Here is a 62,032-nt window from a genome sequence, read left to right as displayed (position 1 = left end):
GGTTAGGCTTAGGGTTAGCGTTACGGTTAGGGGTTAGGGGTTAGGGTTAGGGCTAAGGTTAGGGTTAGGGTTAGGGTTAGGGCTAGGGTTAGGGTTAGGGTTAGGGTTACGGCTAGGGTTAGGGTTAGGGTTAGGTTAGGCTTAGGGTTAGGAGTTAGGGTTAGGGTTTCTATTAGGTTAGTTTTAAGGGCTAAGGTTAGTTTTAGGGTTAAGGTTGGGTTAGGGTTAGGATTAGGGTTAGGGTACGACTTAGGGCTAGGGTTAGGGCTAGGGTTAGGGTTAGGGTTAGGGTTAGGGTTTAGGGTTATGGTTAGGGTTAGGGGTTAGGGGTTAGGGGTTAGGCTTAGGGTTAGCGTTACGGTTAGGGGTTAGGGGTTAGGGTTAGGGCTAAGGTTAGTGTTAGGGTTAGGGTTAGGGCTAGGGTTAGGGTTAGGGTTAGGGTTACGGCTAGGGTTAGGGTTAGGGTTAGGTTAGGCTTAGGGTTAGGAGTTAGGGTTAGGGTTTCTATTAGGTTAGTTTTAAGGGCTAAGGTTAGTTTTAGGTTTAAGGTTGGGTTAGGCTTAGGATTAGGGTTAGGGTACGACTTAGGGCTAGGGTTAGGGCTAGGGTTAGGGTTAGGGTTAGGGTTAGGGTTTAGGGTTATGGTTAGGGTTAGGGGTTAGGGGTTAGGGGTTAGGCTTAGGGTTAGCTTTACGGTTAGGGGTTAGGGGTTAGGTTTAGGGTTAGGGTTAGGGTTAGGGTTAGGGCTAGGTTTAGGGTTAGGGTTAGGGTTACGGCTAGGGTTAGGGTTAGGGTTAGGTTAGGCTTAGGGTTAGGAGTTATTGTTAGGGTTTCTATTAGGTTAGTTTTAAGGGCTAAGGTTAGTTTTAGGGTTAAGGTTGGGTTAGGGTTAGGATTAGGGTTAGGGTACGACTTAGGGCTAGGGTTAGGGCTAGGGTTAGGGTTAGGGTTAGGGTTTAGGGTTATGGTTAGGGTTAGGGGTTAGGGGTTAGGGGTTAGGCTTAGGGTTAGCGTTACGGTTAGGGGTTAGGGGTTAGGGTTAGGGCTAAGGTTAGGGTTAGGGTTAGGGTTAGGGTTACGGCTAGGGTTAGGGTTAGGGTTAGGTTAGGCTTAGGGTTAGGAGTTAGGGTTAGGGTTTCTATTAGGTTAGTTTTAAGGGCTAAGGTTAGTTTTAGGTTTAAGGTTGGGTTAGGCTTAGGATTAGGGTTAGGGTACGACTTAGGGCTAGGGTTAGGGCTAGGGTTAGGGTTTGGATTAGGGTTAGGGTTTAGGGTTAAGGTTAGGGTTAGGGGTTAGGGGTTAGGGGTTAGGCTTAGGGTTAGCGTTACGGTTAGGGGTTAGGGGTTAGGGTTAGGGCTAAGGTTAGGGTTAGGGTTAGGGTTAGGGTTACGGCTAGGGTTAGGGTTAGGGTTAGGTTAGGCTTAGGGTTAGGAGTTAGGGTTAGGGTTTCTATTAGGTTAGTTTTAAGGGCTAAGGTTAGTTTTAGGGTTAAGGTTGGGTTAGGGTTAGGATTAGGGTTAGTGTACGACTTAGGGCTAGGGTTAGGGCTAGGGTTAGGGTTAGGGTTAGGGTTAGGGTTTAGGGTTATGGTTAGGGTTAGGGGTTAGGGATTAGGCTTAGGGTTAGCGTTACGGTTAGGGGTTAGGGGTTAGGGTTAGGGCTAAGGTTAGGGTTAGGGTTAGGGTTAGGGTTAGGGCTAGTGTTAGGGTTAGGGTTAGGGTTACGGCTAGGGTTAGGGTTAGGGTTAGGTTAGGCTTAGGGTTAGGGTTTCTATTAGGTTAGTTTTAAGGGCTAAGGTTAGTTTTAGGGTTAAGGTTGGGTTATGGTTAGGATTATGGTTAGGGTACGACTTAGGGCTAGGGTTAGGGCTAGGGTTAGGGTTAGGGTTAGGGTTAGGGTTTAGGGTTATGGTTAGGGTTAGGGGTTAGGGGTTAGGTTAGGCTTAGGGTTAGGAGTTAGGGTTAGGGTTTCTATTAGGTTAGTTTTAAGGGCTAAGGTTAGTTTTAGGGTTAAGGTTGGGTTAGGGTTAGGATTAGGGTTAGGGTACGACTTAGGGCTAGGGTTAGGGCTAGGGTTAGGGTTAGGGTTAGGGTTAGGGTTTAGGGTTAGGGTTAGGGTTAGGGGTTAGGGGTTAGGGGTTAGGCTTAGGGTTAGCGTTACGGTTAGGGGTTAGGGGTTAGGGTTAGGGCTAAGGTTAGGGTTAGGGTTAGGGTTAGGGTTAGGGCTAGGGTTAGGGTTAGGGTTACGGCTAGGGTTAGGGTTAGGGTTAGGTTAGGCTTAGGGTTAGGAGTTAGGGTTAGGGTTTCTGTTAGGTTAGTTTTAAGGGCTAAGGTTAGTTTTAGGTTTAAGGTTGGGTTATTCTTAGGATTAGGGTTAGGGTACGACTTAGGGCTAGGGTTAGGGCTAGGGTTAGGGTTAGGGTTAGGGTTAGGGTTTAGGGTTAAGGTTAGGGTTAGGGGTTAGGCTTAGGGTTAGCGTTACGGTTAGGGGTTAGGGGTTAGGGTTAGGGTTAGGGTTAGGGTTAGGGTTAGGGCTAGGGTTAGGGTTAGGGTTAGGGTTACGGCTAGGGTTAGGGTTAGGGTTAGGTTAGGCTTAGGGTTAGGAGTTAGGGTTAGGGTTTCTATTAGGTTAGTTTTAAGGGCTAAGGTTAGTTTTAGGGTTAAGGTTGGGTTAGGGTTAGGATTAGGGTTAGGGTACGACTTAGGGCTAGGGTTAGGGCTAGGGTTAGGGTTAGGGTTAGGGTTTAGGGTTATGGTTAGGGTTAGGGGTTAGGGGTTAGGGGTTAGGCTTAGGGTTAGCGTTACGGTTAGGGGTTAGGGGTTAGGGTTAGGGCTAAGGTTAGGGTTAGGGTTAGGGCTAGGGTTAGGGTTAGGGTTAGGGTTACGGCTAGGGTTAGGGTTAGGGTTAGGTTAGGCTTAGGGTTAGGAGTTAGGGTTAGGGTTTCTATTAGGTTAGTTTTAAGGGCTAAGGTTAGTTTTAGGTTTAAGGTTGGGTTAGGCTTAGGATTAGGGTTAGGGTACGACTTAGGGCTAGGGTTAGGGCTAGGGTTAGGGTTTGGATTAGGGTTAGGGTTTAGGGTTAAGGTTAGGGTTAGGGGTTAGGGGTTAGGGGTTAGGCTTAGGGTTAGCGTTACGGTTAGGGGTTAGGGGTTAGGGTTAGGGCTAAGGTTAGGGTTAGGGTTAGGGCTAGGGTTAGGGTTAGGGTTAGGGTTACGGCTAGGGTTAGGGTTAGGGTTAGGTTAGGCTTAGGGTTAGGAGTTAGGGTTAGGGTTTCTATTAGGATAGTTTTAAGGGCTAAGGTTAGTTTTAGGGTTAAGGTTGGGTTAGGGTTAGGATTAGGGTTAGGGTACGACTTAGGGCTAGGGTTAGGGCTAGGGTTAGGGTTAGGGTTAGGGTTAGGGTTAGGGGTTAGGGGTTAGGGGTTAGGCTTAGGGTTAGCGTTACGGTTAGGGATTAGGGGTTAGGGTTAGGGCTAAGGTTAGGGTTAGGGTTAGGGTTAGGGGATAGGCTTAGGGTTACCGTTACGGTTAGGGGTTAGGGGTTAGGGTTAGGGTTAGGGTTAGGTTAGGCTTAGGGTTAGGAGTTAGGGTTAGGGTTTCTATTAGGTTAGTTTAAAGGGCTAAGGTTAGTTTTAGGGTTAAGGTTGGGTTAGGGTTAGGATTAGGGTTAGGGTACGACTTAGGGCTAGGGTTAGGGCTAGGGTTAGGGTTAGGGTTAGGGTTAGGGTTTAGGGTTTAGGGTTATGGTTAGGCTTAGGGGTTAGGGGTTAGGGGTTAGGCTTAGGGTTAGCGTTACGGTTAGGGGTTAGGGGTTAGGGTTAGGGCTAAGGTTAGGGTTAGGGTTAGGGTTAGGGTTAGGGCTAGGGTTAGGGTTAGGGTTAGGGTTACGGCTAGGGTTAGGGTTAGGGTTAGGTTAGGCTTAGGGTTAGGATTTAGGGTTAGGGTTTCTATTAGGTTAGTTTTAAGGGCTAAGGTTAGTTTTAGGGTTAAGGTTGGGTTAGGGTTAGGATTAGGGTTAGGGTACGACTTAGGGCTAGGGTTAGGGTTAGGGTTAGGGTTAGGGTTAGGGTTTAGGGTTATGGTTAGGGTTAGGGGTTAGGGGTTAGGGGTTAGGCTTAGGGTTAGCGTTACGGTTAGGGGTTAGGGGTTAGGGTTAGGGCTAAGGTTAGGGTTAGGGTTAGGGTTAGGTTTAGGGCTAGGGTTAGGGTTAGGGTTACGGCTAGGGTTAGGGTTAGGGTTAGGTTAGGCTTAGGGTTAGGAGTTAGGGTTAGGGTTTCTATTAGGTTAGTTTTAAGGGCTAAGGTTAGTTTTAGGGTTAAGGTTGGGTTAGGGTTAGGATTAGGGTTAGGGTACGACTTAGGGCTAGGGTTAGGGCTAGGGTTAGGGTTAGGGTTTAGGGTTATGGTTAGGGTTAGGGGTTAGGGGTTAGGGGTTAGGCTTAGGGTTAGCGTTACGGTTAGGGGTTAGGGGTTAGGGTTAGGGCTAAGGTTAGGGTTAGGGTTAGGGTTAGGGTTAGGGCTAGGGTTAGGGTTAGGGTTACGGCTAGGGTTAGGGTTAGGGTTAGGTTAGGCTTAGGGTTAGGAGTTAGGGTTAGGGTTTCTATTAGGTTAGTTTTAAGGGCTAAGGTTAGTTTTAGGTTTAAGGTTGGGTTATTCTTAGGATTAGGGTTAGGGTACGACTTAGGGCTAGGGTTAGGGCTAGGGTTAGGGTTAGGGTTTAGGGTTAAGGTTAGGGTTAGGGGTTAGGGGTTAGGGGTTAGGCTTAGGGTTAGCGTTACGTTTAGGGGTTAGGGTTAGGGTTAGGGTTAGGGTTAGGGTTAGGGCTAGGGTTAGGGTTAGGGTTAGGGTTACGGCTAGGGTTAGGGTTAGGGTTAGGTTAGGCTTAGGGTTAGGAGTTAGGGTTAGGGTTTCTATTAGGTTAGTTTTAAGGGCTAAGGTTAGTTTTAGGGTTAAGGTTGGGTTAGGGTTAGGATTAGGGTTAGGGTACGACTTAGGGCTAGGGTTAGGGCTAGGGTTAGGGTTAGGGTTAGGGTTTAGGGTTATGGTTAGGCTTAGGGGTTAGGGGTTAGGGGTTAGGCTTAGGGTTAGCGTTACGGTTAGGGGTTAGGGGTTAGGGTTAGGGCTAAGGTTAGGGTTAGGGTTAGGGTTAGGGTTAGGGCTAGGGTTAGGGTTAGGGTTAGGGTTACGGCTAGGGTTAGGGTTAGGGTTAGGTTAGGCTTAGGGTTAGGAGTTAGGGTTAGGGTTTCTATTAGGTTAGTTTTAAGGGCTAAGGTTAGTTTTAGGGTTAAGGTTGGGTTAGGGTTAGGATTAGGGTTAGTGTACGACTTAGGGCTAGGGTTAGGGCTAGGCTTAGGATTAGGGTTAGGGTTAGGGTTTAGGGTTATGGTTAGGGTTAGGGGTTAGGGTTTAGGCTTAGGGTTAGCGTTACGGTTAGGGGTTAGGGGTTAGGGTTAGGGCTAAGGTTAGGGTTAGGGTTAGGGTTAGGTTTAGGGCTAGGGTTAGGGTTAGGGTTAGGGTTAGGGCTAGTGTTAGGGTTAGGGTTCGGGTTACGGCTAGGGTTAGGGTTAGGGTTAGGTTAGGCTTAGGGTTAGGAGTTAGGGTCAGGGTTTCTATTAGGTTAGTTTTAAGGGCTAAGGTTAGTTTTAGGGTTAAGTTTGGGTTAGGGTTAGGATTAGGGTTAGGGTACGACTTAGGGCTAGGGTTAGGGCTAGGGTTAGGGTTAGGGTTAGGGTTTAGGGTTATGGTTAGGGTTAGTGGTTAGGGGTTAGGGGTTAGGCTTAGGGTTAGCGTTACGGTTAGGGGTTAGGGGTTAGGGTTAGGGCTAAGGTTAGGGTTAGGGTTAGGGTTAGGGTTAGGGCTAGGGTTAGGGTTAGGGTTACGGCTAGGGTTAGGGTTAGGGTTAGGTTAGGCTTAGGGTTAGGAGTTAGGGTTAGGGTTTCTATTAGGTTAGTTTTAAGGGCTAAGGTTAGTTTTAGGGTTAAGGTTGGGTTAGGGTTAGGATTAGGGTTAGGGTACGACTTAGGGCTAGGGTTAGGGCTAGGGTTAGGGTTAGGGTTAGGGTTTAGGGTTATGTTTAGGGGTAGGGGTTAGGGGTTACGGGTTAGGCTTAGGGTTAGCGTTACGTTTAGGGATTAGGGGTTAGGGTTAGGGCTAAGGTTAGGGTTAGGGTTAGGACTAGGGTTAGGGTTATGGCTAGGGTTAGGGTTAGGGTTAGGTTAGGCTTAGGGTTAGGAGTTAGGGTTAGGGTTTCTATTAGGTTAGTTTTAAGGGCTAAGGTTAGTTTTAGGGTTAAGGTTGGGTTAGGGTTAGGATTAGGGTTAGGGTACGACTTAGGGCTAGGGTTAGGTCTAGGGTTAGGGTTAGTGTTAGGGTTAGGGTTTAGGGTTATGGTTAGGGTTAGGGGTTAGGGGTTAGGGGTTAGGCTTAGGGTTATCGTTACGGTTAGGGGTTAGGGGTTAGGGTTAGGGCTAAGGTTAGGGTTAGGGTTAGGGTTAGGGTTAGGGCTAGGGTTAGGGTTAGGGTTAGGGTTACGGCTAGGGTTAGGGTTAGGGTTAGGTTAGGCTTAGGGTTAGGAGTTAGGCTTAGGGTTTCTATTAGGTTAGTTTTAAGGGCTAAGGTTAGTTTTAGGGTTAAGGTTGGGTTAGGGTTAGGATTAGGGTTAGGGTACGACTTAGGGCTAGGGTTAGGGTTAGGGTTAGGGTTAGGGTTTAGGGTTATGGTTAGGGTTAGGGGTTAGGGCTTAGGGGTTAGGCTTAGGGTTAGCGTTACGGTTAGGGGTTAGGGGTCAGGGTTAGGGCTAAGGTTAGGGTTACGGTTAGGATTAGGGTTAGGTCTAGGGTTAGGGTTAGGGTTAGGGTTACGGCTAGGGTTAGGGTTAGGGTTAGGTTAGGCTTAGGGTTAGGAGTTAGGCTTAGGGTTTCTATTAGGTTAGTTTTAAGGGCTAAGGTTAGTTTTAGGGTTAAGGTTGGGTTAGGGTTAGGATTAGGGTTAGGGTACGACTTAGGGCTAGGGTTAGGGTTAGGGTTAGGGTTAGGGTTTAGGGTTATGGTTAGGCTTAGGGGTTAGGGGTTAGGGGTTAGGCTTAGGGTTAGCGTTACGGTTAGGGGTTAGGGGTCAGGGTTAGGGCTAAGGTTAGGGTTACGGTTAGGGTTAGGGTTAGGGCTAGGGTTAGGGTTAGGGTTACGGCTAGGGTTAGGGTTAGGGTTAGGTTAGGCTTAGGGTTAGGAGTTAGGGTTAGGGTTTCTATTAGGTTAGTTTTAAGGGCTAAGGTTAGTTTTAGGGTTAAGGTTGGGTTAGGGTTAGGATTAGGGTTAGGGTACGACTTAGGGCTAGGGTTAGGGCTAGGGTTAGGGTTAGGGTTAGGGTTAGGGTTTAGGGTTATGGTTAGGCTTAGGGGTTAGGGGTTAGGGGTTAGGCTTAGGGTTAGCGTTACGGTTAGGGGTTAGGGGTTAGGGTTAGGGCTAAGGTTAGGGTTAGGGTTAGGGTTAGGGTTAGGGCTAGGGTTAGGGTTAGGGTTAGGGTTACGGCGAGGGTTAGGGTTAGGGTTAGGTTAGGCTTAGGGTTAGGAGTTAGGGTTAGGGTTTCTATTAGGTTAGTTTTAAGGGCTAAGGTTAGTTTTAGGGTTAAGGTTGGGTTAGGGTTAGGATTAGGGTTAGGGTACGACTTAGGGCTAGGGTTAGGGCTAGGGTTAGGGTTAGGGTTAGGGTTTAGGGTTATGGTTAGGGTTAGGGGTTAGGGGTTAGGGGTTAGGCTTAGGGTTAGCGTTACGGTTAGGGGTTAGGGGTTAGGGTTAGGGCTAAGGTTAGGGTTAGGGTTAGGGTTAGGGTTAGGGCTAGGGTTAGGGTTAGGGTTAGGGTTACGGCTAGGGTTAGGGTTAGGGTTAGGTTAGGCTTAGGGTTAGGAGTTAGGGTTAGGGTTTCTATTAGGTTAGTTTTAAGGGCTAAGGTTAGTTTTAGGGTTAAGGTTGGGTTAGGGTTGGTATTAGGGTTAGGGTACGACTTAGGGCTAGGGTTAGGGCTAGGGTTAGGGTTAGGGTTAGGGTTAGGGTTTAGGGTTATGGTTAGGCTTAGGGGTTAGGGGTTAGGGGTTAGGCTTAGGGTTAGCGTTACGGTTAGGGGTTAGGGGTTAGGGTTAGGGCTAAGGTTAGGGTTAGGGTTAGGGTTAGGGCTAGGGTTAGGGTTAGGGTTAGGGTTATGGCTAGGGTTAGGGTTAGGGTTAGGTTAGGCTTAGGGTTAGGAGTTAGGGTTAGGGTTTCTATTAGGTTAGTTTTAAGGGCTAAGGTTAGTTTTAGGGTTAAGGTTGGGTTAGGGTTAGGATTAGGGTTAGGGTACGACTTAGGGCTAGGGTTAGGGCTAGGGTTAGGGTTAGGGTTAGGGTTTAGGGTTATGTTTAGGGGTAGGGGTTAGGGGTTAGGGGTTAGGCTTAGGGTTAGAGTTACGGTTAGGGGTTAGGGGTTAGGGTTAGGGCTAAGGTTAGGGTTAGGGTTATGTTAGGCTTAGGGTTAGGATTTAGGGTTAGGGTTTCTATTAGGTTAGTTTTAAGGGCTAAGGTTAGTTTTAGGGTTAAGGTTGGGTTAGGGTTAGGATTAGGGTTAGGGTACGACTTAGGGCTAGGGTTAGGGCTAGGGTTAGGGTTAGGGTTAGGGTTAGGGTTTAGGGTTATGGTTAGGCTTAGGGGTTAGGGGTTAGGGGTTAGGCTTAGGGTTAGCGTTACGGTTAGGGGTTAGGGGTTAGGGTTAGGGCTAAGGTTAGGGTTAGGGTTAGGGTTAGGGCTAGGGTTAGGGTTAGGGTTAGGGTTATGGCTAGGGTTAGGGTTAGGGTTAGGTTAGGCTTAGGGTTAGGAGTTAGGGTTAGGGTTTCTATTAGGTTAGTTTTAAGGGCTAAGGTTAGTTTTAGGGTTAAGGTTGGGTTAGGGTTAGAATTAGGGTTAGGGTACGACTTAGGGCTAGGGTTAGGGCTAGGGTTAGGGTTAGGGTTAGGGTTTAGGGTTATGGTTAGGGTTAGGGGTTAGGGGTTAGGGGTTAGGCTTAGGGTTAGCGTTACGGTTAGGGGTTAGGGTTAGGGCTAAGGTTAGGGTTAGGGTTAGGGTTAGGGTTAGGGTTACGGCTTGGGTTAGGGTTAGGGTTAGGTTAGGCTTAGGGTTAGGAGTTAGGGTTAGGGTTTCTATTAGGTTAGTTTTAAGGGCTAAGGTTAGTTTTAGGGTTAAGGTTGGGTTAGGGTTAGGATTAGGGTTAGGGTACGACTTAGGGCTAGGGTTAGGGCTAGGGTTAGGGTTAGGGTTAGGGTTTAGGGTTATGGTTAGGGGTAGGGGTTAGGGGTTAGGGGTTAGGCTTAGGGTTAGCGTTACGGTTAGGGGTTAGGGGTTAGGGTTAGGGCTAAGGTTAGGGTTAGGGTTAGGGTTAGGGTTAGGGCTAGGGTTAGGGTGATGGCTAGGTTTAGGGTTAGGGTTAGGTTAGGAGTTAGGGTTAGGGTTTCTATTAGGTTAGTTTTAAGGGCTAAGGTTAGTTTTAGGGTTAAGGTTGGGTTAGGGTTGGTATTAGGGTTAGGGTACGACTTAGGGCTAGGGTTAGGGCTAGGGTTAGGGTTAGGGTTAGGGTTAGGGTTTAGGGTTATGGTTAGGGTTAGGGGTTAGGGCTTAGGGGTTAGGCTTAGGGTTAGCGTTACGGTTAGGGGTTAGGGGTTAGGGTTAGGGCTAAGGTTAGGGTTACGGTTAGGGTTAGGGTTAGGGCTAGGGTTAGGGTTAGGGTTAGGGTTACGGCTAGGGTTAGGGTTAGGGTTAGGTTAGGCTTAGGGTTAGGAGTTAGGTTTAGGGTTTCTATTAGGTTAGTTTTAAGGGCTAAGGTTAGTTTTAGGGTTAAGGTTGGGTTAGGGTTAGGATTAGGGTTAGGGTACGACTTAGGGCTAGGGTTAGGGCTAGGGTTAGGGTTAGGGTTAGGGTTTAGGGTTATGGTTAGGGTTAGGGGTTAGGGGTTAGGGGTTAGGCTTAGGGTTAGCGTTACGGTTAGGGGTTAGGGTTAGGGCTAAGGTTAGGGTTAGGGTTAGGGTTAGGGTTAGGGTTACGGCTAGGGTTAGGGTTAGGGTTAGGTTAGGCTTAGGGTTAGGAGTTAGGGTTAGGGTTTCTATTAGGTTAGTTTTAAGGGCTAAGGTTAGTTTTAGGGTTAAGGTTGGGTTAGGGTTAGGATTAGGGTTAGGGTACGACTTAGGGCTAGGGTTAGGGCTAGGGTTAGGGTTAGGGTTTAGGGTTTTGGTTAGGGTTCGGGGTTAGGGGTTAGGGGTTAGGCTTAGGGTTAGCGTTACGGTTAGGGGTTAGGGGTTAGGGTTAGGGCTAAGGTTAGGGTTACGGTTAGGTTAGGCTTAGGGTTAGGAGTTAGGGTTAGGGTTTCTGTTAGGTTAGTTTTAAGGGCTAAGGTTAGTTTTAGGGTTAAGGTTGGGTTAGGGTTAGGATTAGGGTTAGGGTACGACTTAGGGCTAGGGTTAGGGCTAGGGTTAGGGTTAGGGTTAGGGTTAGGGTTTAGGGTTATGGTTAGGGTTAGGGGTTAGGGGTTAGGGGTTAGGCTTAGGGTTAGCGTTACGCTTAGGGGTTAGGGGTTAGGGTTAGGGCTAAGGTTAGGGTTAGGGTTAGGGTTAGGGTTAGGGCTAGGGTTAGGGTTAGGGTTAGGGTTACGGCTAGGGTTAGGGTTAGGGTTAGGTTAGGCTTAGGGTTAGGAGTTAGGGTTAGGGTTTCTATTAGGTTAGTTTTAAGGGCTAAGGTTAGTTTTAGGGTTAAGGTTGGGTTAGGGTTAGGATTAGGGTTAGGGTACGACTTAGGGCTAGGGTTAGGGCTAGGGTTAGGGTTAGGGTTAGGGTTTAGGGTTATGGTTAGGGGTAGGGGTTAGGGGTTAGGCTTAGGGTTAGCGTTACGGTTAGGGGTTAGGGGTTAGGGTTAGTGCTAAGGTTAGGGTTAGGATTAGGGTTAGGGTTAGGGCTAGGGTTAGGGTTAGGGTTAGGGTTACGGCTAGGGTTAGGGTTAGGGTTAGGTTAGGTTTAGGGTTAGGAGTTAGGGTTAGGGTTTCTATTAGGTTAGTTTTAAGGGCTAAGGTTAGTTTTAGGGTTAAGGTTGGGTTAGGGTTAGGATTAGGGTTAGGGTACGACTTAGGGCTAGGGTTAGGGCTAGGGTTAGGGTTAGGGTTAGGGTTTAGGGTTATGTTTAGGGGTAGGGGTTAGGGGTTAGGGGTTAGGCTTAGGGTTAGCGTTACGTTTAGGGGTTAGGGGTTAGGGTTAGGGCTAAGGTTAGGGTTAGGGTTAGGACTAGGGTTAGGGTTATGGCTAGGGTTAGGGTTAGGGTTAGGTTAGGCTTAGGGTTAGGAGTTAGGGTTAGGGTTTCTATTAGGTTAGTTTTAAGGGCTAAGGTTAGTTTTAGGGTTAAGGTTGGGTTAGGGTTAGGATTAGGGTTAGGGTACGACTTAGGGCTAGGGTTAGGGTTAGGGTTTAGGGTTAGGGTTAGGGGTTAGGGGTTAGGGGTTAGGCTTAGGGTTAGCGTTACGGTTAGGGGTTAGGGGTTAGGGTTAGGGCTAAGGTTAGGGTTAGGGTTAGGGTTAGGGTTAGGGCTAGGGTTAGGGTTAGGGTTAGGGTTACGGCTAGGGTTAGGGTTAGGGTTAGGTTAGGCTTAGGGTTAGGAGTTAGGGTTAGGGTTTCTATTAGGTTAGTTTTAAGGGCTAAGGTTAGTTTTAGGGTTAAGGTTGGGTTAGGGTTAGGATTAGGGTTAGGGTACGACGTAGGGCTAGGGTTAGGGCTAGGGTTAGGGTTAGGGTTAGGGTTAGGGTTTAGGGTTATGGTTAGAGTTAGGGGTTTGGGGTTAGGGGTTAGGCTTAGGGTTAGCGTTACGGTTAGGGGTTAGGGGTTAGGGTTAGGGCTAGGGTTAGGGTTAGGGTTAGGTTTAGGGCTAGGGTTAGGGTTAGGGTTAGGGTTACGGCTAGGGTTAGGGTTAGGGTTAGGTTAGGCTTAGGGTTAGGAGTTAGGGTTAGGGTTTCTATTAGGTTAGATTTAAGGGCTAAGGTTAGTTTTAGGGTTAAGTTTGGGTTAGGGCTTGGTTTAGGGTTAGGGTTAGGGTTTAGGGTTTTGGTTAGGGCTAGGGGTTAGGGGTTAGGGGTTAGGCTTAGGGTTAGCGTTACGGTTAGGGGTTAGGGGTTAGGGTTAGGGCTAAGGTTAGGGTTAGGGTTAGGGTTAGGGTTAGGGCTAGGGTTAGGGTTAGGGTTAGGGTTACAGCTAGGGTTAGGGTTAGGGTTAGATTAGGCTTAGGGTTAGGAGTTAGGGTTAGGGTTTCTATTAGGTTAGTTTTAAGGGCTAAGGTTAGTTTTAGGGTTAAGGTTGGGTTAGGGTTAGGATTAGGGTTAGGGTACGACTTAGGGCTAGGGTTAGGGCTAGGGTTAGGGTTAGGGTTAGGGTTACGGCTAGGGTTAGGGTTAGGGTTAGGTTAGGCTTAGGGTTAGGAGTTAGGGTTAGGGTTTCTATTAGGTTAGTTTTAAGGGCTAAGGTTAGTTTTAGGGTTAAGGTTGGGTTAGGGTTAGGATTAGGGTTAGGGTACGACTTAGGGCTAGGGTTAGGGCTAGGGTTAGGGTTAGGGTTAGGGTTAGGGTTTAGGGTTATGGTTAGGGTTAGGGGTTAGGGGTTAGGGGTTAGGCTTAGGGTTAGCGTTACGGTTAGGGGTTAGGGGTTAGGGTTAGGGCTAGGGTTAGGGCTAGGGTTAGGGCTAGGGTTAGGGTTAGGGTTAGGGTTAGGGTTAGGGCTAGTGTTAGGGGTTAGGGTTAGGGGTTAGGCTTAGGGTTAGCGTTACGGTTAGGGGTTAGGGGTTAGGGTTAGGGCTAAGGTTAGGGTTAGGGTTAGGGTTAGGGTTAGGGTTAGGGCTAGGGTTAGGGTTAGGGTTAGTGTTACGGCTAGGGTTAGGGTTAGCTTTAGGTTAGGCTTAGGGTTAGGAGTTAGGGTTAGGGTTTCTATTAGGTTAGTTTTAAGAGCTAAGGTTAGTTTTAGTGTTAAGGTTGGGTTAGGGTTAGGATTAGGGTTAGGGTACGACTTAGGGCTAGGGTTAGGGCTAGGGTTAATGTTAGGGTTAGGGTTAGGGTTTAGGGTTATGGTTAGGGTTAGGGGTTAGGGGTTAGGGGTTAGGCTTAGGGTTAGCGTTACGGTTAGGGGTTAGGGGTTAGGGTTAGGGCTAAGGTTAGGGTTAGGGTTAGGGTTAGGGTTAGGGCTAGGGTTAGGGTTAGGGCTAAGGTTAGAGTTAGGGTTAGGGTTAGGGTTAGGGTTACGGCTAGGGTTAGGGTTAGGTTAGGGTTAGGGTTAGAAGTTAGCGTTAGGGTTTCTATTAGGATAGTTTTAAGGGCTAAGGTTAGACTTAGGGTTAAGGTTGGGTTAGGGTTAGGATTAGGGTTAGGGTACGACTTAGGGCTAGGGTTAAGGTTAAGGTTAGGGTTAGGGTTAGGGTTAGGGTTTAGGGTTATGGTTAGGGTTAGGCGTTATGGGTTAGGGGTTAGACTTAGGGTTAACGTTACTGTTAGGGGTTAGTGGTTAGGGTTAGGGCTAAGGTTAGGGATAGCATTATGGTTAGGTTTAGGGCTAGGGTTAGGGTTAGGGTTAGGGCTAGGGTTAGGGTTAGGTTTAGGGTTATGGCTAGGTTTAGGGTTAGGTTAGGCTTAGGGTTAGGAGTTAGGGTTAGGGTTTCTATTAGGTTAGTTTTAAGGGCTAAGGTTAGTCTTAGGGTTAACGTTGGGTTAGGGTTAGGATTAGGGTTAGGGTACGACTTAGGGCTAGGGTTAGGGTTAGGGTTAGGGTTTAGGGTTATGGTAAGGGTTAGGGGTTAGGAGTTAGGGGTTAGGCTTAGGGTTAGTGTTACGGTTAGGGGTTAGTTTTGGGGCTAAGGTTGGTGTTAGGGTTAGGGTTAGGGCTAGGTTTAGGGTTAGTGTAAGGGTTAGGGTTAGGTTAGCGTTAGGCTTAGAAGTTAGGGTTAGGGTTTGTATTAGTTTAGTTTAAGGGCTAAGGTTAGGCTTAGGGTTAGCATTAGGCTTAGGGTACGACTTAGGGCTAGGTTAGGGTTAGGGTTAGGGTTAGGGGTTAGGGGAGAGGGGTTAGGCTTAGGGTTAGGGTTACGGTTAGGGTTTAGGGGTTAGGGTTAGGGCTAAGGTTAGGGTTAGGGTTAGTTTTAGTGCTGGGGTTAGGGTTAGGGTTAGGGGTTGGGGTTAGGGTTTGTATTAGGTTAGTTTTAAGGGCTAAGGATTGGCTTAGGGTTAAGGTTGGGTTAGGGTTAGGATTAGGGTTAGGGTACGACTTAGGGCTAGGGTTAGGTTTAGGGTTAGGGGTTAGGCTTAGGGTTAGGATTTAGGTTTAGGGCTAAGGTTAGGGTTAGGTTTAGGGCTAAGGTTAGGGTTAGGTTTAGGGTTAAGGTTGGGTTAGGGTTAGGGGTTGGGGTTAGGGGTTAGGCTTAGGGTTAGCGTTACGGTTAGGGTTAGGGTTAGGGTTAGGGCTAGGGTTAGGGTTAGGGTTAGGGTTATGGCTAGGGTTAGGGTTAGGAGTTAGGGTTAGGGTTTCTATTAGGTTAGTTTTAAGGGCTAAGGTTAGTTTTAGGGTTAAGGTTGGTTTAGGGTTAGGATTATGGTTAGGGTACTGTCCTGGGTTTAGCTGGGATAGAGTCTATTATTACAGGAACCTGGGAGGTGGGGGGCATAGCCAGGGCAGCTGACCTGAACTAGCCAAGGAGCTATTCCATACCATGTGACATCATGCTCAGTAGATATATAGGGAGCGGGCCGGGGGGTGGATCCTTCTTTCGGTGGGGAAAGTGGCGGAGCGTCGGGTCCTGGGTGGTGAGCAGTTGCACTGTGCATCACTCTTTTTGTATACTCGTTCATTAGTACCGTTGTTGTTGTTGTAATTCCTTTGTGTTGTCCCAGTAAACTGCCTTTATCTCAACCCTCGAGGTTCCAGGTTTTTTTCCTTTTCTGTCTTCCCCCCATCCCACCGGAGGGGGGCGGGAGGAGTGAGCGAGCGGCCGCGTAGTTCTTTGTTACCGGCTGGGCTAAAACCACGACAGTCCTTTTTGGCGCCCAACGTGGGGCATGAAGGGTTGAGATAATAGATTAGGCCAGAGCGTGTTTGAAACAAATTTGTCATACGCATTTCTTATACTAGATAAATAGATGTTATTCACAATGTTGATTAATTTGTTTACATGGTGGCGTTTTGTAAGTTCTTATATGCTCTATGTATTGCCTGTAGTTGCATATCTCATCTCTGGGAGAGTAATTGGGATTATCATTTTGCTGTACTGGGCAATGTCGACTTGTGAAATGATTACATCACTGGTCATGAGGTTAAGCTGGTATCTGTATGAGGCAGTGATATCATTTCCATACCTTGGGCACCTTCTGTCAGATTTTATTGGTAATTACACCCAATCCATGGGGAAGTTGGGGGGGGATACTTCGCCCCGTCCATTCCCCTCCCTTTTCTCCTTCCGACTAATTACAACAGTTTTCGAGAATTTTTAATATCCTTGGGATGCGCAAGCCAGTGTGCTGTTAGTGCTATGCCTCCTGACTATGTTCCAGGTCTTGTTTAGGGCTACAAAAAGGCTCTTTAAGAGTACCACCCAGAGATCTGTCCCAAAGCTTGATATGCATGGGTGGCACGGCATGTGGGAGAATGTGGGAAGGTATCTAGAGAACTTCTCACCTCCAGTGACTTGGAAGTTCACTCCCGAACAACTACAGAACCCTGATGAAGTGATAGAATTTTTGAAAGGAAAATGCTGTGGCTATCCCAGAGACACACAACTCACTACACTGTGCTGGGCCCTGGCTGGTATCTACCAAACACTGCTTGATATTAGGCAGCATCCTCAGGGGGAAAAGGGGGAAAAGATGGAGAATACAACAATAGGCACTGTGGCTACCCCAACCCCGATAACATGCACCGTGGCTACCCCAACCCCGAAGACAAGCACCGTGGCTGCCCCTACCACGACAACAGGTACCGTGGCTACCCCTATCCTGGTGACAGATACTGCAGCTAAACCAGAAAACCAACCTGTGCCAGTATCAGTCGCCCCTGTACAGAAAAAGAAACACACAAAGAAATCAGTTCGCTTAGTGAGAGATGAAAGTGAAGCAGGGTCATCGCGAGAACAGGAGGAAGAGGTAGAACCTGAAATAATTACCCGATCTCTATCCATGAGTGAGTTGCGTGACATGCGAAAAGATTTTAGCCGCCACCCAGGTGAGCACATTGTTACCTGGCTGCTCCGGTGCTGGGATAGTGGGGCTAGTAGTGTGGAATTAGAGGGTAAGGAAGCCAAGCAGTTGGGATCTCTGTCTAGGGAAGGGGGCATCGACAAGGCGATTGGAAGAAAAACACAAGTTCTCTGCCTCTGGAGGCGACTTCTGTTAGGTGTAAAGGAAAGATACCCCTTCAGGGATGAAGTTACATGTCACCAAGGCAAGTGGACCTCCATGGAGAGAGGTATCCAGTACCTGCGGGAATTAGCCATGCTGGAGGTGATTTATAATGATCCAGAAAATGGGCAGTCACCCACAGATCCAGATGAAGTCCAATGCACACAACCGATGTGGCGGAAGTTTCTACGAAGTGCACCACCAACCTATGCCAACTCATTGGCAGTAATGTCCTGGAAAGAAGGCTATGGACAAACGGTGGATGAATTAGCTGTCCAACTCCAGCAATACGAAGGAAGTCTCTCTTCCTCCCTACGGGCCTGTGTCTCAGCTGTAGAGGAATTGTCCCGAGAGTTCCAGCAATTCAAAGTGGATATGTCCTCCTCCTCACCTGTACAGGCCCGCATCGCAGTTATTGGGAGTAAGCGTTCCTCTGCCCAAGAGAGAGGAGAGAGAAAGTACACACGACGGGCTAACCTGTGGTTTTACCTGCGTGACCATGGAGAGGACATGAGGAAGTGGGATAGAAAACCTACCTCAGTTTTGGATGCACGGGTACAGGAGTTGTGAGACAAAGCAACCAGAAAAGAGGATTCTTCTTGGAAAACTGCTGCTCCAGTTTCCCATGACCAGTCCCCCAGATGCAGTAGATGGGCCGATCTCATTTCTGATCCTCTTGAAGGGACTTCTGATTCACATGTGCAAAAAGTGAGTAACGGATATTCTAACCAGGATTAGAGGGGCCCTGCCTCCAGCCAGGTGGAGGAGAGGGACAACCGAGTCTACTGGACAGTGTGGATTCGATGGCCTGGCACATCAGATCCACAGGAATATAAAGCTCTAGTAGACACTGGTGCACAATGTACCCTAATGCCATCAAGTTATAAAGGGGCAGAACCCATCTGTATCTCTGGTGTGACAGGGGGATCCCAAGAGCTAACCGTATTGGAAGCTGAAATGAGTCTAACCAGGAATGAGTGGCATAAACACCCCATTGCAACTGGCCCAGAGGCCCCGTGCATCCTTGGTATAGATTATCTCAGGAGAGGGTATTTCAAGGACCCAAAAGGGTACCGTTGGGCCTTTGGTATAGCTGCATTGGAGATGGAGGAGATTGAGCAGCTGTCTACCCTACCTGGTCTCTCCCAAGACCCTTCGGTTGTGGGGTTGCTGAAGGTTGAAGGGCAACAGGTGCCAATTGCCACCACGATGGTGCACTGGCGGCAGTATCGCACCAACCGAGACTCCCTGATCCCCATCCATAAGCTGATTGGCCAACTGGAGAGCCAAGGAGTGATCAGCAAGACTCGCTCACCCTTTAATAGTCCCATATGGCCCGTGAGGAAATCTAATGGGGAACAGAGACTAACAGTAGATTATCGTGGGCTGAATGAAGTCACGCCACCACTGAGCGCTGCTGTGCCAGATATGTTAGAGCTTCAATATGAACTGGAATCAAGGCAGCTAAGTGGTATGCCACAATTGACATTGCTAATGCATTCTTCTCCATTCCTTTGGCAGCGGAGTGCAGGCCACAGTTTGCTTTCACTTGGAGGGGCGTCCAGTACACCTGGAATCGACTGCCCCAGGGGTGGAAACACAGCCCCACTATTTGCCATGGACTGATCCAGACTGCACTAGAAAAAGGTGAAGCTCCAGAGCACCTGCAATATATTGATGACATCATTGTATGGGGCAACACAGCAGAAGAAGTTTTTGAGAAAGGGAAGAAAATAATCCAAATCCTTTTGAAGGCTGGTTTTGCCATAAAAGAAAGTAAGGTCAAGGGACCTGCGCAGGAGATCCAGTTCTTAGGAGTAAAATGGCAAGATGGGCGTCGTCAAATCCCTGCGGACGTGATCAACAAGATAGCAGCTATGTCCTCACCGACCAATAAAAAGGAAACACAGGCTTTCTTAGGTGTTGTGGGTTTTTGGAGAATGCATATTCCAAATTACAGTCAAATTGTAAGTCCTCTCTACCAAGTTACCCGGAAGAAGAACGATTTTAAATGGGGGCCTGAGCAACGACAAGCTTTTGAGCAAATTAAGCGGGAGATTGTTCATGCAGTAGCTCTTGGGCCAGTCCGGACAGGACAAGATGTTAAAAATGTGCTCTACACTGCAGCTGGGGAGAATGGCCCTACCTGGAGCCTTTGGCAGAAAGCACCTGGAGAGACCCGAGGCCGACCCCTGGGGTTTTGGAGTCGGGGATATCGAGGATCCGAAGCTCGCTATACTCCAACTGAAAAAGAGATATTGGCAGCATATGAAGGAATTTGAGCCGCTTCAGAAGTGGTTGGTACTGAAACACAGCTCTTCTTAGCACCCCGACTGCCGGTGCTGGGCTGGATGTTCAAAGGGAAAGTTTCCTCTACACATCACGCGACTGATGCCACGTGGAGTAAGTGGATTGCACTGATCACACAACGGGCTCGCATAGGAAACTCCAGTCACCCAGGAATTTTAGAAGTGATCACAGACTGGCCAGAAGACAAAGATTTTGGAATGTCGCCAGAGGAGGAGGTGGCACGGGCTGAAGAGGCCCCGCTGTATAATAAACTGCCAGAAAATGAGAGGCAATATGCCCTGTTCACTGATGGGTCCTGTCGCATCGTGGGAAAACATCGGAGGTGGAAGGCTGCTGTATGGAGTCCTACACGACTAGTCACAGAAACTGCTGAAGGAGAAGGTGAATTGAGTCAGTTTGCAGAGGTGAAAGCCATCCAGCTAGCTTTAGACATTGCTGAAAGAGAAAAGTGGCCAGTGCTCTATCTCTATACTGATTCATGGATGGTGGCAAATGCCTTATGGGGGTGGCTACAGCAATGGAAGAAGGGCAACTGGCAACACAGAGGTAAACCCATTTGGGCTGCCGCACTGTGGCAAGATATCGCTGTTCAGATAGAGAAGCTAGTGGTAAAAGTACGTCACGTAGATGCTCATGTACCCAAGAGTCGCGCCACTGAAGAACATCAAAACAATCAGCAGGCAGATCAGGCCGCCAAGATTGAAGTGTCTCAAGTGGACCTGGACTGGCAACGTAGAGGTGAGCTATTTATGGCTCAGTGGGTCCATGATACCTCAGGCCATCAGGGGAGAGATGCAACATATAGATGGGCTCGAGTTCGAGGGGTGGACTTGACCATGGACACTATTGCACAGGTCATCCATGGATGTGAAACATGTGCTGCAATTAAGCAAGCCAAGCGACAAAAACCCCTGTCGCATGGGGGGCGATGGCTGAAATATAAACAGTGGGAGGCCTGGCAGATTGACTATATCACACTCCCACAAACACGCCAAGGCAAGTGCCATGTGCTTACAATGGTGGAAGCAACCACTGGATGGCTGGAAACATACCCTGTGTCCCATGCCACTGCCCAGAACACTATCCTGGGCCTTGAAGAGAAAATTTTAATGGCAACACGGCACCCCAGAAAGAATCGAGTTGGACAACGGGACTCATTTCCGAAACAACCTCGTAGACACCTGGGCCAAAGAACATGGCATTGAGTGGGTATATCACATCCCTTATCACGCACCGGCCTCCGGAAAAATTGAACGATACAATGGACTGCTGAAAACTACATTGAAAGCGATGGGGGGGTGGAACTTTCAAACATTGGGATACACATTTAAAAAAAGCCACCTGGTTAGTTAATACTAGAGGATCCACCAATTGGGCTGGCCCCCGCCCAACCAAGACTTCCACATACTATAGAAGGGGATAAAGTCCCTGTGGTGCGCATGAGGAGTATGTTAGGAAAGACAGTCTGGGTTAGTCCTCCCTCAAGCAGAGGCAAACCCATTCAAGGAGTTGTTTTTGCTCAGGGACCTGGGTACACCTGGTGGGTGATGCAGAAGGATGGAGAAGTTCGATGTGTACCTCAGGGAGATTTGATTTTGGGAGAGAATAGCCAGTGAATTGGGCTGTATAATATTCAACTGCTAAATAACCTGCCAATGCATGTCATTGTAACTATAATGTCTAGATGCCATATCAAGGGTATTACTGTAAGAATTACCCAAATGACTGCAGCATGGACTTTGAAACTGAGCCAAGTACAACAGCAATAGAACTTGAACTGGCACCCAGCAATTTCCTCAAGATCAACATCTTCGACCTGCAGACCAAGGGCGTGAGTTGCACCAAATGTACTAGCCACAAGTTCCAGAGGCAGCATGCAACAACCCAACATCTCACACCATCTCTCTTATCCTGAAGAACTGTTACAACAGATGGAGTCCCAAAGTCATGGACTAAATAAATCGATGGACACATTAGAGGAATAGCCCATAGGCTAAAGGAATACCATTTGTGTGTGTGTGTGTGCAGGGGGGAGAAGAACAAGTCCATATACTTATATATATATAAGACAAGGAAAGTGGTAGTGGTTGATTGGAAAATGTAAGATCTGGGCATGATGTAGATGGTATAGAATAAGGGGTGGATAATGTCCTGGGTTCAGCTGGGATAGAGTTCATTTTTACAGGAACCTGGGAGGTGGGGGGCATAGCCGGGGCAGCTGACCTGAACTAGCCAAGGAGCTATTCCATACCACGTGACATCATGCTCAGTAGATATATAGGGAGCGGGCCGGGGGGTGGATCCTTCTTTCGGTGGGGAAAGTGGCGGAGCGTCGGGTCCCGGGCGGTGAGCAGTTGCACTGTGCATCACTCTTTTTGTATACTCGTTCATTAGTACCGTTGTTGTTGTTGTAATTCCTTTGTGTTGTCCCAGTAAACTGCCTTTATCTCAACCCTCGAGGTTCCAGGTTTTTTTTCTTTTCTCTCCTCCATCTTCCCCCCATCCCACCGGAGGGGGGCGGGAGGAGTGAGCGAGCGGCCGCGTGGTTCTTTGTTACCGGCTGGGCTAAAACCACGACACCTGTATGATCTCTTCTTTCAGTGAGAGTGATGTGAAGCAGCTTTGGTTGCAGCTGAGAAAAGACAAACCTCATTTACTTTCCAATTTTGAAGAGTTCCTGGTCAGAATTTTTTCCTAGCTCCAAGAAGCAGATAATGAAAAGAACGAGTTGGAATGCGCTCTGAAAAAGTTAGTACTTCTCTTTGTTGGACTGTTTGTGTAGTTTCACAACTATCTTACCTACTATTGGAACCTTTGAAATAAACAAGGTATTTCAGTGAAGAACTAAGGACTATAATCACAGGAGTTCCCGTAACATAAAATTTTATTATAATATTTTATATATAATATTTTATTAGTCATAAAGAGTACCATTAAAATTATTTATAATGCAGAACTGGCTGCAATTAGCTTTTCTCTTCCAGTTAACAGATTTTGTTGACTGAAATTCTTTTGCAGATGTTTATTATTGCATTGCAGTTCTAAGACAATATTAAGCAATTTATTTCTAGTTAATCAGTTTGATTCCAGGGGACAGTCAGATTTACCAGTAAATCTGGTAAATTGTCTGTGTGCTTTGCAAACATTGCATGCAGAAAAGCTATAAATCTGGATTAACTGGCCAGAGAAATGAGAGGTTTAAGATGTTAAAGCAGCACAAAATACTGATACCAGTGAAAATGAAAGTTAACAAATATATATATCTAAAACAAACATATGAAATATGGTAAACAATATATATTGGTTTTAGATATAAAAACATATATAATATGTGTGGATATATATAAACAAATATATAAAGCGCTTATAAAAAACCAAATATATAAGAACTAAAAATTAATAGATCATCCTTTAATATGTAGCTATCTAGAGGGGAAAAAATTTTGATGCTAAATCTAAATAGAATGCAAAATGATGCTTATAGTTGAAGTTCCCCTGTATTTTTATTATAAAGTGTCACTTCTGAATTTCAGATTCTTACAGATTAAGTAATAAAGGCAAATATATTGTTGAACATTTACTTCATTTGTTCAGCACTCTCCTGGCTATTCTGAGAATGTGACAAGGCTTCTGAAGAAAGAAAAACCCTAAAAACGTATGGTTATTAAAGACAATTGGTTTATATTGATAGCAGCGTTTTCATCTAAGTCTACAAGTGTGGTTTTAGCCTTCAGACAGCTAGTCGTTTGGAAACAGCATAGAGATAGTTGTGCTGTCTCTTTTAGACTAGAGATTATTAACAGCCATGTGTGATGAGGGGTTTGTGGTTTTTGTTTCTTTTTGTCATACTTTTGCCAGTGTTTTTTGGGAACTGAATGAATAAATTCGTTGAATAGCTGTGATCGGCACAGAGGTGCACAGGGAGTACATTAACATTACCTGACTTTTCTGACTGACCTGAAATCTCCACCTTAAAAATGCATTGGATTTTTATGCCTTTGTAGCAAAACCAGGTTTTAGCTCATTTCTTCTTTCTGTTCCTCCTGATAACACCTCTAATTTCAGCACATAGTTTGTTGTTTTGTTTATAATGTAGAGCTGGAAGGATTCAGAACTATCAGAGGAGTAATACTGTCTTTGGTAACAGTGGGGATGAATAACCTCTTTTATTGTAAACTATGTACAAATAACAGGAAAACTCAAGACAGACCATATAGAGGGGTGAATTTTTTTTTATACTCACATACTTATTAGCACTAAGATGCATGTGTCCACATAGACTGGCCAGGATTTACTGTGGGGTCACAGAAAATAAGGGATGTTGCTTATTGAGGTCTTATCATCATGTCTCCTGGGTTCTTCTTCATTGGTGACAATAGTACCCTTTGAAAGCTGAGAATGAATGTGATCTTTCCTCTTTCCTTCCTGACTCACCTCTGTGAGTCATTAGGCAATAATGCAGTCTACTGTCAGCCTTTTTTCCCCTTTCTTGGATGTAGGCTGTGCTTTTGTCTTAAGTTGTTTCTTTTTTTCTAACCTGGATGCCCTCAGAACCTTTGTGTGCATGTGCTGAGATCTTTATGCCCTGCCAATCTATGCTGTCAACCCATGCCATTCTTCTATACCTGTTTTTTGTCTTTTCCTCTGGAGCTTTCACACATGCATATTTTCATTCATGAACCTGAATCCTGTAGTCTAAGAGACCCAGGAGTTTCCTCCTGTCCTGGTTCAATAGATACAGTATGCTGCTGCTGTTCCCACTTGTAGGTACAGCCAGTAGTGAGGCTGAACATATATTCTCAAGACACACACATGGGGGACTGTGCAGACTGATGCTGCTTAGAAAGCAGTGCCTCTGCTGGCACCCACCTAAACACAAGCAGCATTCACACAAACAGGAAAGATGACAGCCTGATCCTGTTTCTCCCATCCAGTTTATCAGGAGTGAATTTTATTAGTGAAAACATACACACATGCTAAGGCCTAGTCATCTCAACACTTTAATTCTTAATCTATACCAGTGTTAACACATCTCTTACAAACCTGTTCTCACAGAGCTCAGTAAACTTACAAATAAGTTTATAGTACATATGTATAACATGCAGCATGATCCTCCATAGAGGAAATTTTTGGTACTTTGTTGGGTGTTACTCGAAGGCATAGGGTTGGTCTCCCTGTGAATTTTTATTTATATATATTTATTTATGTATATGCATGTGTGTATATATATATATAAGCTTATATATTTAAAGAAACCTTCTATATGCCAAGTAAGGTATTTTCCACAGAAAAAATGTTGGTAATTTTTAAATACTCTCAAAGAAGACATTTGCATATTGTACTGTCTACTGCTGACCGTCTTACAGGTACTAGTATTTTTGTCCTCTGAACATGTAAATTATGTACCGTGCACACTTGGTGTGTGACTGTTTTTATTACTTAGTAACAGGCCGTGATTTTTTTCTAGCATTAAAGGCCTGCTTTAGCATTTCGGGTAAACTGACCCACTCTGATTTTTGTCAGATATTAACCTCACCTCAGTTTTATATTAAGCAGTTAAGACAATTGTTGGAGAAGAAACTTAAAACCTACCACTGTGATCCCTTAGTCAAAGAGTTTCAACAAAGATTACTAAGAGGATATCAAATATATTCCTGATACACTCAGAGAAGAGGTCTATCGGATGTGGTGCATCGGATATATTCTGTGCCAATATAACCATGGGTGTGTTTCTCCTTTTAGGTGATCTGTAATTCTGGTTCAGTACAACAACAGCCAAAATACTGCTGATGCGTTCTTACACAGAACTGAATACACTTTAAGGAAAACAGAGCAAACAGCCACATTTTTATCCCAGAACTGGTGGTGTTCTCCTTACTGGTCTTTGTCATCATAAAGGAATTGATGATGAGCTGTTGCCTATATTTGTAGATTTTGAGGCATGATGAAAATATGAGGCTTAAACACTCTCCTTTTAAAAATACTAATTTGCTTCTTTATTTCCTTTTATTTAAACAAAAGTGAGAGACTTTTACTGCGGTAATGTATCAAACCAAATATTGTACATATATCTGGTCTGGTGCTGGAATCAGCAATAGCTAAGCTATGCACTGGAAGTGTGGACTAGTAGCTCCATACATTCATCCATTTTGCTTTGGCATCTACACAGTGGATACGATTTTTGTTTGCCAGGATAAGTTAGTTCTCCTTGATTTTCTGGTATTTGTATTTGATTTTAAGTGCTAATTTAAAATGAGATGGCTTTTTAAATTTGGCAGTGATGTTTTTTAAATAATAGGGTAATGTATTGAGTGGGGAAAAAAGCAGTAGATGAACTTCACTGTAGATAAATGTAAGGAAGATAAAATAATTTAAGTCATGCTTACGTGATGCTGAACTTGGAATGGACAGTTACAACTCTGGAGAAAGCCCTTGGGGTCATTGCAGAGAGCTTCCTGAAATCATCAGTTCGGGATGCAATGGTAGCCAAAAAAAACCAGTAGAATGCTATGCATGATCAGGAAGGGTACTGAGAGCATGACAAAGCATGTTTTTGTCACTACATAGAATCCTGGTGCACCCACTTCTTGAGTACTGAGGGAAGTTCTGGTCTCTGCAACACAAGAAGACTGTAGTGGAATGAAGAAAGGTACAGAGAATGGCAACTCAGTGGTTAAAGGAATGGAACAGCTATTCTGACTGAGCTGTTTTTAAAAGGTAGGATCTCTTGAGTGAGGAGGTAAAGGCTGGAGTGGGATACCATAGACTGTTACAAAGCCATGAGACCACTGACTAGGCTGAATGAGGAACTGTTGTTCTTCAAATCCCTAGCAGTAGAACCAAGGGGCATTTAAGACTAATAGGAAGTAAGCTTAAAACAGGTGAGAAAGAAACCTTTTTCTTCTAACAGCAGATAAAATCTTCAGCTGCCATTAGCTCTGTCTGCTGCTGTGCTTTGCATTTGAAAGACAAACCTAGTAAAAAGGTGGACTGTGTTTCAAACAACAGAGTTTTAAACAGAAAGGATAAATGTAAGCGTAAACTGGAAGGGAAGGATGAGCTGACTTCTCATTGGGCTTAGCACAGGACAGTGTCAGAATCCACCTTTGGTGAAAGAACAGGATAATCAGCATCTTGGGACACTGTGCGCAAATGACTGTTTTTTTAAGGGGAAAGAAGAGCCATTACAACAAACTGCATGAACAGCAATTGTGAAACCCAAACAATTCACATTGCAGCTACATGAAGGGGCAGAAATTAAACCCTTGTGAGTGTGTTGATTGTGAGCTCATCATCTGAACTTAGGGAACTCACATTACATTCCATTTTGGTTAATGTGCTCAACAACAGCACTGACTCCCTTCTGTCTCCATCTCTATTCCACAGCATTACTGGAAAGAGAAGGATCACGTTATCAAATATTGCTGAAATTATACAGTTATGCGTGGAGTAAAACTGGATGGTGTGATCCCAGGGAATAGAGATTTTAATGAAAACATTTTGCATTTTTCACGTAACAATGATATGCCCTTGTGGCTTTAATTTTTTTCCCCTGACTGCATGTGGGGATTATTTGCCAGCTAATGTATTGGATTATTTTTTCTGCTGCTTGTTGGTTACGTTACTTATAATTGTGTTACACTTTTGCTTATAACAGGGTATTATTTTATCTTTCTGTTTAATTTGATCAGAGTTAAGAATGGTAAACCGTGAATGAAATGCTTGGGGAGTATTCAGCCTGCAGAAATGGCATGTGCTTATGTGCCAGACCAGCTAAAAAGGTTTCTAAATGGAGAGGTACCTCCTGGATGTAGCCTTGATGGTGCTGCCATATCTTTTACTTCCAAACACATAAGAGGAAAGAAACATCTAAATCAGCAGCTTAATAATAGAGGACTAAAGTTATTCTCCCTGTCACACAGAAGCAAAGAAAATCTTTATGATTCCCATGGAAACACTGACTGCTGTGCAATGTGTTCTGCCGGTGCAAAGTTATGGGATTTTTCAGTACATAGTCAATCTAGCCCTGATCAAAGTGACATTATACTGCATGAATACAGTGGTTTTAAATATGATCTTAGCACCTCTGCCATAGCTTTCTAAATAATTGTTAATTCATTATGAATTTGTGTCATTTAATTCTATTGACTGCTAATTTGTTATGAAGCATTTTCTTAGTTTTAAGAAAATAAAATTTGAGACCAGAACATGACCTGACTTTACACTATAAGGGGCATTAAGTCAGCAAAAAGGGCTTCTGCATTTTCTGGCACTCTCCATTTGAAGCATTGCAGTCACATGAAAACGCTCTTGTCTGGGCTGGTTTTCTTACCTAATCAGAGTTTACAAAAATATAAGTGACAGCAATTGGTTTACTCAAATTGGTGTAGCTTGATATTAGTTTATTGCTGCTGTAAAGCCTGAAAAAATGTCTTCCCCCACCTCATTTTTTACATGTGCTTGAAAATGCACGCTGGCAGTGTCAAGTGTTCTGATGTTTGAAAGGGGGAGAGAAAGACTTGTTTCTGATATTTCTCACTCAGCTTAGGTAAATTTTTTGAAGTTTCTTTCCAATTTGCTTGGCTCTGAGAAGAGAATCAGGCCTTTAATAAGTGAAAACATGTAATATGTAGAGTATTTGGTACAAAAAAAAAAAAAGTAGATACCCAGATTACAATATTAACAGGGTTTTTTTCTACTGTATATTCCTTGTCTTGCTCTTACTGATGTGAATGCCCTAGGAGATGATGTACTTTATTTGTAACAGATGCATTCTGCAGATTGCTCAAGGAACAGCTCTAGAAAGAGGAATGTGGGGGAACATACAGTAGTGTCCTATAAAGACCCTATTAGTCTCTGTTAAAAATCTTTCTAGGATGTCCCCTGAGTTTGATGCGAAGTGATTTTTGCTTTTCAATTTCTGGACTAATGACAATAGAATAGCATAGTAGCAGAACAAAGCAGCTGTCTTTTTCCCTTTCAACAGTTAATTTTTTTCTGCCCAAACCAAAGCATCTGCTCAATGTAATCCTTCATGTATCAAACTGCAGGGGTATTAATTGCAATATTCTATTGAAAAAAGTGAGCTTTGTAGGTCCTTCTTTTTTCCTACTGTCAGATACACTTGTGCACAGCATATTTATTTCTGTTCCTCAGCTGGGCTTTTCAAATTTGTTTCAGCAAAGCTGTTAGAAAGGCAGTAAGGCAACTTTCAAGAAGTCTGTTCTAGCTGAAACCGTCTTAGACATCATAGAAGTACCTCATTCAATGCTCTTGAATGGTGAACAGTGCAGTTCCAGAGTGAAAAACCATGAAGCTGCAGTGAAAATACTTTTAACTGGCAAACTTAGGCTCTGGAATTCTTAGTATTGTCACTAGGAAGCTCTGTTCCTTAAACCTAAGATTTACTAATCATTAAAACTGTATAATGAACAGCTGCTTTATATGGAAATGTCAGATGTGTAGCTTTATTAGCCTTTGAGCTGTTGAAGCTTGCCTTCCATGAGAAAAAAATAAAAACTTAATCTGTGACCTTTCCTGCACAAAAATTCCTATTTTCTTAACCCTAGAACATTCTCTGGAGCTTCGTGTTAAGGCAGAAATGTGGGGTTTAGCTCATAATGAGCCATGACTTGAAGTACTGCTACAAAGGCCCACTCAGTATGCTTTTATCTCTTATTAGGAAAATTGCTGCTTATGATGAAGAAATCCAGCATCTCTATGAGGAAATGGAACAGCAAATCAAAAAGGAGAAAGAGCAGTTTCTTTTGAAAGTGAGTGTCTCTTTGTTATTGTGGGCATGGATTCTGCTCCCACTTCCAGTGGTTTTATACTCATTCTGCATGTGAAATGAAAGCCCACAAAATGTGTTTCACAAAAGAATAAGAAAAAACATCATTTACCTCACTGCTACTTTTGTACTGATCCAGGCTCTGCAGCTTCAAACTAAGTGACTTTTTGGATGGGAAGAGCATTGATGTCCTGTGCTCAGTGGTTGGCACACGGTAGCAGCTGTAAACTGAAAGTTGAAAGTCAACGGAACTACAGCCTCATTGTATTATCAGTGCTGCTATAGGTCCAACTTCTGGTCACAATTAGGAAAAATGCTCTTTGAGGTTGTTGAGAGCGACACTAATCCTGTTGAGTTCTGCAGTCTCTGCTTTTGGGGAGGGGATAAGTTCTCACTGAAGAACAGCAAGAGATAAATCAAGCGATGGTAATTTCTGAAACTACCACAGCTATTTGCAAAATAAACATAGGTCAGATTCTTTTGTCACTGCCATGGTGCTTCCAGAACACCTGACAATGAATTTTTATGAAGTCTTCTTTAAATCTCCTCTACTGCTTTCATAGTCTTTTCTTTGGATTTTTCTGTCCTGTTTTTTCTCCTAAAACAAGGACACTAACAAGAATTCCCAGTATGCTCCAGGAAAGAGTCATCTTAGAATCATTTAGGTAGGAAGGCACCTGTGCTACTCCTGACTTTGAGACTAGATCAGATTGCTCAGGGATTTGTCCAGTTGAGGTTTGAGTATGCAAATGATTGAGGTTCCACAGCTTCTCTGCGTGGCCTGGGAAAACCAATCATGACCTACTGGCTCATGCCTTTTTGTTGTCTTGAAAGCAGTCATATAAATGAAACAATTATATGGTTTCAAGCAACACATGGTACACAAAATATTGCCCAAACTAGTGGATATCCATCAATTATTGCCTCCATTCTCAATTAAATATGATATCTAAAAAATCCTTTTGTGATCCACATATATAAAGTATTTTTTGTTTCCTGACATAAAGTGTGTTAGAGCAAAAAGAGCCTTCCTCAGCTGTCCAAGGTATTAGTCTTTTCACTTGCCTCACAGGATAGTGAACCTGAATTAGAATTGTCAAGTTTTTTCCATTCCAAGCTGAGAGCAGTTTTTAGTGGTGGATGAGATAAACCCTTTATAAAAAGTTTGTATATCAGCTGAAGGATAAAAAGTATTTGCAACTTTGCCTGACAGCAGTTGTTGTGGAAGAAATGGTTTATATGCTCTTAATAGCCCTCAACTGAAGTTGTATTGAAAATCCTAAAACAACAAAGACTTTTCCATTAGCAATGATTGTTGGATCTCCTAATTAGTTCTATATTTGAGGTAAAGCCATTTCTTTCAAGCTTTTTCATTAAAGCTTCCCACTGAAGCTATTTACAGTTTAGTCAGCATTCACACTAATGGTTGTCAGGCACTCAGGAAGGTTTGTTTCTTGGCATGACTAATTTGGGATTTGGGGAGATCTGACTGTTAAATTCTTTCTCTAATGCAAAGTCTCACAAAGACTTTACAGCCTGGAGAGATGCATTGATGCCATGTAAAAGGAGAATTATTATGGCTTGAGTGAAGAGCAGCTCTTGAAGAATACATTTAAAGAAATTGGTAAGATGCAAATAAGTAAAAATTGTAGCTATTTGCGATACTTAATACCCTGCTGACTGAAGGTTGTACAAAAGGGGCAGTTAGTCTGTCTTTTTCACTTGGATATATATTGTTCCACATAAGAAGCCAGTTAACGTGCATTTGGTTACGTGTACTGCTGAAGGGGAAAAGCATGTAGGAACTGCTGCTGTCTTGCAGGAATTTTTATTTTTGTTTAGAGGCATTTTCCTGGGGACCTTAGAGAGTAGAAGCCTGTTGCGGAGGAACAGGACAGATTCTCAGCTGATATGAACTGCTGGAACCCAATTTTACTCAGGGGAGGTCTGACAATTTGTCTCAGCTGAGGAGTGTCTGAAGTAGTAATGCCAAATAGGACTGGGAGTTCCCAGTGATGGCAGGATACTTAGTGGACAGGTTGATATAGTTGCTAAGTGAATGGCAGAGCCTGAAGCCCAGATCACTTGCTTATACCAGCAGGACATCTGTGACAAATTGTTGTTAGTGATGGATTTTAAAGGTAGCAGGTATTGTTTCTTTTATTTCAACCTGAGTTTCTGTGCTGTGTGTCAGTAGCCTGTATCTCCCATGTCAATCCTGATATCTTGTATGTGAGTTGCAGAATAGCTCTATAATAATTTAAATTTGTCCAGGTTGTTCCATCCAGTGCATTCTTAGCAGTTGTTTTTGTCAGCAGTTGTCTGGTTCAGGAAACCAAATGTGCAGAAAGCTATTCAGTTTTTTGCTGGTTTTTTTCCTGCTTGTTTAGCTCTCTGAAACGGCTCACTGCTGCAACTGATGAGCATGAGTGCTAGTGTATAAGAGGATGAGGGTATATGTAGCTGGAAATGGGAGGATGCATTCTAGCTTCATTGATTTAGGTTGGCTAAGCTCCTAAGGCTCATGCCTAAGACAGAAGACCTGCTTCTGCTTTGTAGACTTGATACCTGCTCATGTGCAATCAGCACATCCTGGAGCAACTGCAGTCGTTGAAGTTGCTGGACTATACCAGTTTACAGAAGCTCAGAGTCTAGATTCATGAGAGATACCATCCCTAAACTGAGTTCTATCAGTAGCTCATTATGTTCACTGTGAAAAGCTTTCCTATTATTTTCAAGCCTGATGCCTTACGTCTCCTCCTGCTGACGCAGTCGTGCTGTTCTGTTAATCCATTTCCTCTTTGAATTTTGCAGGACACAGAGAGGTTTCAGTCCTACAGTCAAGAGCTGGAGTGCAAGCTCCTGTCAAAAGAACAAGAACTGGAACAATTGGTTCAAAAACAGAAAAGGGTATTAATTTATATCTATTTTTTAACTCTGATTTATATCTATTTTTTAACTGAAGGATCATTTTTATTTGTTCGTATGATTTTCTTTAGGTACTATTTTAGGTCCCAAAAATGCAAGTTGGTGTGATGTGGTTCTGCCAGACTGTGACCCTCTGTTGCTTTTGTGTCATGAGTGTAGATACCTGAATGCATTTAGAAGTGGAGTTATGACTGCTAGACTTCTATGCATGTACTTAGGAAAAATGTTACCCTCTATTTCTAAAGCAGTTTTCCTTTTATATGATAAAATGAAAAAAAATGCTGCAGGTATTCTCCCCGGGTACTAGGTTAATTTTGTGAAAATGTAGCAGAATTCCACTGCCTTCAGTGTGCTAGGAACTGGCTTAATGCCCAGACAGCTCAAGAGCAGAGAAACAGTGATTTGGGTCTTACAGTGTCCACCTTTGCTCAAAGCTTGTACCAACTACTCATTTACTTATTTTGGACGATTCAGCACTATGAACTTGAAATGCTTCCTCCTGAACAACCTGCTTCTGATACATCTCTCTGTGATAACTGTTTTATAGCAGTGCATGCTTATCTTGAATGGTAACAGCTTGTCAAGTTCCCGTATTAAAGCCTGATGTGTTTTACTTCTTAAAATGCACGGCCTGCTTCGGGAAGCAGAGTATTTCTGCATGTGTGAACTTGCTGTAAAGTGTCTCCAAGGTCAGTGCATGAAAGACTAGCGATAAGGAAAGCGAGTAGCACTGGAATTTAAGGGGCTGGAATGGGATGATGTGAAACCAACTCCCTCTATAGAATATGAATATAAAATACATGTAAAATTCCTTTCCCTGGCAGCAGTGCCATTCCTGGGAAGTAGGAGAGAAGTAAAAGGGGAAGGGAAGGAAGAGGAAAAAGGAGTTTGAGGGCAGTTTCCTAGTTGTGTGTAGTTTTTAAGATCCTCTTCTGAGGAATGAAGCCAGGTGCTGCTGAAGCTGATGGGAACTGTAGGATTGTACTTGAGTAAGAGGGGAGAGAAAACTCTAGCTTACTATAATTATGCAAGTTTAGCTGGTAAGGATATAGGACTGAACTAAAAGGCCATTATATAATTGAAATCAACTGCCTGATGGTAATTACCTTTGTTCAGTACCACTATGAATCAGAATAGATGTGATTTTATGCAGGCTGTTTACCACATTGCAGCACTATAATGAAATAATCTATATTTTGAAGATACCTGTGGGGCACAGAAATCAGGCATTTTTATTGTGAAGTGAACTGCAAAAATACAAGAAATTAACATAATTTTGTAATGATTATATTTTAATATTGTCCTTTTTTGATTGTGGTTTTTTTGGTTTTGTTTGCTGTAAAGCTATGTTTAAAACTTAGTTATCAACCAGTAGTTCTGTAAAACTCTTCTTCTGTGGTTCTATAAAATATTTAGAAGCTATTCAAAGGCTTACACTCAATTTTAAACATGGTGTAATAAAGTAATACAGGCAGCAGTTTCAGGAAGGTTAATCTTACGATTATGGTCTACATTGCCTATTGTCTACTGTTGCCTATCTTGGAGAATATAAAACAATGTCTGTGTTATTTTTATTACTATTGGTTTTTATCTAATTTTATGGGGTTTTTTCTTTTCTATTCATTGCATTGTTTATTAGTAGTAGTATTACTGTGTTTTGTATTTTATTTGTAATTTCTATTATTTATCATTTCCCCTCTCCTTTATGAATTCGCATGAGTCTCAGCAAGGGTGCTTTTGAAGGACAGGATCTTCATACTACCATAAAAATTAAACTATCCCATTTTATTTTTATGGAAAGGAATCTATGTTGGACAAATGGAATTCACTACTTCTAATGATGTGATGAGTGAGATAATTCTATTCAGATGATTAATGGCATTTGAAACTTTTGTCATTCAACCAGCTGATTGGTATCCATTGTCAATCTTAGATGCAATATTTGGTATTTTTTTTTCTGGTGTAGCAGCCTAGCCTGTTTATTTGAATGCTGAACTCAGTGTAGTTAGAGACAGTGTTTTGTACATATATTTTTCTAATTCCTAATGAAGATCTCTGAGAGTGGCTCTCATCTTTCCTCAGATCTGTTTTTATGATACTATAACCCCACTCATTTTCTGGTATTACTCTTCATTCACCTAGATATTAATGTGTGCTAGGTTCACTTCCACTCATCTAATGTTTTTCTTATCCAGAGCACTCTGTCACTTTCACCTCCTCCTTTTGGATGGAAATATACTTTGATAATTAAATCTACTCTTGCACATGCTAATGGTAGCTTGGTTTAATTACACCTTCCATGCTTGATTATATAAGGGAACCTCTTGGGAGTAATACAAATGCTTTTTTCCAAACTTCATTAATAAGCCTTCTTCTTTTCTTTCTTTTTTTTTTTTTTAATACAATCTAATTATTCCTGTTATTATCAAAAATGTGAATGGGAATTTCCAGACAAGATGAGTTCAGTGTTGATTCTGCTGACTTAGCCAGAGGGAGTCTTCTTTATGAGGGTATTCTGCCTGGCGTGACTGAAATACTGATCTGATTCCATGTTGACTGGCCTTCTGTAGGCCAAGATTCCTTTGGCTAGGCCTTTTTGCTGACTACCATGATCTTGAATTGTCAGCTTGCTCTGCATGGCTTAGATAAAGCACAAACTATTCTCAGTAGTGTTCCTCCAGGGATGTGTGATGGCATGTCTCAGAAGGAGGCACTGAGGACAGAGGATGTCCAGCATAACATCTAGGGCACAGAATCTTCTATTAGGGGAAGAAAGTAGGTGTGGATGAGGTAAAATGCAGGAGAGTTACTGGGCTTCTCACATAAAATGATGGGTTCTGTGCTGATGACGGCCACGCGAAAGCATGATCTTGGGATTCTGAGTGAGAGATCCATGAGAACATGGATCAATAGCACTCAAAAATGCAATCAAGTCATAGAATTGTTAAGAAAGGCATAAAGAACAAAATAATCACCAGCCTTACAACACTGTATAAATGTTTCATCTTCCACATGCACCTGAAATAAATAGGAAAAAAAAAAAAAGAGGAAAAAATACAGAAAGGCTGCTGAGCTAAGAACAAGGGAAAGCATGGAGAGTGCTTAATGTATGTGTCTTTGAGGGACAGTAATAGCTGTCCTCAGCTACAGTTTGCTTGTATTGGACAATCCCAGTTCTTTACTTGATTCTAAACATCTGAGTTTTTCCTCCGATTTTGTCAAAAAAAAGAGAATATACACCCTTGGCTCCTGTGTCTCTGGTTGACCTGTGGTAATTGGTTAACTCTTTCTGCTCCCTAGATTTTCTTAAACATGGCTGTGGGCCGTGAGTCCTTCCCAATCAATTTTCATCTGCTTGATGACCATGGGAGCCAATCTGCAGCTCCAATAAGCAGCTAGAGCCTGTAGAGTCTATGCCGTTCTATACCAGCTGAGCATCGACCTAATGAGTTATTCCACTCTACTGGGAGTTGTTTAAATGAATGCTTTAAAATTAGTGTTCAGTATCACTTAAAGGATGGTATAGAAAGTGAGAGGAAGGAGCTCTGTTTTGCTGTGAAATAACCCTTTCTCCTCTTGTTGTGTCCTGGGGTTTAAATATTATGAGCATCTGCTATTGAGCATAGTTTCAACATAATTGATTTTCTCACAAAAGTAAGCACCAGGATTTACAGCAAGTATTTCTACCATCAGTACCTATGATTCTGGGAGCTGATGATGGCTACCATTGCAGTTACATTTCCAGGCCAGCCTCTGTGTAAGTTTTCAGATGGCCGTAGTGTTGTGTAAGTGGGATTTCTGCCTGCAATATGTTGCTCTTAAGCTTTTTGAAAGTTCATCTTTGTGTGATCACATTTTACTTCTCCCCAAACCACTCCTCTATATAAGAAAGTCTTGTCTTCTAGTACCTCAAGCATCTGGTCTTTTACCTAGAAATAGATAACTTCATTCTGTCAAGGAATGGAAGCAATACTCAGGAACTGAAGTGATCTATCAATGTAAACCAACATTGCTCAGCAGTAATTTGATGCCCAGCTAGTGTTCCATATGAGCTGTGAGCCTGCTGAGGCTACAGTTCAGCAGGTGTATTGAGCTGGTGCTGCTGCTGAGATAAGTGCTCCCACTCTACTCTTTTTCCTGACCTTTCACAATCCCAGCTAGAAAGTATTTTCTGCTTTTGTTTTGAACCTGGGCCTTAAGATTGCATTCAAAACCAAGACTAGAACAACAGTGGTGTTGTGGAGCCTGAACGGACTGGCAGAGCTGGATAGGGAGAGATTTTGGGTTGAGTGAGCTCTGCTTTTTGCGATGTGCAAGATGAGAGTTCTAACAAAATCCTCCACTGTGTCTCAGATCTGGAAGATTGGAGTGGTATCATTGTAATGCTCCTAGTACATTTTACATCCCTTAAAATGCATACTGAAAAAAATAAAATAAAAAATAAAAAAAGCTTTTATATCTTCAGGTCAGCAGTGCCTTCCCTAATATGAAGTGGATTAATTTTAGTCTACTTAACTTCTGCTCTGTCATCTTAATTTGCTCGGTTAGCCAGGGAGAAACAGGTGGAACTTCTTCACATACTAGAAACCACTGTCATCTGCTGTTATCTGTTTCACAGGGAGGGTGTGTGTTTCCTTTGTATATACTTTGGAGGGTGAATATAAAAGTGAATAAAAAAGCTCTAATTCACACTTCTTTGCAGATTTAGCTGAGGTGGCAGAAAGGTTACTGCTTGTTGATATTACTGGGGGTGGGTAGGTTTATCAGCTACCAGATTTAAATCTAACAGTTTTTAGGCAGAACTCTGAATTGCTCTGTGTAGGTCTTGTCATTGTGGGAAATTGCCTAAAATAGCAGTTGTGAATATCAACTAACTACTGCTAATCTGCTCTGTAAACACCTTTTTTGTGGTTTGTCCTGGTGCATTTTTGAACTGGATGAAATTCAATCATAGAGTGGAATGGCTTTGTTTTTGTGTAACGTAATTATGTCTGTACACAGAGCAGTGGAAGAGCACCATATGTGTGTTACTCAGACGTTGGCTTTGATAGAAATAGCTTCCTATTCAACTAACCTCTAAGACTTGAATTGAAAGCCTCAAAACCAAGATGCCCCAGTTAGTTATAATACTTTCTGTTCTCTTTTCTTGCATCCCAGCTAGAGCAGCAATGTACAGAACTTCTCAGTGGCAAAGAAGAAACCAAAGTAGAGAACACCAAGCTGAAGCTGACTAACCAGGAGCTGCTGAGAGACCTGGAGAGAACATCTCATGAACTAAGCCTGGCTCAACAACAGTTACAGGTGCTTCAGGAGGAGGCGTCAAGACTACATGAGGAGAAGGAAGTGTAAGTCCCCAGCTGCAGTGGTTCTAGTGCATTTGCTTAGTGTGCCAGTGAGCCTCCTTTTTAGGGTATTCAGTGCTGTGATTTAAGTTTGTGTCATAAGGAGAAACCACCAGCAAACCAAGTACAGTTCTAGGCATTTTTCCCCAAGTAATTCAGCATGTTTTCTGTAGCATATCTGGCTTCTACAGAATCTTTTGCTACTTCTTCAAAACGTTAGTGTTCTCCAACCCCCCATTTGTTGAGGGTGTTTGGAATTAAAAATCAGTTAATTGGTTAAAAATTATGTCTTAGTTTTGAAATACCAGTGGGATTCTTTACAGAAATTACAGTTGTGGCACATGATGCTCCATCCTCCTCGAAGATAAGTCTATCTGAAACTTGCTTCTCAGAATGTACTCTGGCTATGAGACAGCTAGGATGTGCTTCTTTTCTTCATCAACAGCAAGTCTTGTACATAATTTCTGACCAAGGAGACTGGCCAGCAAGATAAAACATAGCTTGTGCAGCTAAATCACAATTCACACAAGGTCTTATGGCAATCCAGAACCATCATTTTGGTGTTTCCAGTTCAAATGTTTTGGATTTCAGATTCTGACTCTGAATTAAAAAATATTTTTCAAAAAGAAATATTTACAATTCATATTTTGAGGGATAGAAATGGCCTTTAAGTGACAGATCAATCTACCTGTCTTGCTCCAGCCTTCTGCACAAAGTAAGAGTTACATTACTCTGAAGCTGTAATTGGCAGAAATGTTCACTGAAGTCCATTTAACAGAAGATAGTTTTAAAAAATGCTCAGGGATCTGTAAAACCCTCTTGTTGCCAATGGAGAGCACATGGATGCCAGACTGTGGTGCATACCTTGCCAGACTCTATACATTTCAGCAATGAACTACATAACTCAGAGCTGTGGCTGTTTGGCATATTTCAGGATAGAGCAGAATATTAGATCAAATGTCATATTCTTTTTCTCTTAAGCTTTGTGCCAAACTCTACTTAGTTATTACTAATTTAATTTCTCTTGGGTGTATAATTAATGAACTTTGTTGCTAAATGATTGTTAAAGAACAGCCACTGCGTTTAGAACACTATTTTTAGGTTTGCATGTTTGATGTGTGTTTTGGAAGTAGACAATAGAAATACTCCTCCTCAAGGTGGTTTGTTTCCTCTTTGAGGCCTCTCTTTTCAGATCCAGAGCAATGTGGAATGATCTGGTTTTAAAGCTACAGAGGAAATCTGCCCAGTGGTCAGACTGCTGAATAATACTGCTGCATTTACAAAGCACTTTGGATTCAATAGTGTTTTATGGAATTAGAGCTCAGCCCTACTCAACTGCACAGTGTTGCTTTAAACATCTGTATCAGTCTGGTAAGACCAGTGCTGTTGAAGCAGGTGTAATGTTCAGACTGTGCACAGGAAGAACTTGAGGCTTCACTGAAAGGCAAAAGACATTTAATGCCAGACACCAAGTTGCGTTAAGACAAAGTAAATGGTGTAAATCTAGTGTAAAAATCTGAGGCGCTCTGTCCAATGTTTAAGGCTGCATAAGTGTTAAGAACTGAAAACAAATTTTAGAGATTGTAGATGTGCAAGCCTGACGTATGGTTCCAGCAGCAAGATAAACTCTAATTTTGGAAAAAATTTTACATGGCCTTTAGTGGCCATGAGCAAGAAGGATTTCAGCAGTATGTCTTCTCTGAATGGTGCAAGTGCCAGTATCGGTGTATATTAAGCTCTCTGGATGAAGAAATTACAAAGCTACAATTTTTTTAAAAAGAACCTCTACTCCTTCCTCTGCTAACTCAAACTGCTGTGATACTTGGGCCTTATACTGAATGAACTTTTTTAAAATTAGTAACCATTCATGCAGAATAAAGTCGACAGGTTTGGAGAAGCTGAAGTCCCAAATGTGGATACTCCTAGGGGGAAGCATTTTAATGGTGTTGTTACTATGGTTAGAACAACTTTCTTTCTTTTCATTACAGGGAGGTGTACCGAGTGACAGAAACCTTACAGAGAGAGAAGTCAGGACTTCTGAAGCAGCTGGATTTTTTAAGGTAATGCAGACCTTACATTCAAGAACTTCTTGCATCATTCTAAAGAGGTACATTAAAGGATGAAATTATGTTGGGATATGTACTGGGTGTCGGTGTCCCGGTGTTGGCAGTGGGGTGCTGCGGGGGTGGCCTCTGTGCCAGAGAGGAGAGGCTGGGGCTGCCCCGTGCCAGACAGGGCAGGTTCCAGCCAGCTCCAGTGGACCCACCGCAGGGCACAGCTGAGCCCCACAGCCCAGGTGGTGGTGCCTCTGGGAAAGCCTGGGTAAGAACAGGTAGAAAACACTGCGCAGCAGTTGAGAGAGAGAGGAGTAAGAAAAAAAAATGTGAGAAACAGCCCTGCAGACGCCCAGGTCAGTGAAGAAGGAGGGGGAGGAGGTCCTCCAGGTGCCGGAGCAGAGATTCCCCTGCAGCCTGCGCAGAGCCCACGCAGGAGCAGGCTCCTGTCAGGAGCTATGGTCCGTGGAGAGGAGCCCGTGCAGGAGCAGGTTTTCTGGCAGGAACTGCGGCCCCGTGGGGGACCCACACTGGAGCAGTCTGTTCCTGAAGGACTGTGCCCCATGGAAAGGATCCATGCTGGAGCAGTTTGTGAAGGACTGTAACCTGTGGGAGGGAACCCACACTGGAGCAAGGGAGAAGCGTGAGGAGGAAAGAGAAGCAGAGAGGAGCTGTTATGGACCAACCACAGCACCGCCATTCCGCATCCCCCTGCGCCACTCGGGATTGGGAAGGAGGTAGAAGAGTCGAGAGTGCAGGAATGAAGTTGAGCCTGGGGAGAAGGTGACTTTAGTTTTGTCTTTGTTCCTCATCTTCCTACAGTTGAGTCTGTTTTGTCTGTGATGGCAGTTGATAAGCAATTTTCTTGTCTTTATCTTGACCCACAAGCTTTTCCATCTTATTTTCTTCCCCAGTTCTGTTAAGGAAGGGAAGTGAGAGGGCGGCTGGATGCACATCTGTAAGCCAGTCAAGGTCAACCCGCCACAGGATAATGACACAAAAGATAGCAAAAATGGTTACATATGGAACATGCCCCATTCTTGCACACAGTAGAAGGCAGTACATATGAAAGATTTGCTTTGTTTTGGCAATTTGGTATTGTAGGACAATCTCCATTCCAAAAGTCAATAATAAAACAAAACAGTGGTGAACTGTTGTAAGCTGCTTCTGTGGTAGAAGCCTGGCTGCAGGAGACTTGAAGCTTGTTAAAAGGCTATGCTGTTTCTAAAGTGATGGGAGTGCTCCCAAAACGAAGATTCTTTCCCCAAAATGTTTATTTGTAAAATTATATCAAAATATAGTTAATTTCTCTGTAACATTTCTGTATTGATAGACTTCAAAGTTTGGAGTTGTGTTCAGTCAGTTGTGACCCTCTTTTCAACGTGCAGCAATGCTAGTTTTCGTTTGCTCAATGGTAAGTTTGCATGGGCTATTGATTGTACTTGCCTGTAGGCCTTCATTCACTGCACTTCCTTCAGGAGGCCTCATTTTAAGTTACCTAGAAAGTTCCTATACTTGAGGAAAGGCTCTTACTTTGCAGTGTGTTTCCCATAGGCCACTCCATGTGGTGTGATCTTGCTTGTTCCTGGTAATGGGGCCATAGATGGAAATATCTGACAGCAGAAGTTGTTTCTGTTCACCAAGGCTGTAATGGCTGCTCAGTCTCTTTTGTGACCAGGCCAGCAATAGATGGAGACAATGAATGGTGTACAATAAGCAGATGTGTTGTCAGATCTGATCAGAGCTGGCTGATTGCCTGGAGTCTCCATTTCTTGACATTTTCATCTTTTCTGCAGAATGAAGGGAAGATGGATGTTTTCCTAGGGAGATTTTTCCATGGCAGCCACAACTGTAGCCCTCAGAGGGGCATAGCTGTCCTTCACAGCTGTCACCAGATGAATAGAGATGGTGTTCATTACACCCTCTCCACAGTAAGAAGCCATCTTTACTGTGAAAACCTTTAAACATTCTAATCTAGAGTAAGTGAAGGCGTATTGACCAGAACTGATTTCTATGTGTTAAGGCATTTGTTTTGATAAACTACAGAATGATGGTCAGAAGCCAGCTGGCTTTAATCAGCATTGCCCTACTGGAGATTCAGTGGCCCAGACAGGGAACTGTCTGTGGTAAGAATATAAATAAAGTATGATGAAGGGTGGAGATATGCAAAGTGCATTTGTCTTGCCTTTTACACTGCCAACTGTCCAGTTTGTCTGTTAGTGTTGAGTAGAAAAGTCAGCAGTTCTAAATACTTGGCCTCAGTGTTTCTTTTATTTGTGTTCTCTTTGCAGGGAGAGGAACAAACATCTCAAAGATGAACGTGACATATTTTTACAGGTAAACAACTGTTATTTTCAAACCCGGTGTTGAGCAAACACATATCAGAACAGCCTCAAAAGAAGGGGATCAGAAGGCTTTGCAGGCGACAGACTCTTGAGCTACTTAAATCTCGCCCCCTTCTTAATTTATATAATTTTTTTTTCTCACTTGAGAATAAGAGTTTTAGATTTGAACAATTTTAAGAGCTACATTTTTAGAATTATAAAGTTGGAGCCATCTTGAGGGAGATAAATGTATTTTATAAGAAGCTAAGAATGCAATCATGAGAGTATGAAATAACCTAAAAATTGGACAATTAAGTTGTGTTAATCTATTCAGTCAAGAAGAGCTAATATCCTGAAACATTTATACAACAGTACAATTTCTGAGTACCTGAATCAGTACCTGAATACCTGTTAGTACTGGGTAAGGGCAGATCACGTTAACTTTTTAAGCACCGGCAGAGAATGGGCCCCTAAGAAATCCCAGAAGTACCCTGACTTAAGGAGACTAAGGCCACTTAGTTTACACTTGTTTGTTCTTAGTCCTACAGGAAGCTGCTAGTGTAAAAAAATATATTTATTGACTTCTTTTCATGACATTACGCTGTTTAATTGAGGTCTGCTTAGTTTACAAAGCAGATGAATTCTTGCAGGATCTGGAGTTTCCATGTTCTGATTGTTCATCAGTCAGGATTTTGAAGCATTTATACCTCTAGGATTTTTTCTACAATTTTTTTCTTTCGTATTCATTGCATTATTTAAGCATTAGGAATGAAGGCAGCTAACCATAATGAACAACAGGAGTAAATTAGTAAGAAGAATCTGTATTTCTGCAGAAATGCAAAACAAGTGTTCCAAAAGCCAGCTGGAAGCAAAGATCAGGGTCTGTCATTGGGAAATACATAGACGGCAAGATGCTGCCTAACAGGTAAGAACTTTTTTTCCTGTATTCCCTGTTTGAGTACGATGAGGCTTATAGAAAGATAATGTGGAATGTTTTCTTTCTGATACCTTTGGACTTTTCAAAGCATGTATTTCTAAAGTGTCTGTGACTGTAAGATTACTGTGCTTTTTAAGAAATTTGGAAAATTTTTGAAATAATGAAGTTTATTTGGAAATAAAGAAACAAATTTTCACATAAAACAATTGTACTGTCTGCAAAGGCAAGAGATTTCCCCATTGTGGATGAGTATATGCTGGGAGGCACAGGAGCTGTCCCATTACACTATCTTGATGTGGTACAATGTCCTTGGTAACTCCCTGAAAGAGTATACCTCCTCCCCTCTTATTGTAGAGGACAGCAGTCCTGTTGTAAAGTATGGGATGTGGAACTGGTAAAACACGGAGAATTTAATTCTTAGCTATGTGGTTGTAAACTTGAAATCAACAGGAACAAGGTGGTGATGTCAGTGAAACACTAGCATGTTTCCTTTGAGACAGGAGGAGCTGGAAGGAAGACTAGTATTTCACTTTGAAATAGCAGCTGAGGCAATGTCCCTGCAGGTGCAGGGTCATGAAGTGTAAGGAGGGAAAGCTTTCGAGACACAGTTCAGTACTGAGAAGTGGAGCATAATTGGCAAAGGCAATTATGGCACAAAAATCTAGAAAAATTTAGGTGGGAAGGACCTCTGTTGTCTCTAGTTCAATCTCCTGTTCAAATGGGGATAACTCCAAAAACTAGATAAGGTTGCTCAGGGCCTTGTTCAGTTGAATTTTTGAGCATCTGGATGGAGGTCCCACAGCCTCTTTGGGCACCTGTTCCTTTGCTGCACCAGTCTCATGAAGACATTTTGTTCCCTGTATCAAGTCAGCATTTCTCTTATTGCAGCCTGCATCTGTGTGCACATCTGAGAAGACTCTGGATCTGTTTTATCTACACTTCCACTTCTGTTGAATCCCCACTTAGCCTTTTTTTCATCCGTATTAAACAAACCCATCTCCCTCTTACCTGCTAAAGAGAGACTTAGATTACATATAGAAAGGGTCTGGGTTGGGGGGTGGTTTTATTCTTGCAGAATGGGGGCAGGGAGGGAGGAGGAAATCACAGTAGGGAAATTTACTTTAGCTATTCCATGAGGTTAGAAGTGAGGCTAATCTTATGTTTTGTATTCTGGTTCAGGTTTTCCCCCTAAGTTGTTAGCTTTCCCCATGCTACTTATAATTATCAAGCATGCTATATATATACACACATACACACACACATTGTATGATGAGCTGACTTTTCAGTAGACATTGGACTGTGAATCTACTATGCCTGCTGTGAGTAGTAAAAAACATGGGAGATTAAATTCAGTTACACTAGAATAAAACACTAGGAATCCAGGTCCAATATATTTTTGTGATGTACTTACTTTTTTTCTCTGTCTAGCCATTCATTTGAAGATGATGATGTTTTCAATAACTCAAAGAGAAGGAATTCTGCTGGACTGAATGGAATTCTATCTGTAGAGCCTGATGCTGGAGCCACTGGAGGAATGTCTAAAGCATCACATCTCCAAAGAATAATATCAATTGAGGAAGATCACCTACCCCAGCTTCTTGACAGGCTGGTTGATAAGCAGTTGAACAGATGGACTGGAGAAGATGAGAATACTTCTTCTGAGATGGAAATGCATAAGAAAAACACAGAACAATCAATGGAACACTCACCATCATCTTCTAGAGAGCAGCCTGTAGGGAAGGAAACACTGTCAAATGTAAGGGGGCAAAGGGGACCTCACCTTGAGTATTGTGCGCAGTTCTGGGCCCCACCATGTCAGAAGGATGTGAAGGTCCTTGAATGTGTCCAGAGGAGGGCAACCAAGCTGGTGACGGGGCTGGAAGGCATGTCCTGTGAGGAGTGGCTGAGGACTCTGGGTTTGTCTGGTTTGGAGAAAAGGAGGCAGAGGGGCGACCTCATTGCTCTCTACAGCTTCTTGAGGAGGGGACGTGGAGAGGGAGGTGCTGAGCTCTTCTCCCTGGGATCCAGGGAGAGGATGCATGGGAATGGTTCAAAGCTGTGTCAGGGAGGTTCAGACTTGACGTTAGGAAACATTTCTTTACTGAGAGGGTGGTAAAACCCTGGAACAGGCTTCCTAGAGAGGTGGTCGATGCCCCCCGCCTGTCGGTATTTAAGAGGCATTTGGACAATGCCCTTAACAACATGCTTTAACTTTTGTTCAGCCCTGAAGTGCTCAGGCAGTTGGACTACATGATCTTTGTAATCCCTTCCAACTGGAACTGTTCTGTTCTATTCTATCCTATTCTATAGGACCTTGGAAAACATGGAATGGTGTTGAAGGGTAATGCATTATTCTTAGAATCCAAAATTACTTAGTTTTCCGTTTTTAAGTTGAAGCATGACAAATTAAGCCATTGTATGAAGAGGGAGATGGAAATATACTGCAGATAAATGTTGAAGGTGCAAAGAAGGGAAACTCAGCCTAAAGGAATGGTAACTGTAGACAATGTGTGCCTAGACTTATGTCTGAAGGACTGTTTAGGTGAAGTGAAGTCTTGTAATAGATGACAGAAGAAAATCCACTGAAAGGTAGCAAGGTAGCAATTGTCTAAAAAAAGCAGCAATTCTTTTTTTGAAAAGTTGGGGGGTTTTTTTGCCAAAAAGTGACATTTCTCATATTCTGATACTTTTGAATCTGAGAAATAAAGACAGCAAATATCTTTACTTTTAAATTATTTTTGAGAATACTTTTAATTAGAAAATGGAAATCCAGGGTTTTTTTTCAGCTCTAGCTTCTATGTGCATGTTAACAATGAATTCACCATGCAGTAATAATACTTAAAACAATATGCTGGAAGGTACGTTTCTTTGGAGTCTAACGTCCTTCTTGCACTGCTATTGCTTCAGAGCTAGCTGGGCTTGTTTTCTAATTTTAGTATCATTGTTAAGTATTACTCATTTTTAGATTCTTGGAGCACATATTAAAAAAGATTAAAGTATAGGAAAAATAGGTATGCTTGGTCATAATTATATGGTTCTTTTAGAAGAAGCAAGCATATCTTAAAAATTATGATAGAATTATGCCATGGTTACATAATAACTTCTAAGTGGTACTTTTTAGTAAAAAGTCTAGGGCACAGAACAGAGCTTCATCCTTTGAAATGATTTAATATAATGCATACTTTTTGTTTGCTATATGACTTATTTTGTATCACATTTTCAAAGTATGGCCTCATTGAACTTTAGGACAGCAAAAACCACTTAGGTCATCAGGTCTGGCTAGGACAAACCTGTCCTGCCTGCTCTCTTTCAGCAGTCATGCCCCTTGAAAGGACATCCTCTCAGCTGGGTAGGAATTGGGCATGCCCTCAGAACTTGTTTCCTATACATTCTCCCCCACCCCCCAAAAAAAACTCCAACAAAACAGTTGAGAGCAAGCAGGGAGGGGAGAGAAGAAATCATAAAATGTCTCCTGCCTGGTTGTTGAAAATGTTTTGTTTCAGTTTCTACAGATACATTGTGAGGGAAAACAAGTTCATTTCCAAAGGTCACTTAGAACTGCCAATTCCGTTTGGTGTTTTTTTCTATGAAATGTCAGTGCCTTAGCCTAGCCCTTAGTTTGGGTTGGTTTTTTGCTTGTTTTTTTAAAATTTAGTTTAAAAAAAAAATACAGCAGAATCCTCCTTTCTGATAAACTCTCTGTCCATGTGGCACTGAAGTACCTGCACAGTCCTCTTGGCCTGCTGACTAGGCCTGCCAATGACGATTCGATTGATGGCATTCCATTGCTTAGGGCAGTCTCTAGGCTGTCTGTGTCTGACCGCTGCCATTTTATGTGAGTAGTGCTTCATTTCCTTCCATACACCGGCTGTAGTCTGATTAATTTCTCATATAACTTTGCATTTCCTAAATGATGGCTGTTGGGATCACCACTTTGACCATGACATTTAGACATCAGAAGTGATCTTGTTCCATACAGTGCTCGCACACTGATTCCCTCTGCTGACATCATGCCTGGGCTAGGAGGAGTGATATTCAATTAGTAAGTGTTTTCAGGGCAGCTCTGCATATAATCCTCAACTGGAGCTGAAGAAAACTTCAGAAAAAGATAACTCCCTGCTTCCTGCATCATGAGTTACGAGGTGTGAGTCTCAAAGCTGTATGTCAGCTAGACTGTGTTCTGCAGCCAGTCCTTTTCTCCCCTCGTGTTTTTCTGCTCAAAGGATCTGCAGTATAAAGGAGTGTACGATCTAGAAATACTTGAGCAAAGAAGGCAGAATGATTCCATGCAGTTGTTACGTATGTACCTTACTCAGATATGAACTCTTGTCAATCTCTGTTTTGCACTAGGAAGACGAAGGATCTGAGACAATCTGTATTTTTCAATTCATCGTCATTTTTGTTCCTGTCATCTACACGGCTTTGTATTACTGCATTCCATGATCCCGTTGCATACTGTACTGAACTCAGGCTCCTAGCTGCTGGCATTAAGCCTGCCTGTTCACTATACATTCACAGTCATTTAGCTGCTTGTCCTTTATGACCTACTGCATCTAATAGGCAGGTAAAACCAATGTAAATTTTTTTCTCCTTTCAGAAATGTCCATTTTTATCCTATGAAAGGTGACTTCTGAAAGCGTCTAAGAATTCGCAGCATGAGGCCAGTAACTGCTCTTTTATCTGGGAGTTAAGAGTCAGTAGAACATTTTTCTGAGTGGCTGTTAAGATAAAGCTGCAGTTAGCATAAGCAGAAATGTGATTGCAAAACACCTGGAGGAACCATAATGGAAATTAAAGCAAGATTTTCTGTCCAAAACCTCTGCCCAAGATGCAGTTCCTCTCCCCTCTGTTCTTTCAGTATGGAATACAAACCACTATGTTTATACCTGCCATCTTCCACATTTGTGTTAAATTGCACAAAACCCAGGCATGTTACTTGACCTGGCTACTGTTTATATGAAGGCCACTCCAAAGACACAGCTAGGGAACACTTTTTCAGACTGCATTGTAAACTAAAGTAAATTTAAATCCCAATGCTATTCCATTTTCCCATCAATACTTTGTTGAAGCAGGCTATGAAGTAGCTTATCCCTTAGTATAGTGTTCAGATGCAGTTTTAGAATCAAGTTTGATTATTAAGGTTGTTTTCATGAGTGGGCTTGATATATCTCAATGAAAAATGACTGCCTATTATGTTGGGAGTTGAGCTGAAGGCCTCTGGTGTCTGAGTCTTGGTGCTACTGAGATGTGTGTGTGACCACCAGGGACAAGGTATTTCAGGTCATGTAGTCCATATATTTAGTTATTGTTCTCAGAAGCACTGTGAAAATGGTGCCAAGCTGATGATTGTATGTTGTTTTATTTCCCAGAGCACACAAACTAATAGTCTGGGAATGTTTTTCAGCAGAACTGAAAATGTGCATTATATAGGTGTATGTGTATTACTAGCAGCCTATACTTGCAGTGGAGTTTGGGATTTTAATAGAAAAGGAGAAGTGAGCAATGAGGTAAGAAATCTCTCTATAGTTGTAATGGGCTATTAGCCCAGCTCATGAAAAAGACATGTGTTTTTGTCCCCAAAACTTACAGCAGTGAATGAATTTTTTTCTTACTAAGCAAGACAGCAGCTCAAGTTTTTATTTACTTTTTTTCCCCCATGAAGTGCAGCTCTCTGTTTCTGCTTCTTTCTGTAAGGCTTCAGTATATTTGCAGAAAATATTTGCAAGACCAGACTTCAATGTCTCATTCAAAGGACTGTCAGGCAGTGAGCTCAGCTCTGATGTTTTCTTGAAGTCAGCAGTCTCAGGGATTCTGTACCTCAGATACCTGGCGGAGGGCCTCCCCTCCATTCCCCTCCACTGCCCCGATCCAACAAACTAATGCCAGGAGCATCCATGATCTTGCTCCCCTTCTGCAGCATGAAGAACAAACTTGCTATTTCCCTCTTCCTCCTCCACCTTTGCACAAAATAGGAGAAGAGGCCAGCTAGGGCACACCCTGCAAAACAGCTGGTGCTACAGTGTTGTCCCCTAAGCAACTCCTGATCTACATACAAAGGTCTTGGGAATAATGACATACTTGACAGAGGATATAAATATTCTCTCCAGCATGCAGTAAGCAGGACATGGATAGGCAGAACAAATTGTTCTTCCTTCTGCTTAAAAAATCTAAATGACAGAAACATAGCTGAATGTCTACAGCCTTATTAACTGGGTCTAATTCTTGGTCTATCTCTTTCCCCCATGCTTCTGCCTGTAATGTTAAAGAGATGTAGAAGTGCAGTAGTTCCATGGAAGCTCTTGGCTCCACAGTAGTAGCAGAGAGAAGAATCTGGTGATAGATGACATAAGTCAAAAACTTACGGCATTCCTTCTGTTACCTAGGTGAAGATGTGCTGTTTCCTCTGTGTCATTGGTATAGGATGAAACTACTGAGCAGAGCTGTGTGACGCTTTATGAGTTTTGATTTGCAGGGATGAACATAAACCACTTTCTTTAAGCAATTTCATGCATTTTGCAACGTAGTCTCCTGTCAAGGTTCATATTCAGTATACTTCCAGAGCTCAGTCCAAATCACTGCACTTCAAATGATCTGGAATGATGCATGGCAAACATCTGAAATGCTGAGTTATTTTAAGAAACAGAATATTGCTTTATGAGTAATGGAGAACATGATAGGATAAATTCTCTTCTTTTTCCCACCTCAGCCTTCAAGACAAGGTAAATTGGAGAGGCAACAGGATTTATAGAATAGTTGGAGACTAATGTTTGCTTTTACTTGAAGGAGGAGAGAATAAACTCTGTCCCAGACCGCTTATTCAAGATTATTTTTGTGGGCAATTCAAGTGTTGGAAAGACTTCATTCTTAAGGCAATTTTGTGAAGATCGTTTTTTCCCAGGCACAGCTGCTACTGTAGGTAAGTTTAAGAAACATTATTACTATTATTATTTTTGTTCCAACAGTACTTAGCAGTTTCTACTGAGATCAGGCCCTGTGTTATAAAACAGAAACATATAGATGTTGTAAAAGCCATTGTCCAAAAGGAGAGTAGGACATGCAAAGTGAGTTCTCCTAAACTGGGAAGCAGATAATTGATGGAGAGGTTTCAGAGTAAATTCTGTACTGAAATCCTGGCAGCACTGAAATAAATCAGAAAAATCCTATTGATTTCAGTGAAGCTAGAATTTCCTTGTAGATCTCGCTGTTCTGAAACTGATATCCTGTCCTCTGGGCTGTGCTGTACTAACCATCCCACCTCCATACCCCATTTCTATCCCTCTAAGTAATCTGATTTTGTTTTAAAGAGAAAGAGTTTCTGAATTATGTTTGAAGATTTAGCATTATATTAAGCACCAAAGAAATATGTTGGACCAGTGTTTTCAAAGCCAAACATTTCAAACCCTATGTTGTACTTACATTGCCTGAAGTTGTAAACCGAGCTTTCGAAAGTCAGACACATAATCAAGGTACGAAAATGTAAGTATAGGTTATTGCAATGCAGCTGATTTACTGTAAATGACCAGATTCATTATACTTAATTCTGTATTTAGGCCTTAATTATTCTGCAGCGTATATGAAATAAAACTTGTTCCCAATAAAAGGTATTTAAATTAATGGATTTGTCTTGCATTTGTGACAATCGCAGGTGACCAGCTGCTGTAGCTCCCTTGGCTGACAAGGTAGACAAACACCTGAGTTTAAATGTCTGCTGGTATGTTGAGTGTCTAAGTTCACATTAGAGTCAGGGAAGATCTAAGATCTTAGCACAGGGATTTAAATTAATTTTGGCACTATAAAGTATTTCACCTGGTCTTCAGCTGCTGCTTTGGAAGAGAGCAGGTCTCCTGGGTGTCCTGCCAGGTTGAAACAGACATTTTGAATACCAAATGGCATCTCAGATTGCACTAGGTACCTGTGAGCAAAACAGCTGAATTCTATCCCACCATCCTCTCCAAATCAGTCCAGTCATAGGAGCCCCAGGGACCAATTAATCTGACCCTTGATGCCTACTTCAGGGTGAGCTTAGTCATTTCCTAGACTCCTAGTTCTTCATTGGCTAGACCTTCACTAACTGTAATGGGAGCTCAGACACCTATATGCAGTTGCCTACATTTAAGAGTCTGGTGCTATGTCCTATCCATGTTGTCTTGTAAATGGCTGATATACTTCTCTAGACTCTGAGGTCTTACACAGTGTCTGCAATTGCGTGAAGGTTCCAGAGGAAAACCACAGGAATGTACCTGACCTTTTCATCTTTTGGCTGGTCATCCAGTGTTCTCGCAAATGCAATGGCAAGAAAGTATTTGTCATAGCTTTGATTTAGTCTTCACATGAGTGAGTTGTAGACTATGGCTGGCAAGATACAGACTGTTGAAAAGTCAAGTGAACAACCTGGAGAATAGTCTTCTCATTGACTTTCTACAGAATAGCTCAATTTTTTTTCCCTTGAGATATAAGCAATGGATATATCCTCCATGTAGATTTCTTAATTGCCCATTGAAGGAAGGCAGGCTTGAATGCTTCTTAATTAATGCCAGTGGTAAAAATCCCATTGATGTGGAAAATGGCCCCAAAGAAATTGTTGATGACCTACTGAGATCCCTTCCAACCTGAATTATTCTGTGATTCCATGATACAGTACAGTGTGATACAAGAAAATGCAGGTTGTCATTAGGAGGAAGCAGTGACTGGTTAATATTTAAGACTCTAATTATTGTTATAAATATCCAGAAGATATTTATATCATCACAGATTAGGGAAATTGGGAAAGGATTCATTTAAAAGTTTAGATAAATTAATTTTTGTCTCACCTCCATTTAGCCACATAAAAATTAGGGGACTAACCTAACTGTAGTCAGTTCATCTTCTATATTCAGAAGAGGGGAGGTGGTTCTCCTCATAGTCAGGCCATCTATCTTCAGCATTTATTTTAGGTTCCACTGTCCCCTTAGTGTGGTGCCTTGTGTTTTTCCACTAACTGTAGAAAGTGCCTATGTGGCTAGCTCAGACTAAATGCTGAAATTTCAGACAACTGAAGTTATACAGCATGAATTCCAGGCTAAATGACTTAGACTGCTGTAGACTGTCAAATGGACCCTTGACTCATGTGCCCTGATTTGGAAAGTTACTTATCTTACAGCTTTTACAGAATTCAGCTACTCTGTTAACGTTCAGTATTTCTGGCAAATAAAGAATGTTTGTTGTTCTCTGATAGTTAGAGACTATGGACATAATTTTTAATGTAGTATCTATCTTGTTACCTTTCTGGAATTGTTGCTGTTTGGTGGATCAGGTTTTCAAAGATCAAACTGAGCATATAAAGAGACAACTCACCTTGTATTTTTGTTATAGGCGTGGATTACAATGTGAAAACCATCACAGTAGATAATACCCAGGTAGCCCTGCAACTCTGGGACACTGCTGGCCAGGAACGGTGAGAAACATTCTGTTGTGGTTTAACCCGGGTAGTCGACTAAGCACCACACAGCTGCTCACACACACCCCCCATCCAGTGGGAGGGGGGAGAGAATCAGAAGGGTGAAATGAGAAAACTCATTGGTTGAAATAAAGACAGTTTAATAATTAAAAACAAAACAAAACAAACCCACCACCAACAAAAAAAACAATAAAAGGGAAAAGAAACAAAACCAAGAAAAAGAAGTAATGCAAAAAAACCCAGTTGCTCACCACCAACTGATTGATGCCCAGCCAGTCCCTGAGCAACTGCAGCCTCAGCCAACCTCTCTCCCTCCTGCCATTTTATTGCTGAGCACAACATCATATGGTACGGAATATCCATTTGGTCGGTTGGGGTCAGCTGTCCCAGGTGTGTTCCCCTCCCAACTCCTTGTGTACCACAGCCTACTCATTGGTGTGGCAGTCTGAGAAGCAGAAAAGGCCTTGATGCTGTGTAAATACCATTGAGCAGTAACTAAAATGTTGTGTTACTGGCGCTGTTTTCATCACAAATCCAAAACATAGCCCGATACAAGCTAGTATGATGAAATTTAACTCTATCCCAGCCAAAACCAGTACACATTCTAAGGTTTTGCTTCTTTGAATCATCCGTTTGAAGATTAGTAAGCATGGGCCTAATCCTGCTTCTCGGGAGAGGAAAAAACATGGGGGTATTCCTAATAGAGCCAGTGAATTCACAGTTTAGATCCTTCCCTAGCAGCAATAACATGCTGATTTGGTGCTAAGTGTCCACTGAAAAAGTGCCAATCTGTAAGAGATTCTTACTAAAGTTCTAAAAGTTTAGTACCACACAATTTCTTTAGGAGGAAGGCTGATTTTAAAATGTACCTAGAATTATTTCTATAGTGGAAAATACCTTGATAGTTAAAAAAAGAGTTGTTTTTTTTCACCAAAACAATCCCATTGTAGTTGAAGAACTCCCAGGTTTTCAGTGGTAATTTCCTTCCCCATCTCCTCGCTATTGTTTAGTTTTCTATTACTAAAAGCAAGGCTTATAATGACGATCTACATTTTCTACAGGAAGCTTGGGAAAAAAGCCCCAAACAGAAATCTAGCTAGCTTTAGGCAGACCATTTTGTGATGGGCAAATTTCTGCTCCAAGCCTAAAATGAAAGAGGGTGGGAGAAGGTGAAATATGCAGCTGATTATCCAGAATCAATTAAAGAAGGCAAAGGGAACTTTTCCAAACCCTTTCTTTCAAAAAATATTTTTTTTGCAAAGAATTTATTTGCTGTTGCAGTAATTTGTGGTAGTAGTGTCCTCTGTGAATCTTCTGCTGAATGTGAAAAGGGGTCTGATGATTCAGGAAGAATGGGATTGCTTACTACAATTCATAATAAGCCTCACCTTTCAAACAGGATCTGCAGTGAAGATCAGTATTACAGCTTCTCCCTTGTCTAGTTTATGGAATTTTAGAATACATATGTAAACCAAATTAACAGGCGTTTAATCTTTCCTAAGACTAGATGATTAGAAGAAACATCTTCCTTGGGGGGGGGAGACTATAAAATTTTACTTATGTTGTCAGATTGCTACTTCTGTTGAAGAGAGCTATAAACAGGTTCTTACTTATAGGTACCGAAGCATTACCAAGCAGTTTTTCAGAAAAGCTGATGGTGTCATTGTGATGTATGATATAACAGCAAAAGACACATTCACAGCTGTCAAGCAGTGGCTGATAAGCATTGAGGTAACATGGTGTAACTTTAAATCTAAACTGTGATGTCATTATTCTCTACCTTCTTCTGGACAGCGAGTGTTAGCAGGGCAAAGCACAGAGAGCAGCGTGTTTCCTGTTTTGTCACAATTACGTTTTTGTTAGTGATTTTGGTCTGCACAGTTACCAATAAAGCTATTTTTAGAATCTCTGTGTCTGTGAAAATAATCACAGTTCCAGGGGTTTAAGGACTTAAAACGAGTGATGGGGAAAGCCCAGCATGGAGTCCTCTGATTTCTCATACAGGTTATTCAGCTGATATGTCCCATTGGATCACCACTAGCACTGGGAGGTGCTTTGGTTCAGTGATGATGGTCTGATGATCACTGATCATTACTAGCAGTTTGACAACCAAGTATATAGCTCACGGGAAATTGACTGTGTGGTGAACATAAGCCATAAACTTAAAGCAATAATATCTACATTACTGCCATAAAACTGTCTTGTGGTAGACAGTTCAGTTTCCTGGGGATCATCCTTTCAACCACATGAAAACAAAAGCACAGCCCATGCCACTGAGTGGTTTCATTTAATTAAAAATTCTCTTTTTTTTTCTCTTAGTATATCTCTGTAGCCCATAGACAACATATTGAGAGTGCAAGCAGCTGAATTTGCTTGTGGCCAAAAGAAAAAATAAAAATAAAACGGAAGCTGCTGCCATAAAGGACTAAGTCGCTAGAGAGAACAAAGTGTGACTTCCCATTTGCTCATTATTGCTGAGTATTGCCACTGAAAAAGTAGGGGACAAATTGGTATGCAAAGATCATTTAGTCTGATTTTATTGGGCACGTGTTCTAGTATAATACACTGTTTTCCGTAATGGCAAGTAGGTGGCTTTGCAAGTTGAAATTAGGACTCATTCATTCAAATGTTTCCAAACAGGCATAGTTATTCCTCATCTGAGTAGCTCTACTGTAGCATGCATTTTGTAAGAAACAGGCCCCTATTAAATATATGATCTTAACAAATCAGTGATTGTTATAATTCAGTATGGTAAAAGCTAGAGGAGAATTCCAGGTTTTGATCCAGAAAAATTGAATATTGTGGTCAAAATCTTTTCCCAAGTTGTAATAGTTCATTCATCTTTACTGACTAATTTTGATTGCTACGAACTATTGCTGAGTTGAAGACTTACAGCCAAGTCCATTTACTGCTGCAGCATTCGGCCCACTTTATGAATGTACTCATTGTGATATTTCTAACCATTTTCAGAAGGAATTTTGATTTGTGCCTATTCTATGTATTTTGGGGGGCCTATTATTTCAGTAATTTATTTGGCATAATTGTACCCAGATGTTGTCATTATTTTTCTGTCCATATAATAAGAGCAGTGGCTATAAACACGCAATGTCTGAGCCTGTGTAGCACAGTAGTTTTCTCTCTCCCATTTTAATACAGAGTCTGATGAGCTTCTGTGCAGTTACTAAAAAAATGCCAAGTTAGTGCAATCTCTAGCATTCTGTCTTTTTCATGTCTTTTATCCAACTTTAATTCCTGACATGTGTAAGTAAAGCGTCACATACCTGGCTTATATGTGATGTCTTAAACGTCTTGTTGCAGTGTGACATCTGTTAGTTTTTATCCTCTTCATCCGTGATTTTTTTAATACAATGCCTCAGTTGATATTTATTCTTTGTTCTGCAGGAGACAACTGGGGAGAATGTACCTGTGCTTTTGTTGGGTAATAAAACTGATAATGAAAAGGAAGGTGAGGTCCCTAGGGGAATGGGAGAGCATCTTGCTAAGGTACTATACTTAGAGGGGAACCCCTTACAAAACTTGGAAGGTGAAGGTTTTAAAATGGAGTCTGAATGTGTCTAAATTCATAGAAACACAGATTAATTTTAATCAGACAAGTATTTTTAAAGATTAGGAACCCCATCACACTCATCAATTCAGCTCTCAGTGATGTAAGTGCTGATAAGTATAGTAGCTATCAAACTGTCGAGATAAACAAAAAGTGAGTGGTGCAAAAAATATTTAAGAATTCACTCTCATTGTCTCTCCTCTCCCCCCCCCCTTTTCTTTGTTCTCTCTTTCTCTTTATTTTTTTCCTCCCTTCTCTTTTTCTCTCTCTTTTTTTCTCTCTTTTCTCTGTGGATGGATTCTTAACAGAGAGATAATTTGGGGACCTTTTCTCCCTCCTACCTCCTGTAAAACCACAGACCATCTGTTACTCCTATGGTAGGAGGAGAAAACATGTTTACTTTTAGTAACTTTCCATCAAGGAGATAAAATAAGTAGAGTTAACAGTCTGCATCTACCAGAGCACTGGTGATCCATGGGCCATAATTTAAGCATTAAGGGACTGCAAACAGCAGATACTTGTTTATATTCCTGTCTACCATGCCCATCAATTTTTCTTCTGAATTTCTCTATACAATGCATACAGTTTGAACACCAATGCCTCCAGAATATTCATTTATTTAGAAATAAGTCATCCCAATATTCCTGAGAAATTAACTGAGTGAGTAGGAATGTACCTAAATTAAACAATGTGCTGGATTTCATGTAGGTATTTGTTTCTCCTTTGAAAATAGATTTACAGCTCTGCTTGCTGGTAACCAAAAGGATATTTTCAAAATCTGAAATGCAGCTGAATTGTTCGTGGTTCATAGGAAAGATTGCTGCTAGGCACCTCTCTATAACTGAAAGAATTAGGGCCAGATCTCTTTTTATCTTATCTTGATTATTCATACAGCCTTTTACAAGCATACCTCCATATTCAGTTTTGTATCCATTATTTTGTTTTTATAGGGCAGCAATATCAGACTTGAACTTCATCCCTCAAAGGTTCTCCCTTTCAGGAAATCTGCTTTATTTTCTTGTATGCATGGAAATGTGGATAGTTTTGAAACCCTGGAGGCTAGGAGGGTATCCAGGGTGTAACATTGAATCCTTCTGTGAAAAAACAAATGACACATAAATGCTAAATGGACAGAGTAGGTGTCTTATGTGTCATTTAGCTCTCTTAAAAAATTGTACTAGTAAAACAAAGATGAATCATTCTAATATATAGAACTCACAGCCCACCAGGGCATTAATTCTAACATGTCATGCAAGAAAATAAAATGTTTTGCTTAAGTAAAACAAAGAAAGTTGTCAAATTGAAGATGGTTAGAATCAAATGAATGGATCTGAATGACTCATTTGAATGTTTGAATGTGCTGCCTGAGGTAGCTAAGGGAAGGAATGATTAATGACAATGGATTAGTTGGAAAGCAGTGTAGGTATAATTAAATTATAACAATTTGCTTGCTGAGCTAATAATAACCATGAATTTTAATGAAATATTAATTCTTGTAAATAGCCATGTAATTCCTATGAAACCACATACCACTGTCTATTAGTGAATGCAATTAAGTTACTTATTTTGTGAATAATCCCATGAATTACTCAGAACTGATCCAAAATACACAGGACTAGATGCTGAGCTGATACAAGTATGTATTGCCATTTCTGGTGAAAACAACCCTGAACCTGTTCTTGTGCAGGCAACCAACCAGATTAGCCTATTGACCCTGAAGTCCAACAGTTTTTACAGACTTTCAAGGTCTCACAGGATGGGATCATTTTTACTAAGTTTCCTCTATAGTCAGAGAGGAATGTGTACTTTCAGAGGGCATTCCAGCCCAGCTGTATTAACTCTTGCTTTGCTTCAGTCTCACATCTTCCAAGTTAGTGTACTACAAATTCCATCTGAAACCCAAAGGCTCCCATTATAATGCACGTGTCACATAACTTCTTTGCAAGGCAGGCAGCACAGTTCGTTATTAAAAGGAAGAATGGCAGCCTGAAGAGAGCCCTTTCAACTCCTTGTCATTTGAGAAGGCTGGTGGTTGCAGTATGGGTGTGATACCCCAGAAAGGGGGGAGTAGAATGACGATAGGGATTCTGGAAGGCATCATAGGGAACAACAAGGCTGTGATGAAGCTGATCTGTAGTTGGATTAATTAAAGAGTAAACAGTATGATGGCAAGGAGAATTTTGCAGTATTGGCTTTGCAGGGAGAAACAGCAGACACAAACCAAAATGTTCACATGCGGTACAAGAATGACCTGATGGAAAACACCTAAAACTCTCTTGATAGAGCTACTGGGAATATAAAGAAAAAGAGAGAAAAAGAAAAAAAGAAAAGAAAAAAAAGACAAGTCCACCTGCCTTTTTTAGCAGAGGATCCAAAAGGAAAACTCCATTTAACAAATTTCTGTTTGGCTTAGCTTGATCAGCTGCTCAAGAGTTCATATGAGCACAACAATACAGAGAATATTCAGATCATATTGTGAGCATCCAGGAACAGCCAATGTTCTATCTGAGTGGATTAGTGTAACCGCTGCCAATTATTTAAATAAAATGGTTTATAATATAGGTGCTGCTCAGGCATTCAGGCAGCATGATTTTATTTGGGCCCTGCACAAACTCCCTGAATGATCTTAAATGGGTCAATAAATCCTTCTCTATCTCTGTTCCTCAACTGTAAAATAAGAGAATAATGCCTTCGTCTGCCTTGACTTTGCTGACTATGTATGCTTCACGGGATGAGCTGTTCTTCTCAGAGTGATACCACTTCACAGGACAGAAACTGCCCAGTTCCCTCTGGTAATCATTCATTTTCCTCCGTCACTACTTGCAATGAAGTAATTGCCAGTGGTCTCCCAGGTTCAACAGCTAATTCCTGGACAGAGATGGGTGGCATTTCCTGGCTTATTAATTATATGCGTCCTGCCTTCTGCTACTTTGTTCTCGTGTATGCTATCAATTAAAGTTTCCTCCCTGATTGAAAGGAATGACAGTTTGCATTTCCAGGCTGACTCCCCCTCCAGAGAAGGACCCATTTGTCAGACTGACAGAAATAAGCAATTAATATCAATTCAGTTTAAACTGTTATCTTTCACCAATAAGAATTTGCCCTACCTATGGAATTAGTTGAAAAATCCATACAGATTCATGCCATTATAAATGATGTCATGACTGAGAGTTCTCCTCTAGTGAAATTCTGTTGTATGTGGGGAAGATGTAGGAGTAGTAGCACTCTCTGCTTGACTGACATAAAGTAGCTAGATACTGACCACTGTAGGTTTTCTATTAGAGTTCTGATCAGCTGAGCAGAAAAAAGGAGTGTAAATTTTATTTCAAACTTCTGTTTGCACAGCTAGCAAGAAATTTGAGCTGGTCAAATTTTATCTTAAAACTTCTCTAAGGAAAGCAAGAGGGTTACATTATAAGGTAAATATCATACAGAACAGTGTTTATAAAAAAAAAAAAATCAGTAAAATATCCATCCAACACTAACATTGCCTGATTTCTTCCCCTCTGTGCTCTTCTGTGCTTATCTGGTCACCCAGAAATTACTGCAGGTGGTTAAATCCCGATGTTCACGAGAACAAACAATATAACGATTGACAACATATTCAAGACTGACATTTGATAACATTAGAACTGCTAAAATAAATGACGATATTTATGAAACTTCTTTTCCCCACTTTTTGTCTTTGAAATTTCATGAAGATGATAAAAATTTCAAAAAGCTGTGCAATTTTGGAAGCATGGTATATTTAAAAAAACAAAACAAAACAAAACAAAAAAACCAAACCAAAACTAAAATACCTAATCATTTTAATGGGAGCTTTTGAAAACTGAATTGTGTCTTATGAAGGGTGGTTAAATAAGTATAAATGCAGTAACCACAGTTAATAGCAAGCAAATGAAAATATGCAGATGTGTGATTGTCATTTCCTAAGCTACTAACTTATTTATTTGAACTTTAAGCTACTGTCATAAATAGCAAGATAACAGAGAAAAGTGGAAAGTGAATAGAAAGATGAAATCTGGATGGGTAAAAGGCCACGTAGTAATACCATAGAGGCAATATAGGTGAGGTTCAATGTAATACCTTGTGAAAGTAGACAGATGTCTATTTTGGAGAGGATAATCTGTCATTCCCTCTCAAACTTCTTTTGCCATCACAGCTGCCAGGTCAGGCTTTTGTGCAGATGATCTCTTGCATTTGTATTTATTGTGATAAGGCTTCAGCTCTCCAGGGCCTGATCATTTATCCATTGTTCTTAATTGCAAAGCTCCCAGGGGCTACAAAACCAAAGGTGCAGGCTGATGGGGAAAGAAGGTGCAGAAACAACTAATTAGTTGTTATTTTTTTGCTGAGGTTTTTAACTGGTCTTTTGCTGGAAAGCATTAGTCTCAAACTGTTGAATACAGAAACACTGCTGCTGAAGCTTTCCAAGATTAAAAAAAAAGTCACTGGAATTATTTTCACCTGCTTTGTCAAGCACTCAGTGATGTACTAATTGCCTTATAATCACAAGGAAAGTTCACAAGATTTCAGAACCTTACAAGGCATGTTTGCCTTTGAGCCTTTGTGAGATCAAACTCTTACAGCAAAAGCCACTGTCTAGAACAAATACCTGCTGAGAAATGCATATAGCTGTCGTTTGGGAGGCACAGTTCGACTTCTTTTCTTTTGTTGCTCTTTACTGTTAGCTCTAGAATTAAACCCTAATTTTTCCTAAGATGATCTGTTTCTTTATCTGCATATTTTAGTATATGTGTTGCTTTTTTAAAGCTGGAGTGAGATATTGTGCAAAATTAATTGAAATGGTCTTTCTGTTTGATTCTAGGATTACAATTTAATTTTCTATGAATGCAGTGCATATTCTGGGTGCAATACCAAAAAGTCTGTGCTTCATTTAGCTAGGTAAGAAGAAAACACAATCTATGAGTTCTATGTATATGCCTGACTTCCCTGTTGCTGATGACAGTGAATTGTGTTTGTTAAATTAGTTTGATAGGGGCTTGTGGTGATGGAATATTTTAATCCATTTAAACTGATCTGTAGCCTGACACTGTTGCTCCAACTGAGCAGGTGCTCAGGTTCCTAAAGAGTCCTGTGTAAGCTAGCGGAGCTCTGTATAGACCCAGAAACACCTGAGCTGTTGCTAGGAAAGCTGAGGGCCTGGGATGTTGTGATGGTTCTTGCAGGAAGTTCTCGGGGGTTTGGAGAAATATGCTTGGAAATGGATGCTGCTGAGTCCTTGCAGCAGAACATTGGATGTGCTGCTTTATTCCCCACATCTGCTCGTTACAGCTCAAATTCTGCTGTCTGCCTGGGGGCTGGGAGAGAGGGAGAGGTGGATTTTTGAAGTTATATAAAGACTAGGGGTAAAAATACAGGTAAATCTGTCCCCTCTGAACTACTTAGAGAGGTGAAAACACTGGTAATGAGTTGGCAGATCTTTAATATTGTTGCTGCAGTTACTGAAATTTTATGAATGTGTCAGGTAATTGATGAATGTCTAGGTAGCCAGATGTGTTTTTGTTTTGCTCCAGCCTCAAAAATAACAAATGTAAGTCACTGTTTTGAGTTTCTGTAATATACAATAAATGCTAACAATCAGCACCAACTACATTTTTCTAACTAAATGAACAAAGGTGGTTTTGTGTTGGAGCCACCATAATTGTATTTTTTGGTTTGTTTGTTAGTTTAGTTCACAAGAGTCTGTCATTTTCTGTTAACCTCTGGACAATTTTAAAGGCTTGGGGGAAATGTTTTTTGGTTTGATCTCTTACTGGTATTATTGACTTTTTTCTCAAAAGTATTGTTTCTTTCCCCCAGGATTTTAAAGGAACATGAAGATAAAGTGAAAGAGAAAACCGTTGAACTTCAATCTGATATGAATAAAAAGTCTTGCTGTATCAGGCCATAAAATGCTGGAGCACATTTAGACAAGCCATACATTTATACAACATTACATGGCACCATCAGATTTGCTTTATCTTCCAAATATTTCTTCTTTGCTATTAAGTGAAACTTAAAATCCGTGTATGCTCTGATCTTCACTTTTACAAATATTGTCTTTAGTTAATTGACAATGTATTTGGGGCAGTAACAGTCTTTTATTCTGTTTGACGCCTAACACCACTGAATCCTGCTTTGTGATCAGGCTTGTAGAAGCTGCCACATTATTAATAATAAGAAATAATTTTATAGGAAGAAAATTACTTGGAATGTGAAGTAAATTCCTACTGGTGTGGATGACCTATCTTCTGAATACTTCTGTTTATTTCAGTGCTCTTCAGATCCTGATTTTGTGCTGACCTTTGTTACAGTTTTTAAAAAATTGAAATGAGTAGCTGGTTGGTTGGTTAAAAGCATTACACCAGCAATTGCAAAGTATAAGGTGATATTTTAAAGCTTAGTGTGAAACACACATGAACAAAGGATGGAAGAACTATGAAGATTTTCACAAGTAGCATTAATTCATTTATACTACACATTGTTGCACGTAGGTCCTTGGTAAGAAACCCTTCCTCCCACTTAGATGTGATGAATTAGGTATATTTAGATGGGTCACTGAGATACCATACAGGCTTGCCTGAGCTGTTACCAAATAAGCTGGCATGCTTCCATGGTGAGGTGGTTCCATGCAAATACCGAGCATAGTTTCCAGAAACAGTAAAGTCATGGTAGTGCAGTGCTTTTCTCTGGCTAGTTAGCATTGCAGTTGGAGCAAATCAGCCTGTGCTCTTCACCATATTTGACATGGCTGTAGGGCTGTGTGTTGTAGAGCTTGCTCTGGACCTCTGTTTGGCTATGGTTTCCTACAGAAGTCCCAAAGCAATCTGTGGCCAACTCGAACGTTCAAATCAATTCACTGTCATTAGTGGTGGTCAAAACCACATACCTACATAGGAAGCTCATTTCACTGGTGTAGTTGATTGTAG

At 42.1% G+C, this 62,032-nt stretch overlaps 1 protein-coding gene across 1 annotated transcript; it reads left to right on the top strand.

The window, feature by feature from the left end:
* Positions 1-15,930: 15,930 nt before the first annotated feature.
* CRACR2A (calcium release activated channel regulator 2A) lies at positions 15,931-61,014 on the top strand. Its single transcript, XM_075051884.1, is given in 15 exon segments — positions 15,931-15,992; positions 21,326-21,472; positions 28,407-28,497; positions 31,329-31,424; positions 36,600-36,787; positions 38,773-38,844; positions 41,130-41,185; positions 41,979-42,087; positions 43,528-43,855; positions 48,883-49,015; positions 51,451-51,532; positions 53,152-53,266; positions 54,938-55,039; positions 59,929-60,005; positions 60,924-61,014. Coding segments are annotated over 15 exon segments (1,749 nt in total).
* The last annotated feature ends 1,018 nt before the right edge of the window (positions 61,015-62,032 follow it).

Source organism: Buteo buteo, chromosome 19 (assembly GCF_964188355.1).
Source record: "Buteo buteo chromosome 19, bButBut1.hap1.1, whole genome shotgun sequence".
Lineage (NCBI taxonomy): Eukaryota > Metazoa > Chordata > Aves > Accipitriformes > Accipitridae > Buteo > Buteo buteo.
Note: the sequence above shows the minus strand (reverse complement) of the source record. Positions and strands in the feature narration are given on the sequence as shown.